Source organism: Fundulus heteroclitus, unplaced genomic scaffold (assembly GCF_011125445.2).
Source record: "Fundulus heteroclitus isolate FHET01 unplaced genomic scaffold, MU-UCD_Fhet_4.1 scaffold_63, whole genome shotgun sequence".
NCBI lineage: Eukaryota > Metazoa > Chordata > Actinopteri > Cyprinodontiformes > Fundulidae > Fundulus > Fundulus heteroclitus.
In genome coordinates, this window is record NW_023397066.1 from 246,618 (window position 1) to 318,706 (window position 72,089).

General features: G+C 43.0%; 2 protein-coding genes and 1 long non-coding RNA gene across 3 annotated transcripts; 1 reads left to right on the top strand and 2 right to left on the bottom strand.

The window, feature by feature from the left end:
- Positions 1-5,038: 5,038 nt before the first annotated feature.
- Positions 5,039-9,025, bottom strand: LOC118561444 (E3 ubiquitin-protein ligase TRIM21-like). Its single transcript, XM_036133533.1, has 2 exons — positions 8,600-9,025; positions 5,039-7,378 (listed from the first exon to the last, which is right to left on the bottom strand). Exon 2 carries the CDS (start codon positions 7,367-7,369, stop codon positions 5,762-5,764), a length of 1,608 nt encoding a protein of 535 aa, XP_035989426.1. The 5' UTR covers positions 7,370-7,378; positions 8,600-9,025; the 3' UTR covers positions 5,039-5,761.
- Positions 9,026-24,756: 15,731 nt separating this feature from the next.
- On the top strand, positions 24,757-26,725 carry LOC118561445. Its single transcript, XR_004930052.1, has 3 exons — positions 24,757-25,009; positions 25,111-25,177; positions 26,614-26,725. It is a non-coding gene; the product is annotated as an uncharacterized LOC118561445 (long non-coding RNA).
- Positions 26,726-28,205: 1,480 nt separating this feature from the next.
- Positions 28,206-52,595, bottom strand: LOC118561443 (E3 ubiquitin-protein ligase TRIM21-like). Its single transcript, XM_036133532.1, has 2 exons — positions 52,517-52,595; positions 28,206-30,476 (listed from the first exon to the last, which is right to left on the bottom strand). Exon 2 carries the CDS (start codon positions 30,465-30,467, stop codon positions 28,749-28,751), a length of 1,719 nt encoding a protein of 572 aa, XP_035989425.1. The 5' UTR covers positions 30,468-30,476; positions 52,517-52,595; the 3' UTR covers positions 28,206-28,748.
- Positions 52,596-72,089: the final 19,494 nt, after the last annotated feature.

Sequence of the window (72,089 nt, forward strand, 5' to 3'; positions counted from 1 at the left end):
GCTGGGTGCTACTGCTTTAGGTTCACTACGTGAAGTTACTCTATGCGGCTCCGCGCTAGCAAAAGAGCGGCTATCAGCTGGTTTTTCAACAGCACGGAGCCGGGTCTCCAATTCTGACACCCTCGCATCCAAAGCTACAAAAACACTACATTTATTACATGTACCATCATCACTAAAGGAGGCAGAGGAATAACTGAACATCTGACACAGAGAGCAGCAGATAGGAGACTTAGTCAGAGCCGGAGAAGCCATTATGAGGCTAAGGCTTGGCTAGCGCTAGGCTAACGCTAGGCTAAAGCTAGGCTAACGCCCTATTATCACGCCAAAGAACAAACCGTGTGAAACACGAGGAGTTCCCAAACGTGATGAGCAGCCACAGACAATGTTTTAAAAGTGCTTATGTTTGGAAACAGATGTTAAAACAAAGAGGTTTAAAGATAAAAAGCGAGAGAGCCTGGAGCAAAGCTCCGTCGTTCACACAGCAACAACAGGAAGTGACGTAATACGCCTTACCGCAAACAGGAAGTCCGCCTTTATGATCTTTCTAAGCTGTGCAGGAGAAAAGCTGACCCTGAATCATTCTGATGATGGTTTCAACTATCCTGTTACGTCCACCAGGCTCGTTTGGTGGGGGAACATTAAAGGAAAGAGTGGTTTGCTCAGGCATCACTGCTGTTTCCCTCTTCCAGGCCTTTCTAGGTCGGTCGAATCACAAAACGGGCGAAGATAAATCAAGCGGAGCGAAACAGAGTCAGAGGGAGAAAACGAGGAGAGCTGATGGAACTTTAGTTTTCCCTAAAACTGTTTTCCTGTAGAGCTGAGAGAACTCCACCTGACCAAGGGTTTTACTGCAGATCTTTATGACATGTTTAGCCCTGAAAAGGGACTCAAACCAACGGATAAAGGAAGGAGGACTGCACAGAGAGCACATGCATTAGTCTTAAAGGTTATTTATTGTGTTGGACAACTTCAACAGTCTGTTAAGCACTGGAGGGAGTGGTGGAGGCTTCCTTCTAGAATCAATTAACATTTATTTGTTTTTTGAGACACTGATCTCAGATATGAGCGCTCATACCATCCAATAAAATCATTCACCACAGAGCCATGATCATGGTCATCAACCAGAGACACAATCACAGTCATCAGCAGACTTTATGAAATGTCTGCCCTCACATTGACTCTGGCAGTCAGTATATAAAATAAATAAAAAATGTGCATCAGATAAAACACCGTTAACCCTTAACACTCCTACCTGGTCTGAAGCAGTGTCCCTCAAACCGGGGTACCCGGACCCCCCGGGGGTCTGCAAACCACGGGTTGGGGGTCCGTTAAAGACATTTTGTCTTGGGTTTGATTAGTGAATCTTTCATTATCCTGGACACTAAAGTTAAATAGACATTGTGAAAATACAGGAAAATATACCAGCCAGATGTTCAGCAGAGTTCTTTAGGAGTCTCTCCTCTAAAACTCAGAACTGATTCATTGGATCACAGGAAGGGAGTCTTTTGGTCTTTTGCTGTGAATTGCTGATATTCTGCCCTCTGCTGGAAGAAACAGAACCATAGATGGAGGTTGTAAATCTTTCACATCATGACTTTGATCAAAAGGCTTGAATTGCACATCAGTTCATAGATCCAGAAAAGTTAAAGTTAAGTAAATTTATCCTAGATTTAAATATTGTTCTTAAATATTTAGCTTGTTTAAAAAAATCAGGAACAAAGAAACTAATCTGAGTATAATTGGAGAAATTCTGATGATTTAACTATTAATTAGATTTTAAAGGACATGATAGTTCAGATTTGGAGCTGGAAGTTAGAAACACATTATTGATTAATTGTTTTCCTTACAAAACCCTAAAATGTCATAATTTGTGTTTTATGTTCTCGTTGAAGAATGACCTGATGTGAGGGATGTGCTATATGTACTAATACAGCTTCTACTGCCAGTTTCTTTCCTTTTTTAAAGATTTAGGTGGCACTACTGATCTTTGTTAAATAGTAACGATGGAGCTTCAGGTTGTTACAGCGGCGTCAGACAGCAGCTGCTGTAGAGATGCTGCATCAGGGCTCCATGATGGAGGACCCTCATCTGTGTGGTACTGATCCAGTTTGTCAGAAGGACAATGACTGCATGACAAAGGAGAACAATCTCCCTCCTTCAGACCATCCTGTGTGTTCCTCTGATCTAGATCCTGCTGAGAAGATCTGGGGATGGATGACAGGAGGAGTCCACCTAGATTAACGTCAGTTCCAGACAGTGGAAGCCCTTCATGAAGCCGTCTTCAGCACCTGGAGCACTAGCCTCCTGTTAGCCTCCTGTTAGCCTCTTGCTAGCCTCCTGCTAGCCTCCTGTTAGCCTCCTGCTAGCTCCTGCTAGCCTCCTGTTAGCCTCCTGCCAGCATCCTGCTAGCCTCCTGTTAGCCTCTTGCTAGCCTCCTGCTAGCTCCCTGTTAGCCTCTTGCTTGCCTCCTGCTAGCCTCCTGTTAGCCTCTTGCTAGCCTCCTGTTAGCCTCCTGCTAGCTCCTGCTAGCCTCTTGCTAGCCTCCTGCTAGCCTCTTGTTAGCATCCTGCTAGCTCCTGCTAGCCTCCTGTTAGCCTCTTGCTAGCCTCCTGCTAGCCTCCGGCTAGCCTCTTGTTAGCCTCCTGCTAGCCTCCTGTTAGCCTCCTGTTTGCCTCCTGCTAGCCTCCTGTTAGCCTCCTGTTTGCCTCCTGCTAGCTTCCTGTTAGCCTCCTGTTAGCCTCCTGCTAGCCTCCTATTAGCCTCCTGTTAGCCTCCTGTTAGCTTCCTGGAAACACTGGCATCAAGCCTCAAAGCCTGCAGAGATCAGCAGGAATGGTGGAGCTGCTCATCACTGAGTCCTTTTAGGACTCTTTGCTTTATGCTTTCAGGGTTTTCGGATAATTTTGATCAGATGAACTGCTTTTTTTTAATAAACTGCTCTAAAGCTTTTGTTTCTTGGTCCCATTTCTTCTTTTAGCACCATAAAGCTCTACTTAGAACCTTCTAGACATCCAGTAGACCAAAATGTTAATTCTTACCAGTCTTCAGGTTTTATTGGTGTTTCTTCAGCTTCTCGTCTTCCTCCTTCTAGATGGTGCTGTTCTGAGGGATTATTATCTCCATCCCTCCTTTCTTCTCTGTCCACCACCATGTCCTCCTGATTATCCATCCCCTGTTTGTCAGTTTGGACCTGGACGTCCCACTGGACCACAGTCTGGGTCAGGGTTGGTGTCTCCCAGTCTGACTGAGGGACCTTCAGCCCAGACTCAGCTCTTATGGGCCTGAACACGGTTCTGGCTGCTTGCTCAGGGTCTTCCATGCTTTCTCAGGCTGACATGGCTTCAGGGACATCAGAGAGCATCTTGGGTTCTGTCTGCAGGTAAACGCTGGCCTCTGGTGACCCTAAGCTGAGCTGCTGTTCTGGTGCTGAACATGTCTGACTTTAGGAGAACCAGGTCTCTGTAGTTGTGTTCATGGTCTAAATGTAGCCGTCTTGTAATCTCAGCCCTTCAGTCAGAGTCAGCTGTCCTCCCTTGGAGCTTCTGACTGTTTTATCTTTATGAGGCTGTAAAAAGCTGCAGCACTGTTCAGGGTCCAGATTTCTCTGTGTTTAGATGTTCTGATGATCCTGGTTAACAGACAGAAGATCTGGAAGTTAAATGAATAAAGGAAAGTCTCTGTATTCCATCACTGAGTCCTAGTCCTGACTTCCTCTGAATCCTGTTTTATTTTTAAACATGGTGAGAATATCAGCTCTTCTCAGCAGTTTGAGCTGTTTGTTGAGGAGGAAAAGATTCATCTGGGATCATTTTCACTCAAACTTCACTTTGATCTTGATGTGAATCTAAACTCATGATTCAGAGCTTTTTCAGCCCTTACTGCAGACATTTCCTAATATTTCCTAATCACTGTTAGTAAATCTGACACACAGCAGCTTTCATAGGTTACAGTTTATTTTACTGGTTTATTCTTGGGCTGCATAGTGGTGCTAATAGCAGCACTGCTGCCTTGCAGCAAGCAGGTCCATGGGTAGAACCCTTAGGATGGGGGGTTCCTGCATAGTGGTCTAGTTGGTAGCGTTGCTGCCTAACAGTGAGTCGGGTTCTTCCTGCATGTGTGGGTTTTCTCCAGGTCCTCTGGCTTCCTCCCACAGCCTGAAACATGAGTGTTGGTCTCTCTAAATGTCCTTTGGTGTGTCTGTGTTGCCCTGTGATGGACTGCTGATCTGTCCAGAGTAAACCCACCTCCTGCCCAATGACCACTGAAGAACGGTACTAGTCCTTGTGACTCTACAGGGCAGGCAGTAGATGGATGCTTGATTCTTTCCTCTGTCACCAAGGAGCTTAAACACTGAAATTCTCCAGTTTACTACAATATGAACATCAGTTAATCTCAGGCTGTTGAATCACATTCAGCTTCCAGTTTTATTCATTCTGTGTTTTTTTCTAAACTCCAGGTTTTCTAAAAGTCATTTTTTAGAAGAAGAATGCTGAGATGGTCAGAAATATCCAGACTTGGTGTAGTAAGTCAAGCCAGGTGTGGTAATCCAGATAAATGTGCGTCCTCTGCTGTCTACAAAGACCATGAGGCCGATCACAGATTCACTGATGCTACAATGGATCAGCTCCAATCTATAAACCAGACAGGCAACATCTATTGATGGAGGCTGATGAGGAACTGAAGCACATCAGACTCAATAAATGAAACACTGCTGCTGTTATGAAGGAAACACCTTTGTTTGGAGCTACTTTTATATTGCATAAATAACTTTAAACCATTTTATTGCTGACCTTTCCATAACTCTGAAGCAGTGGAGCAGTAGAGAGGGATGAAACATTTTCAGCAGACAGTATTTTCATAATAATGTTTACCCCGTATAATATTTTAATTTGGCATTAATTATTAATATAAATATGGTTTGGATTTAAAACACTAAACATAGACTCTAAAACAAATTGAAAGAAGTTAATATATCTGATATGCAATGATGTTAATGGAATATTTTTTCCATTAACAGTTGTAAGGTCACTGAGTCTCATGGTTTGTATTCTTTATTTTTCTGTTAAGGCTGTGAAATGCATATTTTGTGCACTTGAGGAGAAACATGTTCTTTTTTTTGGGAGGAGGCAGTAGAACAGCGCCCCCTAGAGTTGCAGGATTTCGTTGAAAATGGTTTAACACCAGATTTTATTGACAACACCTTTGATTCTTCACCAGCTATTCTAATTCCCTCAACAGCAGCAACAGTCTATTAAACCTTTCTGTCAAAGTCAGAACAACAACAGTCTTCAAAAACACAGTTAAACAGTAACAACGCCCACATGGATAATTATAAAGTTAACAAATGTTCAGGCTACCATCATAATTTAAAATTATTATAGTACTTGACTGAATACCAAAGTGTATCAGTAGGATTTTAAAGCGGGCTGAAAAAAAAAAAAACACTCAGGAAACAGAATCAGTGACAAACTCACTGATTTCTGATCAGTTCAATGAACAGAGAAGGAACCAGGATTAACTAAACCTGTTAGCCTGGTCTGGAGCAGGATAAATCACCATGGTAACTGATGTGAGTCCAGGCTTAATTTAGCCAGAATATCTGGAAAATCCTGGTTTAATTCTATATCTTGGTTTTGTGAAATAGACCTAAAGACTTCTCCTACAGAGTCACTTAGAGTGGAGGTTATTCACCCAGAGGTTCTTTGTTCATGGAGCTGTATCTGGTTCTGATTCTGGTTCATCAAAGATAAAATCATCCTGATTAACAGATGATCAGAGGAGCAGAGTTTTTACCTCCATAATTTGGACAGGGACCAAAGTATGGGTAGATCTTCTCAGTGAAGCAGCAGCCGGTAAAGGAGTAGATCAGAGCTGCAGCATCTACATCATAAAAGGAGACCAGACCCTCCTCATAATCCACAAACACCCCCACCTTCTCAGGACCAGGCTGGACATGGAGACGGACTGGAGGTCCAGCATTGGCTTCGTACTCATTTCCATTTCTCAACCAAACAGTCCAGAAACCATCCTGAGGACTCAGAGTGATTTGTCCCTTCCTGTTGATGGACTCTCTGGCCACTCCTAAATCCCAGTCAGTTTTTCCTTTAACCTGAACCTCAAAGTAAAATCTGCCTGAAGAGAAACTCTGATGTCCTAAAACATTAACACACTCAGAAAATCTCTCTGGATTGTCTGGAAGCTCCTTCCCTACATCTCCATGTTTCACCTGTTTTCCATCATCAGACAGGATGAGGTCAGGATGAGCTGTATCAGGATCCAGAGTCACATCCACTGCATACTGCTGGACCCTCTTCAGCTCCAACATCTTCTTGATCTTCTTCATCTCCTCCAGCAGCTGAGCAGCAGCTCTCACCACAGTCCCCTCATATGATGGAGGATGAACTCTGACCTCTCTCCAGTTCTTGGTGGGTGGAGCAGCTTTCAGGGAGGAGAAGCTTTGGAGGAGGTGGAGGTGGTCTTCAGACTGTGAGAGCTGCTTCACCTCAGAGCTCCTCTTCATCAGCTCAGAGATTTCCTGCTCCAGATCTTTGATGAAGTCTTCAGCCTGTTTCTCTGCAGTTTTCTGTTTGTCTTGGATCTCCTTGATGAGCTCCTCCAGGCCTCTCTCAGCAGCCTCCTTCAGAGCAGTGAAGACCTGAACACCTTCTGCTTTCTCTCTGTCTGCAGCATCTTTACTGATCTTCACCGACTCTTTGATCTGCTGGATCTTCACTCGTCTGCTCTGGATCATCTTCTGAACTTCAGCCTCGGTCTTCTTCAGCTCTGCCTTCTTTCCTTCAGATTCTTCTCTCAGAGGAACAAACTCGTGGTTCTTGTGGTCTAGAACAGGACAGACTAAGCAGACACATGTCTGGTCGGTCCTACAGAACAGCTCCAGAGGTTTATCGTGCTGCAGACACATCCTGTCCTCCAGGTTCTCCACAGGCTCCATCAGCTGATGTTTCTTCAGACCTGGAGTGGTCCGATGAGGCTCCAGGTGAGTCTGACAGTAGGAGACCTGACACACCAGGCAGGACTTCAGGGCCTTCAGCTTGGTTCCAGTGCAGACGTCACAGGGAACTTCTCCTGGTTTAGCAGCTGAGCTGCTGCTGCTGGCTTCCTGCTGAGCTTCATGTCTGAACTGAGCAACCATCTCTCTGATGAAGGTGTTGACTTCCACCTCAGGTCTCATCTTGAACACCTTCTTACATACAGGACACTGACATCTTTCATTTTCCTCCCAGTAGTGAGTGATGCAGGCTTTGCAGAAGTTGTGTCCACATGGTGTGCTGACTGGATCAGTGAACACATCCAGACAGATGGAGCACAGAAACTGATCCTCAGACCTCAGGTTGCTGCCAGAAGACATTTCTGAACTCTGAGGACAGATCAGGGAGAACAAGTTAAAACAGTTTGTTCAGGACCTCCAGTGACGTCACGCTAAGAGAAACAGCAGAAACACGGAGCTCCTGTCTGGCATTATTAATTTAGCCTGATAGTCTATTTCCACCTGGTTTATGAAGCTCAGCAGTATCAGAGGATGAGATCAAACAGGCAGATTAAAACCAGCAACAAGCAACACGTCAGAAAAGTGGACGGAGATCTCTGAGCCCAGCTAACCAGGCTAAAGCTAACTGCAGATGTATGGAGGGAGATGGACGTCGCTGAGATTCACCATGAGGTAAAGAAAGTAAGAAGAGAAAAACAGGACGGACACAGAGAGACTAAAGCGTCTCTGCAGAGAGGAGAACGTTCTGTTGAGGACCTAAAAGCTCAAATGGTCCAACATGAGCAGAGACTGAGTGAGGAGGAAGAGAGGAGCGGCTCAGTGGAAGAGAAATCCAGCATTCATGAAGGGACCCTTCTGTACCTGCTGTGATGAGACAAAGATCTCAGTGAGCGATGTGAGAACCTGCAGAACAGATTCAGATGTAACTCTCTGAATATACCAAGACCCAGAAGGTATCAAGGGTCAGGATATCACAGCTGAAGATAAGTTTAGCAGCACAGATGTTTTATAAGTTGGGAATCCTGATGAAAATAGATGAAAGGAATCAGCTGGAGGAGGAACAGAAAGATGGCCGATGGATTCAGAACAGATCAGAAAGTAGTGATGCTCCCTTTCCCTCTCTGACAACAACACGCTGTTTAACGTTCTTCAGCTCATTAGGAGTATGAGATTTAGTCCAGAAGAAATTAGGGGGTCCTCTTACTATCTCAAGAACCCTGCCAGATGTTGGTAATGTAGACTTTGTTCCCTCAATGTAAGACAGTGGTTTTAAAAGATGGCGATCTGAAGGATTACGCATAATGAACCAGTCATTCCACAACCAGGAGAATAACAGGTTAATTATTAAGAAAAAATTCCTTTGCTCAATTTCAGACTTAGGAGACCACTCCAATGTTTTCTGGGACTGTCCAACTCTGTCTGAATATTGGAAAGACATAAAAAGACAGAGAACATGATTGGTATAATGACTCCATGATGTTTATACTGCCAGCTCTGCCCCAACATGTTTCAAACAGCAATCAGAGGAATATACCATGTTTACTCCTACTGACTGGAAAGGAAAGTCTAACATTGAACTGCTGAACTCACCAGAGTTAGAGTCTGTTGCTGAGAAGAAACAGATGAACTTAGTTGGTCTTCAGGAGGAAACACGTTTCTCTCGACGGCAGCTCAGGCTTCACTCTGACAAACACTTACTTTCATTTCTGGAAAGTGACGTTTAAAGTCAGGACTGATTCACTGAATCACAAGGAAGTGAGTCTTTGTGCAGTTTGGATCCTTCCCTGAGAGCTGTTCATATGCTGCCCTCTGCTGGACAAAAACAGAACACCAGGTTGTAAATCACATCATGACTGATAAACAATCCTAAATTTCACATCAATTTACATTTCCAGTTGTAGGAAAATGTGTATTCTTACCCTACGTTGAATTATTGACCTGAAATGTTTAGTTTGTCTGAAAAAAAAAAAAACACCAACAGAGCAATCTATCTTAGTATATTTGGAGAAACTTTGATGTTAATTATCCCCGTCACCAAGTAACACACCATCACAGTGTTAAATGACTACAGACCTGTATCCCTGACAGCTGTGGTCATGAATTCCTTTGAGCAACTGGTGTTGGAACATTTTAAGGACATCAAAATCTCCCTGCTGGATCTCTTGCAGTCTGCTTACTGTGGAATAGGTCATGAAGTCAACCTGGACTCCATTTCATCCTCCATCACAATGGTGCTCAGAGCTGTCATTGGATCCCCAGGTTCCTGATCGACTGGCAGCACCAGGTGAGACTATTGTTCTCTCCCCACTCCTGATACACAAATGCACCTCAGCAAACCAGTCTGTGAAACTTCTGAGGTTAGCAGATTACATGACTTTCATAGGACTGATCTAGGATGGTGAAGAGTCTGCAAACAGAGAGTTGTTGGATTTACAGGTTCACCGGTTCGCTCATAACCATCAGTAGGGTAATCTGCCCCAGACAGAAGAGGTGGTAGACTTCTGGAGAACTCCTCCTACACTGCCTCTCCTCACCATCCAACACTGTCTGCTGTGGCTTACTTCCTGTTCCTAGGAACCACCCTTTCTCTGGGCCTGAGATGGTTCCCACAAATCATTTTCCATTAGCACCAACTTTGGAGACTTCAGTACGTGTTGCTTTTTAGGCTTTTCTCCCCCTAACGGTTACATTGACCCATTCCTGTTTTTAGTACCTGCTGAGATGTGGTTCCAAGCACACCAGATGTGCTTGAAGACTATAAGAAGCCTGTCTGTCCCTGGCTGGCGGGGGGTAGGGGTCACTATTGCCACTTTTCCAGCAGTACCTACTTAGGGCGGTACGCTATGGATCAGGACTATTCAGTTCGCTTCGGGTAGTTTTCTTTTACAATTGAATGTGCTGCGAATGTGAGCAGTCTCACGGCTGCAAGGCACAGAACAGCTACGTAACGGAATGTTGACAACATAACAAACCATAGCATGGCGTAGCTAGTAAGCTAGCTGCTCAGTGTATATTTGTTATCAGACAGAGAAGGTCGACAAGCGGGAATAAAGAGTTGACAGAGGGGAGAAACATTGGAGAGAACTGAGAAAGTGCTGGAAAAGAAGAAGAAAACCAAGATAAGGCTGCTTGAAGCCAGTGATTAATGACGAAAGTATTAGCTCCCTCTGACGTGTACCAGATAAGTTAATGCTAGTCCTAGCTTGCTATGTTGTCCTAAATATACATGATAAGCCATGCATGCAAAGCGTTAAAGCGCTGGGATATCATATAATATACAGTATATGTATATACAATATATGTATATGTTGTCTGCCTACAGGCTGCAGAGGAACAGGACAGAGACGTGCTGGATGCTCTGAGGCTGAATGATATGAAGAGATTCAGCTCTAACTGCCGCATTAGTTGTGCCGTTACTTGTCTTGAAATTATTTAATGTTTATTAAAACATATCCGTTGATCCGTTGCTGTACCGATCCGTTGTGGTGAAGAGAGAGCTGAGCCAAAAGGCGAAACTCTCGATTTACCGGTCAATCTACGTTCCTACCCTCATCTATGGTCACGAGCTTTGGGTCGTGACCGAAAGAACGAGATCCCGGATACAAGCGGCTGAAATGACTTTTCTCCGTAGTGTGTCTGGGCTCTCCCTTAGAGATAGGGTGAGGAGCTCAGTCATCCGGGGAGGACTCAGAGTAGAGCCGCTGCTCCTCCACGTCCAGAGGAGCCAGTTGAGGTGGCTCGGGCATCTGGTCAGGATGCCTCCTGGACGCCTCCCTGGTGAGGTGTTCCGGGCACGTCCCACCGGGAGGAGACCCAGGGGAAGACCCAGGACACGCTGGAGGGACTATGTCTCTCTGCTGGGAACGCCTTGGGATTCCTCCTGAGGAGCTGGCCCAAGTGGCTGGGGAGAGGGACGTCTGGGCCTCCCTACTGAAGCTGCTACCCCCGCAACCCGACCCCGGATAAGCGGAAGAAGACGGACGGACGGACGGACGGACGGTTTATTAAATAGCCCTCGGTCTGTTAGGAATCTCAACCCATCTGCTCGTAGTAGGACAATAGTTTAATGGGCAATTTGAGCACTGGCGATCTTTTAACAGCTAACTCTGCACACATTTAGAATAAAGGGGTGAAAGCTTTTCTTCAGGTTAAAGAATTTATTGACAGCAATACAATGGACATCCAGAGAACATCATTATAGAATGCTGTTTATCTGAATTAACACTCTCTGTGAGGCTAGTGAAACTTACCTAATACTCATAGCTCTCAACTCTCACGCATTGACCGTGTGACACACGCATTTCACTAACTCCACGCGCTCACACGCAACACATGGCATTTCACACGCAAACATGGAATTTCTCATGCATAAAAATCACAAAGCCCATCTGGGCTGCGGACGACAAATCTCCGCCTTCTGCTGAGCTGTTTCGGCTTCTTTCACAGCTTGTGGCCATCAGTAATTCCTGCTGCAGTTCTTTTTAACAGAGCAGCAGGAAGAGTGATCAGAGTTATGAATAATTTTAGTCTTAACAGTGGTGAAACCGAGCCGGTAAGGTCCTGTACCGCGTACACAGGAGGGGAGGGGGCGGGGGGAGCTGCTGCCAGATGACCGGTTCATTCAGAACCAGTCATGGCTGCACGCTGGATCATAAAACAGTTCTGCTAACCAGATGCAGTTTAAAAAGCCACTTAGTCTGTTTATAAGTTTCGTTTTTGTTAATTCTGCATTTTTTAACTACATGCACCGTATTTCTGTGCCTCCGCGCTTGCTCCTCTCCCCCCTCCTTTCCCTCGGAGCAGGTGCTTTTATCACCATTCACCATTCAAAACGTGAATCACTACGTTTAATGTTCTCACATCGGTAGCAACGTGTGCCAGTTAAAGTCAATAGGAGAGTTACTAGCTGTATTTCATGCTATTTTTTTTTTAACAACATAGAATCAGTGGCGCTTCGGTGGGCTGCTGCCTCGCGCTTTAATTCAGGTGCGCACTTTTAAGGGTCATTTTAAAGAACTTGTAACACCAGGGGCTTCATCTCAGATCTGTTAGTACCCCTGTTCCCTTTATAGGAGCCCTTTACAGTAATTATGCATTTTCCCCATTGTTTATCCGTCGCACGCAGCGCACGGGGGTAAAATCCGCCCACCTCACCGCCCAGAGCACACTGACGAGAGCAATAGAGATTCGTCTGATCAGCGCGGCGACTGACTGAGAAACCTGTCGCTGTGAAAGGTGATGAGAATGTTATAAACTGTAACAGTCTAGAAATGCATTGAGCTGAAAAGAGGGAAACATCAGCAGCTGGATCGTGCGTAAAGACGCACCAACCCATAGATGAATGTGTAACAGTGTAATAATTTGGTCAATAACTTAAAACTACTTCAGTATTATTTGAACAATTGTGTATTTTTTATGTCTTAATCCATTAACTGAACAATAAAGTATTAATATGTCTCTTTCTCTTTTTAATAAAAGTAATACATGTCTACTTCATTGTCTGGGGGATAAAAATGAGATGGAGTTGACTCCACCGGCTCTTCCAGGGTCCGGTTAGCCCCGCCCCCAAACAAGCCCCGCCCCAAAATTAGCATAATCTCACTCTTAACTTTTGATAAAAGTTGAGAGGTCTGCTAATACTACTAAGTAAAATAAATAAAAAAAGAAGCTAAGAAAGTATGTACACATAAAAGAAACAAAAGAACAAATAAAAATCATCATCAGTCGCATAGCGCACGCGGTTACTTCCGGCTGCACTTCCGGGCGGCGGCTAGGCATACAGCTCCGTTACAACTTGCAGATATTTCCATAAAAGATGCCGCCAAACTCGCTTGAAACCACTCATCTACCCAGCCGATCAGTGCACGATCGGCAGCGCCTGCTGGAGTTACGGTCATGTACTGTTTTTGGACTTATGACCACTTCTACGATCGATTGTTTACGCGGTTTCGGAGTACTACGGGTACCAGTCCCGGGGGCCTGTGAGGCGGCGGCGGACTCGAGGAGCAGCTCACGCCGGTGGAGAGCAAAGCGGAAGCAGTGTAGCCGGCCGAAGAAGCGTGGCTGCCGCAGAGGCTTAGCAGCTAAGCTAAAGGCTAACCCATTCAGATTGCTGCTACCATCCATCTTGCTTTCCAACGTCCGCTCACTGGATAACAAAATAGACCATTTACAACTTGAGCTCTCTGCAAAGAGGCAGTTTAGGGAGCTGACGGCCCGGAGTGAGAGTCCATAAAAGCTGGTTGGCTATGAAAGCGAAGTGCTGCTTGGTTAGTAGGCCTCGTAGCAACACCAGGACACAGAGCAGAGCTTCTCTAGGAACATAATGGCGATTGGCAGGACTAACCTTCAACGAGAAAACAGAAACAGAATCTTCCAAGGCAAACAAGAGGACTGGCATGGAGTGGTGGGTGACTGAAGACGGCCCAGTGCTGAACTGAAGGCAGAGGGAGTTTTAAATAGATCACTTAACAGGTGGAACAAGGGTCTGACTAATTAACTGGTAAATTGTATCAGGTGTGACTGACTGCTGAGGAGGTGAAGTGAAGATGACAGAAAATAACTGATGACAATGAAAACTAACAATAAATAAAGTCAAACCTAACCCAAATGAGAAACAATGAAAATAACAGAAAAACGAAGCCAAACCAAAACTCAACCATGACACTATTTGAAAGAGGTGGCATTTATTGCTCAAAAACATACCATGAAGGAACAGGATTAGCAGGCCAGGGAATAAAACAAAAAGATCAAGGGATTTCAGCTGAACAAAGGAGATAGAGTCCTCCTTGCTAATAAAGGAGAGAGAGGGAAGAAGAAGCTGGCCGATAGGTGGGAGTCAAAAGTCTACAGAGTCATAGACAAGGACCCCAAGACACACATCTACAAGCTGGAGGAAACAAAAGTAGTGCACCGAAACCTCATCTTGGATGTCAGTTTCTTGCCTATCCAGTCAGCAGATGATTACATGAACGAGACAATGTGCAGTTGTGATGAGACTAGGGATGAGTCTTCTATAGAAGGAGTCTTGGGTTCAGCGGAGGATGAGGATTCAGGAGACACAACCAATGCAGAGATACCCAGTGAAACGAGGGATATCAGCATTTGTGTTCCAGAGCAATGGCGGCCATGGAAAGAACAGACAGCAGGTGGCAGTGGAGAGTCACTGGGCATGGGTCATGAATCCTTGAACATGCATGAATCTGAGGTCGAGACTCTTGACCTCACAGAGTGTGATGGTCTAGCTGTGACCCAAGCAGAAAGCAACCCAAGAGATGAACCTACAGAAGCAATAGTCATAGCTGATGGGGGTCAAGGTTCGAGTAGTGACGTCTTTGGCAGAGCAGGTGGTTCAGGTGGGGTTAGGACACGAGTTGGTAGGGTTGTCAAAAAGGTTGACCGCTTGATAGAGTCTATGACTCAGAAGCCATTTAGTATCGGGCAGTTTACCGGCTCAGAAGATCGCAGTCTCTACTTACACTGTTTTAGTAATGATGATTGTTTATTTTCTTTCCTGGTTCAATTTGTGAGATGTCCATTATTATGGTTGCGTGGACACACAGGACATAAGTAGATGGGTGGTTTGGTGTATTCGGCATCATACTGATCTGTGAGAGTTTGAGGCTTGATCACCCTTAAATTTCTCTAGACCTGTGTTAACAGTTAGCTTCTATAGCTGACAATACAGATGGTATTCTTTGGAACATTCCCATCCTACTTTTGTCTAAGTATGGGTTATTTTGTTGAGCAATCAGGATTTTGGTGTCATTTATGGGGGGTGAATGTAGTGTGGAAGGAAGAAAATTCATTCCACCAAATATCCTTCATTTTATATTTTCATTCATTTTTTTTTTGTTTTTCCGTTTTATGTTGGAATTATTATTTTAAAGAAAAATACTCTGTATAATAATTTTTGGAAAGTTTAGTCTTATTTTTGCGGGTATAACCGGTGATGTCACTTCCTCCTTCACCAGACCGTTCATGGCTGTTACGGAGGAAGGTGAGTTTTCACGGAGCTCCTAGTTAGTTTGTTGGTTAGAAGTTCGAGTGTAATGAAAAATGTTAAACAGTCTTTAAAGCTAACATGTTTGTGAGTTGCTTAGCGGTGAATGGAAAAAAAATTTATGGAGTGAAAGGGTTTTACTGTCGCAGCATTTCTGTGAATGAGCCGACCGTTTTTCCTGCGCTATGCTAAATTTTTTTTGCTCCCTTTGTCATGGGCAGGTGGGCTGATGTCGGCTGGACATGTTATTTGCTGCGGAACAGTTTTTTATATCACTCTGTACAGGTATGTTGTTATTTTATTTGTTGATTGAACTTTTTTGTTCAATGTCGGAGTTTTATATTTTTTGATTTTTCACAATGTACAAGTTTTTTTTATACATTATTCATCGTGGAGGTTTGCTGGTGGCGTGTTTCTGTTATCTTTATTTGTTTCAATATAATAGATCAGAACATTCCTCACTGACTGAACTGCAGACACCAATCCGCTCATCTTAGGTTTGGGGGTTTAGTCCTTGGGATGCACCAGCCTCTGTCTGAGGGTCCTGTTTGGTTTGAAATGTTCTGAGATTTTGTGTTTGGAGAAAATCCTCTTGAGTTTTTCAGAGACTCCAGCAACATGTGGGATGACGATGTTTAGCATTTATTCTTCTCACCATTATGTTCTGCAGCGGGTCTTTTACTGCTTTTTATAAAGAAATACAATTAATATTATGCAGGATTGAGTTCAGTCTTTTGGTCCGGCCCTCCACAACATTTTCTGTCTCTCATGTGGCCCCCTGGAAAAAATAATTGCCCACCCCTGATGTAGGCTGACACAGTCATGGCGTACTCATCAATGTCAATCTTGTCCTCATAAGTTGCTGCAACATGTCCCAGTCAGAGCACTCAAACCAGTCCTGGAGCGCCTCCATTGCTCCTTTAGTCCACACCCTCACCTGCTTCACTGTAGGTTTGGCTCTGATCATAAGGGGCCTGTATGCAGGAAATAGCATAACAGATAGATGGTCTGAGGGGCCCAGGTGGGAGCAGGGGGCTGCCTTGAAAGCGCCTTTAATGTTTGTATAAACTGTGCGCAACAGCTCTACCGTAATAACCAGACCTCTCAACTTTTATCAAAAGTTAAGAGTGAGATTATGCTAATTTTGGGGGTGGGGCTTGTTTGGGGCGGGGCTAACTGGACCCTGGAAGAGCCGGTGGAGTCTCAACTCTATCTCATTTTTATCCCACCAGACATTGAAGTAGACATGTATTACTTTTGTTAAAAAGAGAAAGAGACGTATTAATACTTTATTGTTCAGTTAATGGATTAAAACATAAAAAACACACAATTGTTCAAATAATACTGAATAAAATTAAGTAGTTTTAAGTTTGTCAGGGTTCTCTGTGTCTTGCTGCTCTAACTCTACTCCTCAGGTGTGTCTAGTTGGCTGAGGAGGCGTGGCCCACACCTGCAGCTCGTTGCAGGCGGCTTCCTCTGGCTTCTTAAGCAGAGCGCTGACAGATGGAAGACGCCAGAGCCTTAACCAGTCGTGGTACGACGTGGCCTCTGTCCCAACTCTCGGAAACCACCTTGTGAGTTTTTTGCTCTTCGTTTTTTGACTAATTTTTGGATCTCTCTGTTTTTGCCTCAGATTTTGGTGCTTGGATGCACTCACCTGTCTTGACGTCTCGTCCGAAGAAACAGACCAGCAGAACCTGTCTGCTCAGATTTTGCTCTGGCGCTCCCCTCATACTTCCTGGATGTTACCCAGCGAGGCCTGAGATCCCCTCTCCCGGATTCTGCTGGTTCTGTGTTCACTCTGGTCAATCCATCTGTCAACCGTTGCCGATGAGGCTCGCTCAGGATCCCTCGCCAGTTACATCTGCCGTCCTCAGCCACTAGCCGCCTGTCTCCAGCAGAGTAGTCACATAGAGTTCTCCTGACGCTACTTCTCCCCGGTTAGGTTCGCCCAGCCCAATGGTAAGCAGCGCCACTTCTAGCAATTCTCCGGGTTCTCCTTTCAGAGTTACTCACTCACTCTCTCTTGCAGACTCTCCAGCCGTGACGTTCTGACCCAGCCGATTCACCTGTAGTTCCGTCCGTAGATCTGCCTGTTTCCAAAATAAACATCTTAAAACTGTGCATTGCCTCCCGTTCGTATTTGCATGTGGACTCGTCACCTGAAAACCATGACAGAAGAAGGCTCTGGCCACCAAAGTCCAGCGGATACGTTCGGGCGGCAGATAGCCGCACAGCAGGAACAGATGCAGTCGCTAGGTTTTGCCGTCAATTCAACACAGGAACAGCTTCAGAGATTAGCCGCTCAGTTTAGCCAGCTTATGGACACAGTCACTTCCGCGATGACGTCGCCTGTCACTCAAGACCTTAGCACCCCGCCTCCCGTCGCTCAGAGTACTGAGAATCAGATTTGGACTCCGCCTCTTGAGGGCGCGTCACCTTGTCCGGAGAAGTTCTCTGGTGACAGTGGGAGTTGCGGTGGTTTCCTTTTCCAGTGTAAACTGGTGTTTAACCGTTCCCCTCAGACATTCGCCTCAGATGAGGTTAAGATATCTTATGTCTTACGACTACTAACGGGTAAGGCTCTTAGGTGGGCCGAGGCTCAATTCCCTGATTGTCAGTCATTCGGGGTTACTTTTCAGGACTTCGTTACCGAATTTAAGACTATTTTTTCACCCGAGTTAGATTCGGCTCAACAGTCTCGTCATCTCCTCTCTTTGAAACAGCGCGGTCGACGCGTATCTGACTTTTCTGTGGAGTTTCGCACGTTTGCCGCTGCTGCGGGTTGGCAGCCGAGGCCGTTAAAGGCAGTATTTTTTTCAGGCTCTTGATGAAACGCTAAAGGATGAGTTAGCCCGGGTTGAGGAGCCTGAGGATTTTGAGGAGTTTGTAGCGTTAGCTATCCGTTTGGATTCCCGATTACGCAGCCGGAACCGGTTTAGACCCAACCAGGTCTTGCGATCATCCACCTCATCTACACTTACCCATAGGGAACCCCGGTCCTGTACACCGCCTCCTGAACCCATGCAGTTGGGGCAGGTTGGTCTTACCAACAAGGAGCGTCAGCAGCGCTTCTCGGGAGATTTATGCCTTTATTGTGGAGGTGAAGGTCATTTCCTCAGAGACTGTCCTGTTCGGCCAAAAGACCGAGTCCGCCGTTCGTAACGGGGAGAACGGTGGACGGTTTTGGATCTATTCCCCGGGTAGCCGTTAAGGCGTCTTCACTTTCTCGCTTATGTTTGCCAGTCACTTTAATGTTCGACCAGGATAGTTTTGATGTTTCGGCTCTAGTAGACTCTGGTTCTGATTTTAATCTCATAGACCAAGCCATAGTGGACCAGCTCCGTGTACCTGTCGATCCATTACCCGAGCCTCTCCAGGTGTCGTCTTTAGATGGGCAGAAGTTAACTTTGATCACCCATCGCACCCGAACACTAGTAGTGATAGTTTCCGGTAACCATCGGGAGCAACTATCATTCTTTGTCTTCCCGGTTAAGCGTTCACCCGTGGTTTTGGGGTTAGCCTGGTTAAAGGTCCACAGCCCGCAGTTTAACTGGGCTGAGTCCCGACTGGAATCATGGTCTCCAGCTTGTCATTCCCGTTGTTTACAGTCCGCTCGCCCCGTATCTGTTTCCCCTACCACCTTGACAGATTCCGGAGACGTTATTGATCTCTCTCGCGTTCCGGAAGAATACCATGACTTACGGCGGGTATTCAGTAAGACTCAGGCTTGTTCACTACCTCCACATCGCCCTTATGATTGCGCCATTGACTTGTTGCCTGGGGCTCCACTACCGGTGAGTCGGCTCTATAACATCTCCAGGTCAGAACGTCAATCGCTCGAGAAGTACATAGGGGAGTCTCTGGCTACAGGGTTAATTCGTCCTTCTTCCTCCCCATTAGGCGCCGGATTCTTTTTTGTTGGCAAGAAGGACGGGACCCTTCGACCCTGTATTGATTATCGAGGGCTAAACCAAATAACCGTGAAGAATAAGTACCTGCTTCCTCTATTATCTTCAGCCCTCGAGCCAGTCCAGAATGCCAAGATCTTTACTAAGCTTGATCTGCGCAACGCTTATCATTTGGTTCGGGTGAGACAGGGGGATGAGTGGAAGACGGCCTTTAAGACTCCGTTAGGTCACTTCGAGTACCTAGTCATGCCTTTTGGTTTGTGCAATGCTCCGGCAGTTTTTCAGGCACTGGTAAATGATGTCCTGCGGGACTTTTTGAATGTTTTTGTTTTCGTCTATCTAGACGACATCCTGATTTACTCTCGTGACCTAGAACAACACAAGCAACATGTTCGTCTTGTTCTCCAGCGATTATTAGAGAATCGCTTATTTGTTAAAGCCGAGAAGTGTGACTTCCACCAGACTTCTATTTCTTTTCTTGGTCTTGTTTTAGAGGGCGGACAAGTGAGGTCAGACCCGGAGAAGATAAAGGCAGTAACGGAGTGGCCGGTTCCTGAGTCGCGCAAACAGCTCCAACGATTCCTAGGTTTCGCTAATTTCTATAGGCGCTTTATCAGGAACTACAGCCAGATAGCCTCCCCGTTACATGCTCTCACCTCCACCAAGGTCCCATTCGTCTGGAGTCCTGAGGCAGAAGAGGCGTTTAACAGACTTAAGTCCCGTTTTTCCCAGGCTCACATACTCGTTCACCCTGATCCGGCCAAGCAGTTCATTCTTGAGATCGACGCTTCTAATACAGGGGTAGGTGCGGTTTTATCTCAACAGTCAGAGTTTGATAGTAAACTACACCCTTGTGCATTCTTCTCCCGTCGTTTGTCTCCCGCTGAGCAGAACTATGATGTAGGCGATCGTGAGCTACTAGCCATTAAGTTAGCTTTGGAAGAGTGGCGGCACTGGCTAGAGGGATCCGAGCAGCCCATCATAATATGGACAGACCACAAGAACCTCTCCTATCTGCAGTCAGCCCATCGACTCAACTTCAGACAAGCCCGTTGGTCTTTGTTTTTCTCTCGATTCAACCTCACCATTACCTACAGACCTGGCTCCAGGAACGTCAAACCGGATGCTCTTTCTCGTCAATTTGCCCCGTTCGAACAGGAGAGAGAGCCGGAACCTATCCTTCCTCCCACATGTACTGTTGGAGGCCTGCATTGGGATCTGGAGGACAGGATCAACCAGGCCCAACTATTAGACCCGGACCCTGGTACAGGTCCACCTGGACTTAAGTATGTTCCCCAGTCTGTTCGTCCTGAAGTTTTACGTTGGTGTCATGATGCTAAGTTTTCCGCCCATCCGGGTATTTATAGAACCCAGTCTCAGGTGTCCCGGCGATTCTGGTGGCCATCATGGACAAAGGATGTCAGAGACTATGTTCTAGCCTGTCCTGTCTGCGCCCAGAATAAGTCTTCGACCCAGCCACCTTCTGGGTTGCTAAATCCTCTTCCTATCCCCAAACGTCCATGGTCCCACATTGCCATTGACTTCGTTACAGGTCTCCCTGTATCCCAAGGTATGTCAACGATTTTGACAGTTGTTGACCGGTTTTCAAAGTCATGTCATCTTATCCCCATCCGTAAATTACCCAACGCCCTCCAGACAGCCCAGCTCCTCATAAAACATGTTTTCAAACTCCACGGTATCCCAGTTGACATTCTTTCTGACCGGGGTCCTCAGTTTATCTCTCAGGTCTGGCGGCACTTTTGCTCTGCTCTGGGTGCTCGTTACACACTCACCTCCGGATACCATCCTCAAACTAATGGCCAAACGAACGAATGAACCAACAACTAGAAACCACCCTCCGCTGCCTCACGTCATCTTCACCTACTGACTGGAACAAGTTTTTGCCCTGGGTAGAGTATGCTTTGAACTCACACATCACCTCAGCCACGGGACGTTCACCTTTTGAAGTAGCTTTAGGATATCAACCTCCACTCCTACCCACAGATGAACTCAGGATTCCCTTCGCCTCCGTCAATGACTACATTGCATGTATGGAGGATTTCATCTTTTAATATTGTCAAGGTGGAACCCTGTTTGTCGTAATAACTGCAATCACTGCCCAAAGAATGATTAGTTCTAGAATGTTTCACTGAATCACAACAAGTAAGGCCAAAGGAACTTTAGTTGAACTACTCTTGGCTCCTACTATCTTTTTCCAAAGATCTGTTTATAAGACTTCCTAGAAATGGAAGAGCAGCACACACACCATTTCACACACACACCCCTCCAACTAGGAAGGGAGGGCTTTTGGTCCAGAGCAGCGCCTGTACACAGTAAGATATCATGTTCCCATTTACGTCATACTGTATCCCTATAAAGGCTGAAAGTTACCCCATATTGTTGGGATTGTTGGGACTTCTGTGAAATGAAGATGATTGTAAGTCCAGAATAAACGAATCCCCCTGCTGGTCACTGAAGAGAAGCTGTGGTGTCTGGTCTCGTCTGTCTGTTTTTAAGGTTAAATCCTCTCCCACATAATTGGCGTTGTCGGCAGGATAGAACAAGGGAGAGGAAAAAAGGCTTTCCACAGCACGTGCCTCCAGTGGCAAAACGGGGCCCATTGAGAAACAGAAAAGAGGAGGTAAGTTAAGCATACCTCTCTCTCTTTATTTTTCCTTTTTTTTAACATAAGATTTGCCACACAGAGGTTCTGCTTTGGAAAAAGTGTATTGATTTTAAAGGCGAGACAAGTGAGGCATTGCTGCTTCTTTTTGTGACCACCAGTTGTAATTTTCCGCGGAAAATGGATTGTGTGGGAGAGGATTTAACCTTAAAAAACAGACAGACGAGACCAGACACCACAGCTTCTCTTCAGCGACCAGCAGGGGGATTCGTTTATTCTGGACTTACAATCATCTTCATTTCACAGAAGTCCCAACAATCCCAACAATATGGGGTAACTTTCAGCCTTTATAGGCTGAAAGTCCTCTCCCACACTCGCTGCCAGGAGATATGGAGAACAACGGTTACAGCACTCACTCGCACCGCAGAGCGGAGCAAGAGGTTTGCTGACCAGCACCGCAGACCAGCTCCCCATTATCGCCCCGGTCAGAAGGTTTGGTTATCCTCCAGAGATGTTTTGTCCAACCCGTCCGCCAAGAAGCTTGCTCCCCGGTTCACTGGTCCCTATGAGATAGAGACAGTTATTAACCCGACCACCGTCCGCCTACGTCTACCTCCTCACTCTCGAGTACATCCTACCTTCCATGTATCCCAGATTAAACCCGTCTTGGACAGTTACTCGTACCCTCCTTCCGGACCCCCTCCACCCTCCCACGACAGTCAGAACCCTCGCGTCATCAGGGTTGTGGATGCCCGTCGATGAGGTAGGGGTCACCAATACCTCGTCGATTGGGAGGGTCGCAGCTCTGGGGATCGCTCATGGGTGTCTGCAGCTGCCATCTCGAATAAGGATTTGATTTTGGATTTCTGGTCTACTCAGCCCAGCACTTCTTCGTCTGGGCCGCCAGGAGGCGGCCGTTGAGGGGGGGGGGTAGTGTCAGGGTTCTCTGTGTCTTGCTGCTCTAACTCTACTCCTCAGGTGTGTCTAGTTGGCTGAGGAGGCGTGGCCCACACCTGCAGCTCGTTGCAGGCGGCTTCCTCTGGCTTCTTAAGCAGAGCGCTGACAGATGGAAGACGCCAGAGCCTTAACCAGTCGTGGTACGACGTGGCCTCTGTCCCAACTCTCGGAAACCACCTTGTGAGTTTTTTGCTCTTCGTTTTTTGACTAATTTTTGGATCTCTCTATTTTTGCCTCAGATTTTGGTGCTTGGATGCACTCACCTGTCTTGACGTCTCGTCCGAAGAAACAGACCAGCAGAACCTGTCTGCTCAGATTTTGCTCTGGCGCTCCCCTCATACTTCCTGGATGTTACCAAGCGAGGCCTGAGATCCCCTTTCCCGGGTTCTGTTGGTTCTGTGTTCACTCTGGTCAATCCATCTGTCAACCGTTGCCGATGAGGCTCGCTCAGGATCCCTCTCCAGTTACATCTGCCGTCCTCAGCCACTAGCCGCCTATCTCCAGCAGCGTAAAGTCATAGAGTCCTCCCGACGCTACTTCTCCCCGGTTAGGTCCGCTCAGCCCAATGGTAAGCAGCGCCACTTCTAGCATTTCTCCTGGTTCTACTTTCAGAGTTACTCACTCGCCTCTCTCTTGCAGACTCTCCAGCCGTGACGTTCTGACCCAGCCGATTCACCTGTAGTTCCGTCCGTAGATCTGCCTGTTTCCAAAATAAACATCTTAAAACTGTGCATTGCCTCCCGTTCGTATCTGCATGTGGACTCGTCACCTGAAAACCATGACAAAGTTATTCACCGAATTATTACACTGTTACACATTCATCTATGAGTTGTTTATCATTGTAAATCTATAACCTGATTGGTGAATCAGGCTGAGTTTCATCAAGTCTTTATGGTCAACATTTTCCCCTCAGCAGCAACACTGAAGCACACAGAGGTTCCCGCTGCGTCTTTATGCACGATCCAGTTGCTGATGTCTCCCTCTTTTCAGCTCAATGCACTTCTAGACTGTTACAGTTTATAACCAGCCCGTTGCCAAAAAAACGCATCCCCTGCTGTTTCATAGAAATATACACTTGTAGTTGATGTAACATTTTCTACGTGTTTACACATGTGTTCTGAACTACTAGTGTGAATTTCAGGTGTGTGGGACAATTTTTAGATTAAAAACATAGGGGGATGCGTTTTTTGGCAGCCCCATTGCCAAAGAACGCACCCCCTGCTATCTAAGAGGAGTTGACACTTATATGACTGTATTCCTGTATATCCATCTGTAATTAAAGGACAAGGGTCAGCAAATGCAAATTCTGCCCTGTAAAACAATGACAGCGCAATTGTCGCTCTATGATCTGAAGCCCCATTTGGAGCTTTTAAACAGGCTTTTGAAAAACTTTGATAATTTGCTGCTGTAATATTATAGATTTTTCAGAATAAAAAGCTAGCAGATGTGCAGAATCAAAACATAACAGAAATACAATTATAGAGCATTCAGTATTGTAAGAAAGCCCACACTGTTTCTGGATAAATAGATTATTGTATGAGTTAAGTTCTATTCCGTTTTATGCCTCTTTCCTTGTAAGTTTGAAATGTCCAATGCTCCTGAATGCACCATAGCTTTCTGACGCTCACGAATGCATCACACTGGTCTATGAACGCTGTGTCTGCACGTTTGATCTTCCGCTTAAAAAGCTTTGCAGTTTCAAAACTCACGTCGGCTCTCACGGTTTATTGTTGTGTGTGAATGACAAGAGACCACAACAAATAAATCAGCCGTACCTCGGATAAAAACTTTGGATTTAATATTGTTCATAACACCCGTACTTTTGTAAACGAATCTGCCAAATACACACAGTTTTTTTTCACATTAGAAGTACATTTAAGCGTTTTTATATAATTAATATAAGAACAAGTCGCTCCGTTGGTCGTATTTTAATTCGTTTTCCGTCGATATTGATTTGTACAGAGCGAGGCGCGCTCCTGCGACAGAGGATGCAGATCTCGGCAGGCATGCACTTTTGAGCATTACACCGGCTCACTTTCACCACTGTTAAGACTAAAATTATTCATAACTCTGATTACTCTTCCTGCTGCTCTGTTAACACGAACTGCAGCAGGAATTACTGATGGCCACAAGCTGTGAAAGAAGCCGAAACAGCTCAGCAGAAGGCGGAGTTTTGTCGTCCGCAGCCCAGATGGGCTTTGTGATTTTTATGCGTGAGAAATTCCATGTGTTGCGTGTGAGCGTGTGAAGTTAGTGAAATGCGTGTGTCACACGGTCAATGCGTGAGAGTTGAGAGCTATGGTAATAACAGTCTACACGCAACTTTTTCCCCCTAGGTAAAATCGGGGACATTTCCGGGGACTGCTTAAGCCGGGGACAGGTGGTCCAAAACGGGGACAGTCCCCGGAAATCGGGGACGTCTGGTCACCCTATCCTGTTAGCCTCCTGCTAGCCTCCTGTTGGCCTCATCACCTGAAGCTGATGAAGTCACAGATACAAAATCTCCCGTAAGTTTTAGAATTATTCAAAAACCTTAAGCAAAATTAAGCAAAACTAATAACAGTGCTCCTTTAAAGAAGTTGAAATAAATGTAAATATATTTGTCCAGTGAAAGCAACAAAAGAAAACCTGTTGTTTCTGCTTCTGCTGTGTGCCAGATTTCCATCTCCTGATCTGTAAGTCTATTTTTGTTTTTGTATGTTTTGTTTGTGGTGTTGTGATATTGCTGGGGTCCGTTCTTCGTACGTCGCTAACTCAGTTAGCAGGATTTCATTGTTGACGATTTGGCATGATCTTGGATCGTTTGGTTCTTCTAAACTCATCCCGGACTTGCTGTCATAGAAACATGTGCGCAAAGTTGAGCCTGCTCCCGAGCAGGTTTATTTAATGTAAACAGGATTAGATCGTAGCGGAGGAGATAGGGAAGTCTGTGTCTAGCCAGCGCACTTGGACCACCTAGTGGCAGAGGAAGGGACAGAATTGTGGAACACCATTTTTTTTTATGTTCAATAAAAGACGAAACAAATAATGCTTTGTTCCTGTCGTTTTAATTAAACAATTATTTATAAAGAAATGTCAGCAAGTCATCTTTTGCCTGCAGTAAGAGATAGTTATGATAGTTATGTGTAAAATGGTGTATTAGAATTTACTCTGAAGGTCCTTTTGAAGCAACTCGATCTCTAGTGCAATATTTCTCTTTTTCACGTTGTGGAGTTCAATTTCTCCTCATTATTTGTATATTTTTTTCAGGTCAAAATACTTTTTCTTTTGTTGAAGATGTCGTTAAATATAGGGAACAGATGGCACCTTGAGTCATTTTGTGAAAAAAAAGAAAAAAGAAAAAGGGTTAAACATGTAAAAGTAAAAAGAACCCGATTTTTTTCCAGCCTTCTTATTGGTGGCTGTTAAAAACAGACAAACACATAATTTAACAGTGGCTTTTAAAAAAGAGGAAGAAGTTGCTTTTTAAAATACAGTATAATAATTAAAGGCTATCATTTTGCAGAATATTCTTGTACTTCACTTTTCTCCCCATGTTCTAGTGGCTCCCATGGAGGCTCTGACATAAAAGAACAAAGTACTTATGAAATTATTAAAATGCAAAAATTCATACTGTAGAAAGTGATAGAAACATCTACCATGGACAGTATTTACGCATTAATTTGTCTGCTGCTTTTTGCCAGCCCTCTCTCTTGGCTTTAACAGACTTTGAGGTGTTCCCTGTCGTTTTAATTAATGACTCAAATTCGGCATAACCTTCCATTAAAAGCTCTTGTTCTGCTTGGGAGAAAAACTGTGGGCGTTCTTTGTTCATGCTGAACAGCCAATAGCAGCGCTGCTGATCATTGTTTCTACTATCGATACATTTCCCCTTTTAAACAAACGCATGAACGTGCAGTTATCTCAGATAACTCAATCCAGCCATACTAATCATAAACAACAGGTGTGTTGGAAGAACCCAATTAGCCGGATCATGATTAGCCGGATGAAATCATCTTGGATGTCTCATTTGATCTTGGATGTTTTAAGCAACGTACGAAGAACGGACCTCTGGTGTATTGTAGAATTTAAATTGTGTATGGGTTCTTATGTATTTTCTGTTTATTCACAGCTCTTGCTGTAGGGCAATTTGTGTTGGAGCCTGCCTACTTGGGAGGAAACAAGGAAATTTTTTGGGGGGAAGGGATTTGTTTATTTTTGAATGGACATTTAAAAAATACAAAAAACTGTGGAACAAACATTTCTGTTGTTTTTCTTATGTGTAAAACAATTGTTTGTCATTCATTGTACTTAAGGGTCTACACCTTGAAGTGTATGGTCCTTGTGTGACTGGTAAAAAAAAAAAAAACTTAAAATCCTACTTGTCAGGAGGGATACCTGACTGGCACCCTTATAGGTATAAAAAACCCACCTACAAACCTAGAAAAATCAATCAAAACTGTCACAACAGCATCTCATCTTTTTGCTTTGTGCATCCAATGAAACAATTAAACATGATAAACATTGGAGCAAATCATACCCACAGGCACAATTCAGTTCATTTCAATTTTATTTACAAAGCACCCATATCAACTCATCATCTCAAGGATCTTACCAAAGTCAATTCTATCAAATCAAAGTTTTCTATCTAAGGAAAACCAGCAGATTTCATCGAATCTTTGACTTGATCCAAGAATAATCCAGATAAACTTCTATCCAACTGATTTGGCATTAAGACCCAGAGGGGGAGCTATAGTCTAAAAAATACAGTTTTTAATCTTCTCTCATCCTGAGGGCAGAACATGAATTAACATGGCTGTATTTCACCTAAATCCCAGTTTTACTTTATAAAAGAGAAGCAAAAGTTTCAGAGAAGAAGAACGAGTTCCTGCTTGAGACTTCTCCAAGATCACCTCTCCACCAGCAGGGGCCTATTTAACAAAAAGCTGAATTTGGAAATCCAGGATTAGTTCTAAAACCAGGCTTGAACTAACGTGATCAATGTGTCTCGACTTCATTCGCTCCACAAAACCCAATCCAGGTTCAGGAAACGTGACTAAGTCAAGCCAGGTGTGGTAATCCAGATAAATGTGCGTCCTCTGCTGTCTACAAAGACCATGAGGTCGATCACAGATTCACTGATGCTACAATGGATCAGCTCCAATCTATAAACCAGACAGGCAACATCTATTGATGGAGGCTGATGAGGAACTGAAGCACATCAGACTCAATAAATGAAACACTGCTGCTGTTATGAAGGAAACACGTTTGTTTGGAGCTACTTTTATATTGCATAAATAATTTTAAACCATTTTATTGCTGACCTTTCCATAACTCTGAAGCAATAGAGCAGCAGAAAGGGATGAAACTGTTTCATCAGGCAGTATTTCCATAATAATGTTCTCTCCTTTTCAGATTTAAATTTTCCAATAATTATTAATAGAAAATTGTTTTGGATTTACAACACTAAGCATAGACTCTAAAACAAATTGAAACAGGTTAATATATCTGATATGCAATTAAATTACCTTTTAATAAAAAATATTTCAAATAGCATGTTTTTCCATCAACAGTTGTAAGGCCACTAAGTCTCATGGTTTGTATAGTTCCTTTCCTTTTGGGGCTGTGAGATGAGGATTTTGTGCACTTGAAGATAAACACGTTCTTTTTTTGGGAGGAGGCAGTAGAACAGCGCCCCCTAGAGTTGCAGGATTTCATGGAAAATGGTTTAACACCAGATTTTATTGACAACACCTTTGATTCTTCACCAGCTATTCTAATTCCCTCAACAGCAGCAACAGTCTATTAAACCTTTCTGTCAAAGTCAGAACAACAACAGTCTTCAAAAACACAGTTAAACAGTAACAACGCCCACATGGATAATTATAAAGTTAACAAATGTTCAGGCTACCATCATAATTTAAAATAATTATAGTACTTGACTGGATACCAAAGTGTATCAGTGGGATTTTAAAGCGGGCTGGAAAAAAAAAAACACTCAGGAAACAGAATCAGTGACAAACTCACTGATTTCTGATCAGTTTGACCAATGACTGAACAGAGAAGGAACCAGGATTAACTAAACCTGTTAGCCTGGTCTGGAGCAGGATAAATCACCATGGTAACTGATGTGAGGTCAGGCTTAATTCAGACAGAATATCTGGAAAATCCTGGTTAAATCGTCTATCTTGGTTTTGTGAAATAGACCTAAAGACTTCTCCTACAGAGTCACTCAGACTGGAGGTTCTTCACCCAGAGGTTCTTTGATCATGGAGCTGATTCTGGTTCTGGTTCTGATTCTGGTTCTGGTTCTGGTTCTGATTCTGGTTCTGATTCAGATTCATCAGAGTTAAAATCATCCTGATTCACAGGACAGATGATCAGAGGAGCAGAGGTTTTACCTCCATCATTTAAACCGGGACTAAAGTATGGGTAGAGCTTCTCAGTGAAGCAGCAGCCGGTAAAGGAGTAGATCAGAGCTGCAGCATCTACATCATAAAAGGAGACCAGACCCTCCTCATAATCCACAAACACCCCCACCTTCTCAGGACCAGGCTGGAGATGGAGACGGACTGAAGGTCCAGCAAGAGCTTTGTACTCATTTCCATTTCTCAACCAAACGGTCCAGAAACCATTCTGAGGACTTGCTGTGATTATTCCCTTCCTGTTGATGGACTCTCTGGCCACTCCTAAATCCCAGTCAGTTTTTCCTTTAACCTGAACCTCAAAGTAAAATCTGCCTGAAGAGAAACTCTGATGTCCTAAAACACATGGACATGGATAAAATCTCTCTGGGTTATCTGAAAGGTTCTTCCTCACATCTCCATGTTTCACCTGTTTTCCATCATCAGACAGGATGAGGCCAGGATGAGCTGTATCAGGATCCAGAGTCACATCCACTGCACACTGCTGGACCCTCTTCATCTCAGCCTCCAGCAGCTTCTTCATCTTCTCCTTCATCTTCTCCAGCAGCTGAGCAGCAGCTCTCACCACAGTCCCCTCATATGATGGAGGATGAACTCTGACCTCTGTCCAGTTCTTGGTGGGTGGAGCAGCTTTCAGGGAGGAGAAGCTTTGGAGGAGGTGGAGGTGGTCTTCAGACTGTGAGAGCTGCTTCACCTCAGAGCTCCTCTTCATCAGCTCAGAGATTTCCTGCTCCAGATCTTTGATGAAGTCTTCAGCCTGTTTCTCTGCAGTTTTCTGTTTGTCTTGGATCTCCTTGATGAGCTCCTCCAGGCCTCTCTCAGCAGCCTCCTTCAGAGCAGTGAAGACCTGAACACCTTCTGCTTTCTCTCTGTCTGCAGCATCTTTACTGATCTTCACCGACTCTTTGATCTCCTGGATCTTCACTCGTCTGCTCTGGATCATCTTCTGAACTTCAGCCTCGGTCTTCTTCAGCTCTGCCTTCTTTTCTTCAGATTCTTCTCTCAGAGGAACAAACTCGTGGTTCTTGTGGTCTAGAACAGGACAGAGAGAGCAGACACATGTCTGGTCGGTCCTACAGAACAGCTCCAGAGGTTTATCGTGCTGCAGACACATCCTGTCCTCCAGGTTCTCCACAGGCTCCATCAGCTGATGTTTCTTCAGACGTGGAGTGGTCAGATGAGGCTCCAGGTGAGTCTGACAGTAGGAGAGCAGACACACCAGGCAGGACTTCAGGGCCTTCAGCTTGGTTCCAGTGCAGACGTCACAGGGAACTTCTCCTGGTTTAGCAGCTGAGCTGCTGCTGCTGGCTTCCTGCTGAGCTTCATGTCTGAACTGAGCAACCATGTCTCTAAACAAGGTGTTGACTCTCAGCTGAGGTCTAGAGGTGAATATCTCTGTGCACAGGGGACACTTGTAGGGAACATTAGCCTCCCAGTGCTGAGTGATGCAGGCTTTGCAGAAGTTGTGTCCACATGGTGTGCTGACTGGATCAGTGAACACATCCAGACAGATGGAGCACAGAAACTGATCCTCAGACCTCAGGTTGCTGCCAGAAGACATTTCTGAACTCTGAGGACAGATCAGGGAGAACAAGTTAAAACAGTTTGACTAAAGCGTCTCTGCAGAGAGGAGAACGTTCTGTTGAGGACCTAAAAGCTCAAATCATCCAATGTGAGCAGAGACTGAGTGAGGAGGAAGAGAGGAGCGGCTCAGTGGAAGAGAAATCCAGCATTCATGAAGGGACCCTTCTGTACCTGCTGTGATGAGACAAAGATCTCAATGAGCGATGTGACGACTGCAGAACAGATTCAGACGTAACTCTCTGAATATACTGTTAGGATATCAACAAGGTCAAGTGGAACGAGCTGTTAATCCCAGAACTGCATGGCACACTTAGATGGCACTGACCCAAAAGATTGGCACATATCTATCAGATACCACCCCGGAGGTGACACAGCTTCCCTGCTGATGTCACAGTTTGGATGTGTACCGCCCTTGTATGGGTGTGTCCCGAGATCCCTTTATAATGTTTGTGTGATGAGCACTCGAGGCCTCCTGCCGATCAGGGGCCCATCAGCGCTGGTGTGACTGTAACTATTTCTCTGTCTTTACGTAGATAAAATATAACTAAAAGCATACTTGTCTGTTTTATGCGTCCTACATTCAAGGTAATAAGTAAGTGGGGGTCGCCTGACTGGGTAAAACGAACTGGGTCCACCGAGGGTGCTTCACCGTAGACACGGCACGGTGAAACAGTAACAAATTGGTGTTTCCGCCCGGACCCAAAAGGCGGCGTACCACCTTCCGTTTTCCGGCCAGGACGTCATTCCGGAAGAAAAACACACAGCTTGCGGCCGCAAAAAAGGTAAGGAGATTTCATTCATCTCCTAGTGTCTTTTTCTTCCTGGAGGGCCGACTTTTTGTATTTCTAAAGGCAGAGAAAGGTTTGAGGATAATTGTTTGCAAACGTGTCGATAAGAACTTGGGATTTGCGTGCGGTCACAGAGGTGAGAGTCCGGGAATCCTTGGCCAGGGTTCCGAAAATACTGTGCACCTTGAGAATTTAGGGTTTAAAAGGTCCCCTTGTTAGGCACAGAGGAAAATACGTGTTCCTCTGTGCGTAGCATAAAAGCGGCCATTCTGACAGGCACGCCGTTACGCGTGGCTTCTTAAACATTGTGTAGCCTAGAAATTGTGGGTTTAGAGCTCCCTTATTTTCCGCAAGGACGAACATAAAAATCTTCGTTTTTGCGGTAATATAAAAGCAGCCTTTTTCGAAAAACGAGCGCGTATGAGACTGAGAACACGCGTGGCTTCTTAAACATCGTGTAGCCTAGAAATTGTGGGTTTAGAGCTCCCTTATTTTCTGCGAGGACGAATATAAAAATCTTCGTTTTTGCGGTAATATAAAAGCAGCCTTTTTCGAAAAACGAGCGCGTATGAGATTGAGACCGGAGGTACCTACAGAGTTAACTAAAGATTGGCCAGAGAGTGTGAGTGTGTGTGTGTGTGTGTGTGTGTGTGTGTGTGTGTGTGTGTGTGTGTGTGTGTGTGAGACACGTTACTATCATTGAGCCGTGGAAGTGAAGGGTAAGAGCATATAACCTGCTCATCCTGAGTACACTGGCTCATTGAAACTGCCGTGTAAAAACACAATTATAAGGCATATAGGAACATAATAAGTTTTGGTGTCTGAGAGATAAAAAATAAGCTCTCATTGGACCGGGGTCAGGACGCTGTCCCAGCAGGTTGGCCAAGACGTGTGAGTGCTGGAATGGCTGAGAATCAGGCAGAAAATGAGCTCCAGGGGGGTTCTTTAGGAACACTGCTGGAGACAGGAAAAAGGAGCATAATGGCAAGCTTCCCACATAAAGATGCTAAAAATCATTTAAAACAATTTGAGGAGTGGTGTGAAAAATTGAGGGGAGACAGGGTTTTTGGTGACACACAAGGACCTCCACCCGATGCACAAATGTGCACTTACTATTTGCAAATGTTAAAAAATAGACTAGCCCAAGCACGAGTAGAAACGGCTGATGCAGGTGAGTTTGTTCGAGAAAAATACCAAAAAGAGGAAATCAAAATAGCAGGCATGATAAAACTAACTGAACTGTATTTCAGCACTTGCTTCTCAGGCCTCGTCAATCAACAAGAGAGTGAAAATCTGCAGGGGGTAAGGGAATCATCTTCTTTCAAACAAGAAGGTAAGTACACAACTCTCCAAAGTGAAGAACTGTTATCCAAGGCCAGGAGTGTGGTGACTTCATCAGACCCTTCGGTGCAGGTACCTGGTATGGTGTTATGTGGGGGACAGGTAAGCTGTGACGTAAGACCCAGATGTAACCTGCATTCTAGCGAAACTGATCTTTCTTTACCTGCAACAAAACACAGTGTGCAACTGCCATTGTTTCAGACTCACAGTGCTACAGGACAGGTGAATGCAGCTGTTTACAGCCCTCTTTCATGTGCTGACAACGTTCATCTGAGGCACATGTTCCCTGATCCCAGAAAAGGGGCGCACCTTTGGATCAAAGCATTCGTGGAGACTTTAAGCGGGTATGTATTGGCTATTGGTGATGTGAGGACTGGCTTATCAGCATACCTGGAACCACAAGAGGTACATGCGGTTGAAGTTTCTGCTGGAACTGACGTACTAGGAGCAGCTGCTCCTTTGGCCACAGTGGCACGGCAACTTTGGAGCACACTGAGGGCGTTTTATCCGGTAAGTACGGATTCTGGCCTTTTAAATGACACTACACGTTGTGCAGGGGAGTCGGCTTCAGCATATGTGAACAGAATGTTGAAAGTTTGGGAAAATCACACAGGCTTTTGCCCGTTATCAGTCACGCTGCAGCAACTCTTTAAACAAGCAATGTTAAAGGGCCAGGCACAGGATGTTAAGCAGAACATGTATAGAATGGTTGCGAGTTATGATATGCCTTTAGATCAATGGATGGCAGCTTTGGTTCATCAGCTGGATATAGAAAAAAAAAAAAAACATGAAGCAACTTAGCAGTGATATACAGAACTTAAAACAACAACTCGTAGCTGAACAGCTACAACAGCTGAGAGACAATCAAAGTAAAAGGAGGAGAAGGAAGAAGAAAGTTGCAAAAGCTCAGATGGTTATGGCCCCGACACATTTGTTTGGTCCAGACCAGTTTGTTGGATCCCTCCCTCCAGATGTCCCAATTCAGATGTATCAGAGTCCTCCATGGGGACAAATTCCCAGCAGAGATACTAAGCAGAACAGAAATCATATAAAGGGACCAAACAAAGTTTATGATATGCCCTTGTGCTGGACGTGTGGTTACCCAGGGCATTTTGAAAGAAGCTGCCCTAACCGTCGTTAGGATCTGACCAGCCCTTCCTCCCTGTCAGAAGTAAAGGCCTGCGTGTGTTTGTTTGTCTGAATGTCATAGTTTCTATGTATCTGTATGTATGTAACTGTACGTATGTATGTGTCGTTTGTAACTAAACGTTCTTCTGTGTGAATTAATTAATTTGGCTAAAATTATTGTTCATGGTTTCAAAATGATCATTTGTTTTGGGAGAACTGCAGCTCCGTAATTCAAATGACATTTTAAGCATGGAGTAGGTTAACAAAAAGGTAAAAGTAAAAGAGAGATTTAAATAACAAAGTTTGTTTTTCTTTTAAACTTTAAATATCTGGCCAAATTAAATTGTTACACTGAGATATGCTAACGTGTCTTAAACAGAAAATATCCCAGGGCTGTAGGAAATACTTGGGACTGGGGATAAAGTTTTTTTTAGTTTGGAGCTTAATTATGCAATACAGCAACCAGAGGCGTTGGGGTGTATTCAGTTATGCTATTAGATTGCGTTTGGCTTGTGTTTGTCAATGAATTCATGACAGCTGAAATAATAACAGAGTAAAAGCTTTTATATTGTAATTTTAGAACATTAATAAAATGGCAAACAGCATATGGGGAGAATATGGGAGATTGTTTGGGAGAAATGGAACCGGATGGGATATGTTTAAGAGGAGATTTTTAACTAAGGATTTTACAGCTGCCTAAAAAGAAGAATTTAAGAGCACTAAGATATACATGATTTTTTATTTAAATAGATGAGACAAACTGTGCTTTAAACAAACTGTATGGGACTAAATATGGTTGCTTTTCTAAGGGTTCTGTATTAATTTATTTTATTTCTTTTTACTGGGGATTTGAATGCAGCTAATGAGAAATTTTGAGAAGTGTCAAGATATCACAAGGCCACATTAAGCATGTCATCAGTTACAAAAGCATCTGATGTTATCAGTTATGCTGAGCTGAGGCAAGCCTCAGAGGGTCAGTTTAATCTGAAACAGGACAATAGATATGATAAACAAATCTGACCATGATGTAAACATCTGAATGTTTATGGCAAGGCTGGGTCTGTGTGTTCTGGCCTGAGGGCACGAAAAGTATGTCAGAGGGAAAAATAAAATAAAGCCAGCTTCTGAAGGGTTAAATTTTAATTCTAATCTTGGTTTGTTTTGGGTAGCCTTCTCAATGTGCTGAATTATGGGGAAAACTCTTACCATTTATAGAGAAACACTAGAAGCTCAAAAACTAAAAGGGAACAATCATTGCTTTAAAGTTTCACCCTTGACCAATTAAGATTGAAAAGGTATATATGAATAAAAGTATTACTAACAGCAAATACACATGGTCAAAGGACCAGAAAGATATCAAAAAAGATTGTAATAAGTCAAAAACCTATGTCATATTGGGAAAAAAAAAAAAAATAATTTTTTGAAATGTTTTTTGGTTAATTTCTTTCGTTTTTTGTTTTCTTTCTTTTGGAGGTGTTTTGAACAGAGTTTCAAAGGAAAGGGGAAGAATAGAAACCTTCCCAGGATCAGAGAAAAAAAGGGAAAAACATCACGTTAAAGGGACACTAAGGGGACCAGGGTTTTAACTGCATGCTATTAACACTCTTGTTTTTTCTCTGAGTTATTGCTTTCAGATTAAAGGAGACGCCACCTTTCTGCCAAAGAAGACTCTGAAAAGACAGTGCTAGCAGTGCGGTAAGGAGTCATAATCAGATTTGGACACTAAGTTATACTTAGTTTTAACTAAGCCAGGAGATCTTCAAGCGGGAAAGGTGGTGTCTTAAAAAATGTTTGTTGCTTTCTGCTATTAACAGCTCTATCTTTCTGCTTCTTTTTCTTGCAAAGAAACCTGGTCAGTATGATAGGATTGTGCTAACATAGAGATTTAGTCTCATTTTAGACATTCTCAGATGCGAGAGAATGCAGAAACAGTGCCACAGTACCATGGGGGGCTGATCCTTGGGACAAGGAGAAAAAGGTGATGTACTTGACTGCTGCCTAATCCAGTTTTTAATCAAATTTTGGACAAAAAAAAAATCAGTAATTTTTGCAGAAGCTGCATAGAGGTTTAATGGGGAATGTGATGCTACAAAGTTAAGAGAAATGTTTTTTTATTAATTAACTTATACAAAGAGGTTGAACTGTCTATAAAATATTTTGCTTGGATACATTTTTAAGGGATCAAGATCTGGGGTAAAGGTGAAGAACTTCAAGAATAATTTTGTTTTAGAGGGAACAATGTGGTTGATTTTGTTTTGAGACAGTTTTCTTGTAATTTTTGTTTTGATTTTTCTTTTCAACTTATTTACACTACACTACGGATGAAGATGGACAATTCTTGTATTAGACAATTTGATTTTGGACAAAATCCATATTGGCAAAATGCTGGCAGAATTCCTTGTGGTTTCAGACACAACGATTGGAGAAAGAAGATTCATGGACAACGCTCGTCCTGGAACGATGTTGTGGTGCTGAACTGAGACATGAGGACTGAAAATGGACAACTAATTGCGGGGGCAAAAGACAGAGGCATCGGATAACCTTCAATGGACCGCAACACGAAACAAAGATGAGTTGGCAGACACCCCTTCTGCATTTCACATCAGATTTTCCTGCACATAATTAAAACACGAAACACACATTAGAAACATACACATTGGCGGATGCGCTTAGAAGAAAACTTTCAGATTAAAAGCAATCAAGATTATTATTAAACCCCTAGGATGTTAATTGTTTTAAGTCAGAGCTGTTATTAGCGAGCGATAAGAGGGTCAAACGCATTCGGACAAGTGGTACTGGTCTGGAAACAAAGCTGGTAGAGATTTTGGGCCGCTGATAAGAAGGATTTTCTTTTACTTTTCTAACGAAGTTTTTATTTAAATCATTTAAAATACATATAGATATGTTTTGGAATTTTATTAACCCCACAGGGGGTTTTGAAGTAGATTCAAAGAGGCACCTTTAAGATACAATAAGCTTCATAAAATACATCATGCACGAGAAGAAATAGGGAACACCGCTAATAGACATCCATTTTGCACCAAAATATTAATTTACCTGATGAGAGCATAGAGAAGTTTAAGAAATTATGCTAAACCTAAAACCGGTTCAACAACTTATGAGTATTGGTGATTAAAGTAAGGAGTGGGATACATAGAGGGGCCGTTTAAACATAAAAGGAAAGTGGATAAGAACATTGTATGCAATTCTGACGACATGAAAAAAATAATAAAAAAAAAAATAATAAAATAAAAAATACATCTACATCAATGAGCGATAATTATGATCATGAAAAAACTAGTGGGCGAAAAAGTTAAAGTAGGCATTACAGCAACAGTTAATAGCATAAACGAATGAACGAACGAGTGAGCAAGCTAATTTTTCAATATAAGCAGAATAAACTCTAAACCTTTTAACCTTGTTCAAGCGAAGGAGAAATTGTGAGCACAACATTTACTGGGTATCTTAAAGTAAGCAGAGGCGCAACTAAGAAATTAATTATTAGGATGTAAAGCAACACAAAGGTTAAGGACTTAAATGGATAAAACTGGAAGTTTAGAATAATAATGCCTTATTCTAATAAATAACTTGGGTAAATTAGGATTAAAGCACCAGTGTAAATAGTTTGGAATTGTACGCAGTTACCTAAAAGGTTTGAGAAGACTTAACAACTATCTGTTTGAACACAAAATAGCACAATAGTTGTTCTTTAACTAAATGTTAAAACATCCAGAAGAAAAAAAAAACACATAAACATAGTTTAGCCATCTATTAACCTAGTGGTCTTTTAGACCAGAATAATCTAACGATCGTCCTCTTATACATGCAGAAAAGTAATGAGGTCAATTAGATTAGTTGGACGTTTGGTATCTGGTCAGGACAGCAGAAGTGACTCCTGGACACAAGATGATGATAGGAGGATAACAGCTTCAACATGATATAGATGCATGAAGGTTGGCTCTGAGGAACATCAGAGCTGCAATGGCATCAGACAGTGACACTCCTGCTGTGCTAAAGAAAATCTTGAAAAGGACTATGCATGACTGCTTTGCTTCACAGGTGATGGAATTCAACTGCAAGGTTTCACGAACATGACATGGAGAGGTTGGCGTTCAGGAAACGCACCTAGAACACACTCTTGAACTCTTTGGGGTAAATGGGCTCTAAAGGGGGACACTTAACAGGAGAGAAACTGAAAGCCTGGGCTTACGACAAGGGGACAGTTCACAGACAGGGGGTGTGGACACCCAGGAATGGCTGCTGTGGTTTGAAAATGTCAGAGATTTGTCACAGGTGGTGGAGTGTTTCGATGACCCAGGCGCTTGGAACCAGGTTGAACAAAGGAGACGACGTCGTGTTCCCACAGGGATTACCTGTAACCTAACACTGACTGTGAACAATTTTATGTTTGGGTTTGCTGGGGTTGCCAAAAGGAGCATCGGAGATGACTTTCTCTATCCTGACCAGGTTCACACTTAAAATGCAAAAAACAAAATTATAGAGGCCAAAACAAATACGGACACAGAGAAGTGTTTATACAAAGAATTCCACTATTCGTCAATTTAAGGTGCAGATACTGAGGCTGAACAAAGAATTAGAAGAAGGGCAAAACTTAAAGCTGATCATTTACCAATGGGTGGTCAATATTTAAGAGGGTTTAAAGGAACTGCACAATTTCTTCAATGATCACAACAGACAGTGATTGATGAAACAAACAAGCAAATTCTAGAATGGGAATTTTTAATCTGCTGGGACAAGACGGTGCAAACATAAAATAAGGATTTATAGATCACTGGGTGATATAAGATCACAAAAATAATAATAATAAATGTATGAAAATGTAAGAAAATCACTCGGAGTAATGTCTGCTTAAAGTTTTTCAAGGATAAACTAAACACATGAGAACAAGAACTAGATACTTGTTAAAGGGTTGATTTACTTGGGGATAAAATTATGCTTGGAAGTATTATCTATTACACTAATGTTGGAGGACTGAAAAGGGTTTAAAGTCTCATAAAAAATCTATTTAGAAGCAGCATGGAGCTTCTTACATGTTCAGGGGGCGATGTGTTTAACAAGCAACAATGAGTTACTGCTCACAGCATACTACAGTTTAAAGGTTTGTTTCAAACAAGATTCAAACAGGGGGACATAAGATAAAACCAGGGTCGCTTACAAAAGCTGTCTGTTAAAACAAGCAGAATTGATTAAAAAATAAGAATTAATGGGGTTAGAATTGCTCTTCGCTTTAGTTGGAGGGCGCATTCAACTACAAGTCTTTTTGTTTGATGCACGTCAAGCTGAAACTGATTCACAGAACTACTTCCTGTCTCCGCCCTGGGCTACACCCACTTCCTGAATAGCAACCAATCACAACTCCGTGTGGGCGAGGGGCATGCACACACTTCCTTTTTCTCTTAGCTGAGCTTTTCAAAATAAGACAAGAAGTACATAGGGCTGCTTCTTATTAATATCACAACATTATTCTGCAAATATATATAGTGGAGCTTTCTTTTACAAACTTAAGGGTTTTTCTGTTGGACTTTTTTGAAAAATGTGAAGTATTTTAGAGCTGGTTCAGTAAGAAGTTTCTGAAAGGTTTTAATACAATTCCCTGTGTGCTAAATAAATTGAGATAAACCGTGTCACAGTAGCCATGAAACATATGATGATAAATTTCTATTGCAGAGATCTTTTCAACTGTTGGACAATTGTAAGGTGAAACACACATGGGAAAGCATTATAGAGAAATGCTGCTGCAGATAACATTGAACTTTCAGATTTCTCCTTTTATATAAGGGTAATGCAAGATCTAATGATTACAGTAAAGGAGGTTAAGCTAAGAGCACAATAATTGTGAACGGAAATATCTGGATGTGAAACTGTTTGAAGAAGGTAAATGACAGAAGGATTGGGAGTCTTGATAAGAACACTAATTACACCTTGTTTCTGTTATCCAACAGTAAACAAGGCCTGGTGTCTGCCAACCATCTCAACAGAGCATTTTCCTGGGGATAAAATGCTTATTGCCTGAAAAAGGACAGGACTCTCATTACCATCCAACTAAAGCATTTTTGTCCACGAAGAGGAGCGAGAACAGGACTTAAGACGTTTGGGAGTAACATGCCAGAGACCTATGGATTTTTTATGTTTTCTTCTTTCTGTTTGCCATGAAGGAGCAGTTGCCTGAGAACACTGAGCTGACCACTTATGCGCGAATAGATTCATGTCTGCCACGTGCTCAGACTGGCATGACGTTTTTACTTGCGTTATTGACGTACAGACTCTTTTTATATCACAAAACCGATTTTTTCCTTTCTCTTCTCCACTGACTTCCATCACCATGTTTGATTTTATGTGCTATGACATTTATACTGTGATGTTGCCTTAAGTTGATCGCTATGGTTTTATGATTAAGAATGGAAACTCTCTGTTACAGACACACACACCAAGACCTACAGTTCTTGCAATCTTTTTGCTTTGTTATATAGAGAACCAGGATCTGATGGCTATCACAGATCCATAAATTACTTGGTAAGGCTAATTTTTAGATTCAATACAGGGTGTCTTCTCGCTCAGATTGGCCCAGAGTGGGACTCCCCTAGACTGGGCTCTATCTGGTTTTTTACCATTTCTTAGAGAAATGGGGTTTTCCTGCTTGAGGCTCAGCCTGCCCTCTGATGCCCCCTACTGGTACTCTTGGATTTGTAAGGTATGAAGGTAATGGATGGTTGTCCATAGGAATGGAGAGTGGAGGACCGAGTAGGAGGTTTCTTGGGGTGGGGGTAGAGTAGACGAATTTGGCCTTGATTAAGGTACACCTTTAGCTTATATAGTCTAAAGTAAACTTAAAATAATGTGCGCATAGGAACCTAAAACAGGCCTAGCTCAAATAGTTGAACCCTAAATTGTAGTTAAAATGCTTGGACTGTGGGCTTGAGTAAAAAATGCTGAATTATGAAGTATTCATGCTGATTGATGCTAAGATGTTTCCAGTGAAGTTTGTCCGGCCCTTTTCTTGGAACTGTTTTCGTTGTGATGTGCCTTTGGGGCACACCAACAGGGGGGGGGGGGGGCTAACGGACAACTGGACTGTTTTTACAAAGTGCTTTTCAGTCACACCAGCAGAGATTGTGTGACCCCAGAGACTGAACCGCACTATCGACTGCCATGGAGATCACAGATGGATGGACTCTGGAAGCCGGAAGCTGACGTGATTGATTGCTTGGACTGGACGGAATGACCGACTGTTCTGGGAGAGGGACAGACTGAGAGCTGTCGTTCCACTGGTTGATCATCTTTGGTGATGTGCCATAATGACACATCATCAGGGGGACTGTTAGGATATCAACAAGGTCAAGTGGAACGAGCTGTTAATCCCAGAACTGCATGGCACACTTAGATGGCACTGACCCAAAAGATTGGCACATATCTATCAGATACCACCCCGGAGGTGACACAGCTTCCCTGCTGATGTCACAGTTTGGATGTGTACCGCCCTTGTATGGGTGTGTCCCAAGATCCCTTTATAATGTTTGTGTGATGAGCACTCGAGGCCTCCTGCCGATCAGGGGCCCATCAGCGCTGGTGTGACTGTAACTATTTCTCTGTCTTTACGTAGATAAAATATAACTAAAAGCATACTTGTCTGTTTTATGCGTCCTACATTCAAGGTAATAAGTAAGTGGGGGTCGCCTGACTGGGTAAAACGAACTGGGTCCACCGAGGGTGCTTCACCGTAGACACGGCACGGTGAAACAGTAACAAATTGGTGTTTCCGCCCGGACCCAAAAGGCGGCGTACCACCTTCCGTTTTCCGGCCAGGACGTCATTCCGGAAGAAAAACACACAGCTTGCGGCCGCAAAAAAGGTAAGGAGATTTCATTCATCTCCTAGTGTCTTTTTCTTCCTGGAGGGCCGACTTTTTGTATTTCTAAAGGCAGAGAAAGGTTTGAGGATAATTGTTTGCAAACGTGTCGATAAGAACTTGGGATTTGCGTGCGGTCACAGAGGTGAGAGTCCGGGAATCCTTGGCCAGGGTTCCGAAAATACTGTGCACCTTGAGAATTTAGGGTTTAAAAGGTCCCCTTGTTAGGCACAGAGGAAAATACGTGTTCCTCTGTGCGTAGCATAAAAGCGGCCATTCTGACAGGCACGCCGTTACGCGTGGCTTCTTAAACATTGTGTAGCCTAGAAATTGTGGGTTTAGAGCTCCCTTATTTTCCGCAAGGACGAACATAAAAATCTTCGTTTTTGCGGTAATATAAAAGCAGCCTTTTTCGAAAAACGAGCGCGTATGAGACTGAGAACACGCGTGGCTTCTTAAACATCGTGTAGCCTAGAAATTGTGGGTTTAGAGCTCCCTTATTTTCTGCGAGGACGAATATAAAAATCTTCGTTTTTGCGGTAATATAAAAGCAGCCTTTTTCGAAAAACGAGCGCGTATGAGATTGAGACCGGAGGTACCTACAGAGTTAACTAAAGATTGGCCAGAGAGTGTGAGTGTGTGTGTGTGTGTGTGTGTGTGTGTGTGTGTGTGTGTGTGTGTGTGTGTGTGTGTGTGAGACACGTTACTATCATTGAGCCGTGGAAGTGAAGGGTAAGAGCATATAACCTGCTCATCCTGAGTACACTGGCTCATTGAAACTGCCGTGTAAAAACACAATAATAAGGCATATAGGAACATAATAAGTTTTGGTGTCTGAGAGATAAAAAATAAGCTCTCATTGGACCGGGGTCAGGACGCTGTCCCAGCAGGTTGGCCAAGACGTGTGAGTTCTGGAATGGCTGAGAATCAGGCAGAAAATGAGCTCCAGGGGGGTTCTTTAGGAACACTGCTGGAGACAGGAAAAAGGAGCATAATGGCAAGCTTCCCACATAAAGATGCTAAAAATCATTTAAAACAATTTGAGGAGTGGTGTGAAAAATTGAGGGGAGACAGGGTTTTTGGTGACACACAAGGACCTCCACCCGATGCACAAATGTGCACTTACTATTTGCAAATGTTAAAAAATAGACTAGCCCAAGCACGAGTAGAAACGGCTGATGCAGGTGAGTTTGTTCGAGAAAAATACCAAAAAGAGGAAATCAAAATAGCAGGCATGATAAAACTAACTGAACTGTATTTCAGCACTTGCTTCTCAGGCCTCGTCAATCAACAAGAGAGTGAAAATCTGCAGGGGGTAAGGGAATCATCTTCTTTCAAACAAGAAGGTAAGTACACAACTCTCCAAAGTGAAGAACTGTTATCCAAGGCCAGGAGTGTGGTGACTTCATCAGACCCTTCGGTGCAGGTACCTGGTATGGTGTTATGTGGGGGACAGGTAAGCTGTGACGTAAGACCCAGATGTAACCTGCATTCTAGCGAAACTGATCTTTCTTTACCTGCAACAAAACACAGTGTGCAACTGCCATTGTTTCAGACTCACAGTGCTACAGGACAGGTGAATGCAGCTGTTTACAGCCCTCTTTCATGTGCTGACAACGTTCATCTGAGGCACATGTTCCCTGATCCCAGAAAAGGGGCGCACCTTTGGATCAAAGCATTCGTGGAGACTTTAAGCGGGTATGTATTGGCTATTGGTGATGTGAGGACTGGCTTATCAGCATACCTGGAACCACAAGAGGTACATGCGGTTGAAGTTTCTGCTGGAACTGACGTACTAGGAGCAGCTGCTCCTTTGGCCCCAGTGGCACGGCAACTTTGGAGCACACTGAGGGCGTTTTATCCGGTAAGTACGGATTCTGGCCTTTTAAATGACACTACACGTTGTGCAGGGGAGTCGGCTTCAGCATATGTGAACAGAATGTTGAAGGTATGGGAAGAGCAGACGGGCCCGTTATCAGTCAAGCTGCAGCAACTCTTTAAACAAGCAATGTTAAAGGGCCAGGCACAGGATGTTAAGCAGAACATGTATAGAATGGTTGCGAGTTATGATATGCCTTTAGATCAATGGATGGCAGCTTTGGTTCATCAGCTGGATATAGAAAAAAAAAAAAACATGAAGCAACTTAGCAGTGATATACAGAACTTAAAACAACAACTCGTAGCTGAACAGCTACAACAGCTGAGAGACAATCAAAGTAAAAGGAGGAGAAGGAAGAAGAAAGTTGCAAAAGCTCAGATGGTTATGGCCCCGACACATTTGTTTGGTCCAGACCAGTTTGTCGGATCCCTCCCTCCAGATGTCCCAATTCAGATGTATCAGAGTCCTCCATGGGGACAAATTCCCAGCAGAGATACTAAGCAGAACAGAAATCATATAAAGGGACCAAACAAAGTTTATGATATGCCCTTGTGCTGGACGTGTGGTTACCCAGGGCATTTTGAAAGAAGCTGCCCTAACCGTCGTTAGGATCTGACCAGCCCTTCCTCCCTGTCAGAAGTAAAGGCCTGCGTGTGTTTGTTTGTCTGAATGTCATAGTTTCTATGTATCTGTATGTATGTAACTGTACGTATGTATGTGTCGTTTGTAACTAAACGTTCTTCTGTGTGAATTAATTAATTTGGCTAAAATTATTGTTCATGGTTTCAAAATGATCATTTGTTTTGGGAGAACTGCAGCTCCGTAATTCAAATGACATTTTAAGCATGGAGTAGGTTAACAAAAAGGTAAAAGTAAAAGAGAGATTTAAATAACAAAGTTTGTTTTTCTTTTAAACTTTAAATATCTGGCCAAATTAAATTGTTACACTGAGATATGCTAACGTGTCTTAAACAGAAAATATCCCAGGGCTGTAGGAAATACTTGGGACTGGGGATAAAGTTTTTTTTAGTTTGGAGCTTAATTATGCAATACAGCAACCAGAGGCGTTGGGGTGTATTCAGTTATGCTATTAGATTGCGTTTGGCTTGTGTTTGTCAATGAATTCATGACAGCTGAAATAATAACAGAGTAAAAGCTTTTATATTGTAATTTTAGAACATTAATAAAATGGCAAACAGCATATGGGGAGAATATGGGAGATTGTTTGGGAGAAATGGAACCGGATGGGATATGTTTAAGAGGAGATTTTTAACTAAGGATTTTACAGCTGCCTAAAAAGAAGAATTTAAGAGCACTAAGATATACATGATTTTTTATTTAAATAGATGAGACAAACTGTGCTTTAAACAAACTGTATGGGACTAAATATGGTTGCTTTTCTAAGGGTTCTGTATTAATTTATTTTATTTCTTTTTACTGGGGATTTGAATGCAGCTAATGAGAAATTTTGAGAAGTGTCAAGATATCACAAGGCCACATTAAGCATGTCATCAGTTACAAAAGCATCTGATGTTATCAGTTATGCTGAGCTGAGGCAAGCCTCAGAGGGTCAGTTTAATCTGAAACAGGACAATAGATATGATAAACAAATCTGACCATGATGTAAACATCTGAATGTTTATGGCAAGGCTGGGTCTGTGTGTTCTGGCCTGAGGGCACGAAAAGTATGTCAGAGGGAAAAATAAAATAAAGCCAGCTTCTGAAGGGTTAAATTTTAATTCTAATCTTGGTTTGTTTTGGGTAGCCTTCTCAATGTGCTGAATTATGGGGAAAACTCTTACCATTTATAGAGAAACACTAGAAGCTCAAAAACTAAAAGGGAACAATCATTGCTTTAAAGTTTCACCCTTGACCAATTAAGATTGAAAAGGTATATATGAATAAAAGTATTACTAACAGCAAATACACATGGTCAAAGGACCAGAAAGATATCAAAAAAGATTGTAATAAGTCAAAAACCTATGTCATATTGGGAAAAAAAAAAAAAATTTTTTTTGAAATGTTTTTTGGTTAATTTCTTTCGTTTTTTGTTTTCTTTCTTTTGGAGGTGTTTTGAACAGAGTTTCAAAGGAAAGGGGAAGAATAGAAACCTTCCCAGGATCAGAGAAAAAAAGGGAAAAACATCACGTTAAAGGGACACTAAGGGGACCAGGGTTTTAACTGCATGCTATTAACACTCTTGTTTTTTCTCTGAGTTATTGCTTTCAGATTAAAGGAGACGCCACCTTTCTGCCAAAGAAGACTCTGAAAAGACAGTGCTAGCAGTGCGGTAAGGAGTCATAATCAGATTTGGACACTAAGTTATACTTAGTTTTAACTAAGCCAGGAGATCTTCAAGCGGGAAAGGTGGTGTCTTAAAAAATGTTTGTTGCTTTCTGCTATTAACAGCTCTATCTTTCTGCTTCTTTTTCTTGCAAAGAAACCTGGTCAGTATGATAGGATTGTGCTAACATAGAGATTTAGTCTCATTTTAGACATTCTCAGATGCGAGAGAATGCAGAAACAGTGCCACAGTACCATGGGGGGCTGATCCTTGGGACAAGGAGAAAAAGGTGATGTACTTGACTGCTGCCTAATCCAGTTTTTAATCAAATTTTGGACAAAAAAAAAATCAGTAATTTTTGCAGAAGCTGCATAGAGGTTTAATGGGGAATGTGATGCTACAAAGTTAAGAGAAATGTTTTTTTATTAATTAACTTATACAAAGAGGTTGAACTGTCTATAAAATATTTTGCTTGGATACATTTTTAAGGGATCAAGATCTGGGGTAAAGGTGAAGAACTTCAAGAATAATTTTGTTTTAGAGGGAACAATGTGGTTGATTTTGTTTTGAGACAGTTTTCTTGTAATTTTTGTTTTGATTTTTCTTTTCAACTTATTTACACTACACTACGGATGAAGATGGACAATTCTTGTATTAGACAATTTGATTTTGGACAAAATCCATATTGGCAAAATGCTGGCAGAATTCCTTGTGGTTTCAGACACAACGATTGGAGAAAGAAGATTCATGGACAACGCTCGTCCTGGAACGATGTTGTGGTGCTGAACTGAGACATGAGGACTGAAAATGGACAACTAATTGCGGGGGCAAAGACAGAGGCATCGGATAACCTTCAATGGACCGCAACACGAAACAAAGATGAGTTGGCAGACACCCCTTCTGCATTTCACATCAGATTTTCCTGCACATAATTAAAACACGAAACACACATTAGAAACATACACATTGGCGGATGCGCTTAGAAGAAAACTTTCAGATTAAAAGCAATCAAGATTATTATTAAACCCCTAGGATGTTAATTGTTTTAAGTCAGAGCTGTTATTAGCGAGCGATAAGAGGGTCAAACGCATTCGGACAAGTGGTACTGGTCTGGAAACAAAGCTGGTAGAGATTTTGGGCCGCTGATAAGAAGGATTTTCTTTTACTTTTCTAACGAAGTTTTTATTTAAATCATTTAAAATACATATAGATATGTTTTGGAATTTTATTAACCCCACAGGGGGTTTTGAAGTAGATTCAAAGAGGCACCTTTAAGATACAATAAGCTTCATAAAATACATCATGCACGAGAAGAAATAGGGAACACCGCTAATAGACATCCATTTTGCACCAAAATATTAATTTACCTGATGAGAGCATAGAGAAGTTTAAGAAATTATGCTAAACCTAAAACCGGTTCAACAACTTATGAGTATTGGTGATTAAAGTAAGGAGTGGGATACATAGAGGGGCCGTTTAAACATAAAAGGAAAGTGGATAAGAACATTGTATGCAATTCTGACGACATGAAAAAAATAATAAAAAAAAAAATAATAAAATAAAAAATACATCTACATCAATGAGCGATAATTATGATCATGAAAAAACTAGTGGGCGAAAAAGTTAAAGTAGGCATTACAGCAACAGTTAATAGCATAAACGAATGAACGAACGAGTGAGCAAGCTAATTTTTCAATATAAGCAGAATAAACTCTAAACCTTTTAACCTTGTTCAAGCGAAGGAGAAATTGTGAGCACAACATTTACTGGGTATCTTAAAGTAAGCAGAGGCGCAACTAAGAAATTAATTATTAGGATGTAAAGCAACACAAAGGTTAAGGACTTAAATGGATAAAACTGGAAGTTTAGAATAATAATGCCTTATTCTAATAAATAACTTGGGTAAATTAGGATTAAAGCACCAGTGTAAATAGTTTGGAATTGTACGCAGTTACCTAAAAGGTTTGAGAAGACTTAACAACTATCTGTTTGAACACAAAATAGCACAATAGTTGTTCTTTAACTAAATGTTAAAACATCCAGAAGAAAAAAAAAACACATAAACATAGTTTAGCCATCTATTAACCTAGTGGTCTTTTAGACCAGAATAATCTAACGATCGTCCTCTTATACATGCAGAAAAGTAATGAGGTCAATTAGATTAGTTGGACGTTTGGTATCTGGTCAGGACAGCAGAAGTGACTCCTGGACACAAGATGATGATAGGAGGATAACAGCTTCAACATGATATAGATGCATGAAGGTTGGCTCTGAGGAACATCAGAGCTGCAATGGCATTAGACAGTGACACTCCTGCTGTGCTAAAGAAAATCTTGAAAAGGACTATGCATGACTGCTTTGCTTCACAGGTGATGGAATTCAACTGCAAGGTTTCACGAACATGACATGGAGAGGTTGGCGTTCAGGAAACGCACCTAGAACACACTCTTGAACTCTTTGGGGTAAATGGGCTCTAAAGGGGGACACTTAACAGGAGAGAAACTGAAAGCCTGGGCTTACGACAAGGGGACAGTTCACAGACAGGGGGTGTGGACACCCAGGAATGGCTGCTGTGGTTTGAAAATGTCAGAGATTTGTCACAGGTGGTGGAGTGTTTCGATGACCCAGGCGCTTGGAACCAGGTTGAACAAAGGAGACGACGTCGTGTTCCCACAGGGATTACCTGTAACCTAACACTGACTGTGAACAATTTTATGTTTGGGTTTGCTGGGGTTGCCAAAAGGAGCATCGGAGATGACTTTCTCTATCCTGACCAGGTTCACACTTAAAATGCAAAAAACAAAATTATAGAGGCCAAAACAAATACGGACACAGAGAAGTGTTTATACAAAGAATTCCACTATTCGTCAATTTAAGGTGCAGATACTGAGGCTGAACAAAGAATTAGAAGAAGGGCAAAACTTAAAGCTGATCATTTACCAATGGGTGGTCAATATTTAAGAGGGTTTAAAGGAACTGCACAATTTCTTCAATGATCACAACAGACAGTGATTGATGAAACAAACAAGCAAATTCTAGAATGGGAATTTTTAATCTGCTGGGACAAGACGGTGCAAACATAAAATAAGGATTTATAGATCACTGGGTGATATAAGATCACAAAAATAATAATAATAAATGTATGAAAATGTAAGAAAATCACTCGGAGTAATGTCTGCTTAAAGTTTTTCAAGGATAAACTAAACACATGAGAACAAGAACTAGATACTTGTTAAAGGGTTGATTTACTTGGGGATAAAATTATGCTTGGAAGTATTATCTATTACACTAATGTTGGAGGACTGAAAAGGGTTTAAAGTCTCATAAAAAATCTATTTAGAAGCAGCATGGAGCTTCTTACATGTTCAGGGGGCGATGTGTTTAACAAGCAACAATGAGTTACTGCTCACAGCATACTACAGTTTAAAGGTTTGTTTCAAACAAGATTCAAACAGGGGGACATAAGATAAAACCAGGGTCGCTTACAAAAGCTGTCTGTTAAAACAAGCAGAATTGATTAAAAAATAAGAATTAATGGGGTTAGAATTGCTCTTCGCTTTAGTTGGAGGGCGCATTCAACTACAAGTCTTTTTGTTTGATGCACGTCAAGCTGAAACTGATTCACAGAACTACTTCCTGTCTCCGCCCTGGGCTACACCCACTTCCTGAATAGCAACCAATCACAACTCCGTGTGGGCGAGGGGCATGCACACACTTCCTTTTTCTCTTAGCTGAGCTTTTCAAAATAAGACAAGAAGTACATAGGGCTGCTTCTTATTAATATCACAACATTATTCTGCAAATATATATAGTGGAGCTTTCTTTTACAAACTTAAGGGTTTTTCTGTTGGACTTTTTTGAAAAATGTGAAGTATTTTAGAGCTGGTTCAGTAAGAAGTTTCTGAAAGGTTTTAATACAATTCCCTGTGTGCTAAATAAATTGAGATAAACCGTGTCACAGTAGCCATGAAACATATGATGATAAATTTCTATTGCAGAGATCTTTTCAACTGTTGGACAATTGTAAGGTGAAACACACATGGGAAAGCATTATAGAGAAATGCTGCTGCAGATAACATTGAACTTTCAGATTTCTCCTTTTATATAAGGGTAATGCAAGATCTAATGATTACAGTAAAGGAGGTTAAGCTAAGAGCACAATAATTGTGAACGGAAATATCTGGATGTGAAACTGTTTGAAGAAGGTAAATGACAGAAGGATTGGGAGTCTTGATAAGAACACTAATTACACCTTGTTTCTGTTATCCAACAGTAAACAAGGCCTGGTGTCTGCCAACCATCTCAACAGAGCATTTTCCTGGGGATAAAATGCTTATTGCCTGAAAAAGGACAGGACTCTCATTACCATCCAACTAAAGCATTTTTGTCCACGAAGAGGAGCGAGAACAGGACTTAAGACGTTTGGGAGTAACATGCCAGAGACCTATGGATTTTTTATGTTTTCTTCTTTCTGTTTGCCATGAAGGAGCAGTTGCCTGAGAACACTGAGCTGACCACTTATGCGCGAATAGATTCATGTCTGCCACGTGCTCAGACTGGCATGACGTTTTTACTTGCGTTATTGACGTACAGACTCTTTTTATATCACAAAACCGATTTTTTCCTTTCTCTTCTCCACTGACTTCCATCACCATGTTTGATTTTATGTGCTATGACATTTATACTGTGATGTTGCCTTAAGTTGATCGCTATGGTTTTATGATTAAGAATGGAAACTCTCTGTTACAGACACACACACCAAGACCTACAGTTCTTGCAATCTTTTTGCTTTGTTATATAGAGAACCAGGATCTGATGGCTATCACAGATCCATAAATTACTTGGTAAGGCTAATTTTTAGATTCAATACAGGGTGTCTTCTCGCTCAGATTGGCCCAGAGTGGGACTCCCCTAGACTGGGCTCTATCTGGTTTTTTACCATTTCTTAGAGAAATGGGGTTTTCCTGCTTGAGGCTCAGCCTGCCCTCTGATGCCCCCTACTGGTACTCTTGGATTTGTAAGGTATGAAGGTAATGGATGGTTGTCCATAGGAATGGAGAGTGGAGGACCGAGTATGAGGTTTCTTGGGGTGGGGGTAGAGTAGACGAATTTGGCCTTGATTAAGGTACACCTTTAGCTTATATAGTCTAAAGTAAACTTAAAATAATGTGCGCATAGGAACCTAAAACAGGCCTAGCTCAAATAGTTGAACCCTAAATTGTAGTTAAAATGCTTGGACTGTGGGCTTGAGTAAAAAATGCTGAATTATGAAGTATTCATGCTGATTGATGCTAAGATGTTTCCAGTGAAGTTTGTCCGGCCCTTTTCTTGGAACTGTTTTCGTTGTGATGTGCCTTTGGGGCACACCAACAGGGGGGGGGGGGGGGGGGGGGGGCTAACGGACAACTGGACTGTTTTTACAAAGTGCTTTTCAGTCACACCAGCAGAGATTGTGTGACCCCAGAGACTGAACCGCACTATCGACTGCCATGGAGATCACAGATGGATGGACTCTGGAAGCCGGAAGCTGACGTGATTGATTGCTTGGACTGGACGGAATGACCGACTGTTCTGGGAGAGGGACAGACTGAGAGCTGTCGTTCCACTGGTTGATCATCTTTGGTGATGTGCCATAATGACACATCATCAGGGGGACTGTTAGGATATCAACAAGGTCAAGTGGAACGAGCTGTTAATCCCAGAACTGCATGGCACACTTAGATGGCACTGACCCAAAAGATTGGCACATATCTATCAGATACCACCCCGGAGGTGACACAGCTTCCCTGCTGATGTCACAGTTTGGATGTGTACTGCCCTTGTATGGGTGTGTCCCAAGATCCCTTTATAATGTTTGTGTGATGAGCACTCGAGGCCTCCTGCCGATCAGGGGCCCATCAGCGCTGGTGTGACTGTAACTATTTCTCTGTCTTTACGTAGATAAAATATAACTAAAAGCATACTTGTCTGTTTTATGCGTCCTACATTCAAGGTAATAAGTAAGTGGGGGTCGCCTGACTGGGTAAAACGAACTGGGTCCACCGAGGGTGCTTCACCGTAGACACGGCACGGTGAAACAGTAACAATACCAAGACCCAGAAGGTATGAAGGGTCAGGATATCACAGCTGAAGATAAGTTTAGCAGCACAGATGTTTTATAAGACGGGAATCCTGATGAAAATAGATGAAAGGAATCAGCTGCAGGAGGAACAGAAAGATGGCCGATGGATTCAGAACAAATCAGAAAGTAGTGATGCTCCCTTTCCCTCTCTGACAACAACACGCTGTTTAACGTTCTTCAGCTCATTAGGAGTATGAGATTTAGTCCAGAAGAAATTAGGGGGTCCTCTTACTATCTCAAGAACCCTGCCAGATGTTGGTAATGTAGACTTTGTTCCCTCAATGTAAGACAGTGGTTTTAAAAGATGGCGATCTGAAGGATTACGCATAATGAACCAGTCATTCCACAACCAGGAGAATAACTGGTTAATTATTAAGAAAAAATTCCTTTGCTCAATTTCAGACTTAGGAGACCACTCCAATGTTTTCTGGGACTGTCCAACTCTGTCTGAATATTGGAAAGACATAAAAAGACAGAGAACATGATTGGTATAATGACTCCATGATGTTTATACTGCCAGCTCTGCCCCAACATGTTTCAAACAGCAATCAGAGGAATATACCATGTTTACTCCTACTGACTGGAAAGGAAAGTCTAACATTGAACTGCTGAACTCACCAGAGTTAGAGTCTGTTGCTGAGAAGAAACAGATGAACTTAGTTGGTCTTCAGGAGGAAACACGTTTCTCTCGACGGCAGCTCAGGCTTCGCTCTGACAAACACTTACTTTCATTTCTGGAAAGTGACGTTTAAAGTCAGGACTGATTCACTGAATCACAAGGAAGTGAGTCTTTGTGCAGTTTGGATCCTTCCCTGAGAGCTGTTCATATGCTGCCCTCTGCTGGACAAAAGCAGAACACCAGGTTGTAAATCACGTCGTGACTGATAAACAATCCTAAATTTCACATCAATTTACATTTCCAGTTGTAGGAAAATGTGTATTCTTACCCAACGTTGAATTATTGACCTGAAATTTTTAGTTTAAAAAAAAAAAAAAAAAAACACCAACAGAGCAATCTATCTTAGTATATTTGGAGAAATTTTGATGTTAATCATCCCGGTCACCAAGTAACACACCATCACAGTGTTAAATGACTACAGACCTGTATCCCTGACAGCTGTGGTCATGAATTCCTTTGAGCAACTGATGTTGACGCATTTTAAGGACATCAAAATCTCCCTGCTGGATCCCTTGCAGTCTGCTTACTGTGGAATAGGTCATGAAGTCAACCTGGACTCCATTTCATCCTCCATCACAATGGAGCTCAGAGCTTTCATTGGATCCCCAGGTTCCTGATCGACTGGCAGCACCAGGTGAGACTATTGTTCTCTCCCCACTCCTGATACACAAATGCACCTCAGCAGACCAGTCTGTGAAACTTCTGAGGTTAGCAGATTACATGACTTTCATAGGACTGATCTAGGATGGTGAAGAGTCTGCAAACAGAGAGGAGTTGGATTTACAGGTTCACCGGTTCGCTCAGAACTGGTGAACCTGGCCGTTTCTCAATTCACGAGAACGCGAGTCCGTACTCGCGTTCTCGTCAAGTCTGTTCTCGGTAAGAACACAGGAAGATCGGACTTGACGAGAACGCGAGCACGCAGCACGTATAGGGCTCGGGATCCGCGTTGCATTGTGGGACGTGGCGGCCATATTGACAGCAACGCAACGTTAAAATACCTCTGACATAACGTTGTTGAACGAAGAGACGTAGAAGTGGAGTTGAGGAAGAATAGATATAAAAAATATGTTAAAATCCCGAAAAGGATCTGAAATTTACCGGGACACATTAAATAGAGAAATCAGGGACCGGTATGTTGACAAAATCAGCATTATTATGGAGCGCCGACGACGACTTGTTGCCACTGTTTTGCATATCGGACGTCTTCGGCTACCTTGTTTGCGGTGTGAGCGCCTTTACTTCAGAACAGTTCCAAAGCTACAAGTCCTTGGAGTCTCATGTGCAGTTCATGAATGGATGGGTTCAGGAGCTGCAGATCATAAAGCCAGTAAACAGTGGGAACACAGTAATCCGTATAAAAGGTAAGCTGTGATCAGACGGGCTCTGGCACCTGCTAACCGTTAGTGCTAACAACCACTCACTCATTTAATGTACTTTTAACTAGCTGCTATGTGTTTCAAAGGTTTAGTTAGTAACATTAACTGCCAGCCCTCCCTAAACCCTCCGGGTTTCTCACGTATTTGAGCCTTTTCCCGCTGCCGTTTTAGTATTTATGTGCATGTATGTGGTGTCGCGGCTGAAGGAAAGAAACAATGTAGGCTATTAAATAAAACCGTGCATCTTTAACTTACCAGAATGAAAATGCAGGGAACTCACTCTCATTGACATCGGGATACTGTGGAAAGTTATGATCGGTAGTCTTAAAGCCGCGATCCAAGCGAGCCGACAACTCCATTGCGCTTGCTGTCTCTCCCGTGGTTGCGCCTCCAGGCAGGAAAGCGGTGGAAAGTTAACCCATTTTCTATGTTTTTCCCATGGCGATCATGTGTTGCGCTGTTACAGCCCACAACACAGCAACGGTTTACCATGGTTGAAATGAAGTTACGGTAAAATTAATCAAATTAAAACACGGCTGAGAGAGGGAGTACAGTATGCGGTAGTCATAGGCAGTAGTCTGAGTAGCGGGGGCGGAGCCGCGGAGGCTTTCAATATGGCGGCCACACAAAGTAATACGTCATGACGACCAAGCCCTATTGTGCATTGGAACAGAAGTATACTCGTGACGTCATCACACCCACAGCGCTTGAGCATTCCTTTAACGTTCAAAACTATTTATACACTACACCATCATATCTTATTGAAAACGTTTTTTATTTAAATTAATTTCTAAAAAAGTATAAAAAATTTCTAAAATAATTACAGAACTGTGGGTATAAAACAAGCAATAGCGGGAATTTCTTTGTGGGGAGTTGTAATTGTTGTAGTTGCAGAGGCGATTGAATCTTCTTTAAAAATCAGCACTTTGTAGAAGCAAAATGAGCGATACGAGCAATATTGCTGTTGCTCTGGTCGTTGGTCAGCTTTACCAGCAGGCTGAAGAGGAGGTGATGCAGTTGAGGAGGAAAATCCGAGCAAGGAGAAGATTGATGCAGCAGAGGAGGCTCAGAAGGCAGGCTTTGCTCGCCCATCTATTGCCAACTGGTAGGCATTTTAAGATTGACAGCCTATTTCCTACTTTTATCTTTAAAAAAACATTGAGGATGGTATTAAAAACGTGATCAGGTTGAAATTGTGACTATTTTTCCTATATTAATAAAAATGAAGACCCAGTTTTAACATTAATAAAAGTAGGGTTAAGCTACTTTATTGCACCTCCTGACCTTCACAGCATTGATCATTAAGAAAGGGAAAAAAAAAAAAACATTTTTATGTCTGTCCACCTTTACAGTGATTAATCTATAAATTATGTGCAGTTAGTTCAGCCCATTTTTTCAGTGAAATGGTAAAAATACCAGAGAAGGGAAGCCATTTGTTATTTACTATACTTGACTAGTTTTACAACACTATACATTTTATCTTTTCTTTCTTGAGAACTATAATAATCTGCATGTTAAACAGGTATAGTTTTATGCATAGAAAACGTGACAAAAAACAATTAACATTTGGCATTTTTTATTTACAGGAAGAAACAGAAACAGAATATGTGAGGATAAACACTTCTGTGCCAATCCTCCAAATATGTTTTAATGAAGGGGACCTGAAACCAGCCTTCAGGCTAAACAGGGCCACCATCATCCTCCTCCTTCAGCTGCTGCCCATCCAGAAGGTCCATGGATGGCCACAGGAGATAGAGGTGCTGGTGACCCTCTGCTGGCTGGTCTGTGGTGCATCCTATAGGGAAACAGCTTGCCAGTAAGATCTCTTACCTTCTTGTCCTTAAATAGAGCCAACAATGAGGCACAATTGATAGATGATATTAATTGGATAGAAGATTAAGACAGATCAGCATATTACCTAAATTACAAGTTAATTTTATATTTGGTACAGGTCAAGTGGAGGCACGCTACAACAGACACCACGCCAAGGCTGATAAACATCATTGAGCGCGTCTTTGGTGGTCTGAAGACACGGTGGCGTTCCATCTTCTTAAGGGCGTTGGAGGTCCGCCTGACGTTTGCCCCAAAAGTAATCGCCGCCTGCTGCATCCTCCACAATATTAGTATAGAGGCAGGGGACCAGCTGGACGTGGAGGACGAGGAGGTTGATCCAGAGGAGGATGACCATCCAGCGGCTCCAGCTGGCTGCATGTTTAAGTGAACATGACTACATCTGACCTAATGTAGATCAGTTGGAGTCTTGTTCACATGCTGCTTCATTTCTTTTGTTTTCACCACCTGGAAAAATACATAAAATAATGCGCAAATTAATTTCCATTCCACCAACTATTTTTAATTGTAAGTTTATAGGCATTGTCTGTTTGTATAAGATCTTAATGAGTTATTTCGTTGTTTTAAACCATGTTAGTAACTGTTAATAATTTGTTGAATATATTACACCTTCATTCTGTTCCAAAGATAAAACATTTGTATAAAATAAATGTCTGTTTTTTCATATACTATTATTACTATTGTTTTCTTTCCCTCTTTCTCCTCTCAATTATTCGTGTCCTGACTCAGAAGAAACTCACTTAGATAGGAAAAACATTTATAGAATGTATTTATTTATTTATTTTATATGCTGCTGCCGTCCTAGGGAGACATTTACAATTTATTCCAACAAGTATTGAGTTAATAAAGCAACACACGTCAGTTAGATAAACACAAAACAAATAAATCATAACCAGCGGTATTATGCACACTACTTTTTTTAAATTACGCACTAACTCTGTAAACAGGCCACATAGGGAAGCTTAAAAGTATAATATTCTCGCCTCAAACGATCTTAAAACGTACTTTTGAACAACAACAGCAGCAGAAAAGGGAATTTTTAACTTACCGCTGTGAGCTCTGTTTGCGCTGTCTCGAATCAAGCTGCGGCCGCGGTGCATTCTGGGCAAGCGGTCAGTCTGAAGAACGCACAAGTCTGCTCTGATGCATGCTCGATAAAGAGGGCGGGCGAGAACAACATCCGGGGAATTCGGTGCGTTCTCGATTTGGCGTTCTCAGCATTGGAACAGTGCTCGGGTTGAGGCTGATGACGTGTCACGAGCACACGAGAACGCTCAAGAACGCATATTGAGAAACGGCCCCTGTGTTTAGGGGTAGGAGTTTATAAGTTCTCACTTCTTCCTACCCCATTTTGAGCATGATATGTTAACTGAAACAAAAATCTGTATTTTCTCTTCTTTCTTATGCACTTCTTGTTACTGTGCACTATTTTATTTTTATATTTGTATCATGTTCATGTTCAAATAAATAATTTCAAAAAAAAAAAAAAAAAAAAAAAAAAAGAACCACCAGTAGGGTAATCTGCCCCAGACAGAAGAGGTGGTAGACTTCTGGAGAACTCCTCCTACACTGCCTCTCCTCACCATCCAACACTGTCTGCTGTGGCTTACTTCCTGTTCCTAGGAACCACCTGTTCTCTGGGCCTGAAATGGTCCCCACACATCAATTTCCATTAGCACCAACTTTGGAGACTTCAGTACGTGTTGCTTTTTAGGCTTTTCTCCCCTAACATTGACCCATTCCTGTTTTTAGTAACCTGCTTACATGTGGTTCCAAGCACACCAGATGTGCTTGAAGACTTCAAGAAGCCTGTCTGTCCCTGGCTGGCGGGGGGTAGGGGTCACTATTGCCACTTTTCCAGCAGTACCTACTTAGGGCGGTACGCTATGGATCAGGACTATTCAGTTCGCTTGGGGTTGTCATGGTTGAGTTTTGGTTTGGCTTCATTTTTCTGTTATTTTAATTTTTTCATCTCATGTGGGTTTGGTTTGACTTTATTTATTGTTAGTTTTCATTGTCATCAGTTATTTTCTGTCATCTTCACTTCACCTCCTCAGCAGTCCAGTCACACCTGTTAACAATTTCAGTCAATTAGCCAAACCCTTGTTCCACCTCTTAAGTGCTCTATTTAAAACTCCCTCTGCCTCAGTTCAGCACTGGGCCGTTTCTCACCCACCTCTCCTCTCAGTCCTCGTTTGCCTTGGAAGATTTGTTTCTGCTCTCTCATTCAAGGTTAGTCCTACCAGTCTCTCTGAATAGTCTGAACTTGATGTGTGTTGCTGGAGGACCGCTAACCGACTAGGAGGAAGTTCTGCTTTGTGTCCTGGTGTTCCAAGAAACTGAAATGAGCAGCACTCAGTTAGATACAACAAAACAATAACTCTTAGCCTGCGGTTTATGCACACTACTTTTTTTAAATTCCGCACTAACTCTGTTCAGGCCACATAGGGAAGCTTAAAGTATAAATTTCGCCTCAAACGATCTTAAAACGTACTTTTGAACAACAACAGCAGCAGAAAAGGGAATTTTAACTTACCGCGGTGAGCTCTGTTTGCGCTGTCTCGAATCAAGCTGCGGCCGCGGTGCATTCTGGGCAAGCGGTCAGTCTGAAGAACGCACAAGTCTGCTCTGATGCATGCTCGATAAAGAGGGCGGGCGAGAACAACATCCGGGGAATTCGGTGCGTTCTCGATTTGGCGTTCTCAGCATTGGAACAGTGCTCGGGTTGAGGCTGATGACGTGTCACGAGCACACGAGAACGCTCAAGAACGCATATTGAGAAACGGCCCCCTGTGTTTAGGGGTAGGAGTTTATAAGTTCTCACTTCTTCCTACCCCCATTTTGAGCATGATATGTTAACTGAAACAAAAATCTGTATTTTCTCTTCTTTCTTATGCACTTCTTGTTACTGTGCACTATTTTATTTTTATATTTGTATCATGTTCATGTTCAAATAAATAAATTTCAAAAAAAAAAAAAAAAAAAAAAAAAAGAACCACCAGTAGGGTAATCTGCCCCAGACAGAAGAGGTGGTAGACTTCTGGAGAACTCCTCCTACACTGCCTCTCCTCACCATCCAACACTGTCTGCTGTGGCTTACTTCCTGTTCCTAGGAACCACCTGTTCTCTGGGCCTGAAATGGTCCCCACACATCAATTTCCATTAGCACCAACTTTGGAGACTTCAGTACGTGTTGCTTTTTAGGCTTTTCTCCCCTAACATTGACCCATTCCTGTTTTTAGTAACCTGCTTACATGTGGTTCCAAGCACACCAGATGTGCTTGAAGACTTCAAGAAGCCTGTCTGTCCCTGGCTGGCGGGGGGTAGGGGTCACTATTGCCACTTTTCCAGCAGTACCTACTTAGGGCGGTACGCTATGGATCAGGACTATTCAGTTCGCTTGGGGTTGTCATGGTTGAGTTTTGGTTTGGCTTCATTTTTCTGTTATTTTAATTTTTTCATCTCATGTGGGTTTGGTTTGACTTTATTTATTGTTAGTTTTCATTGTCATCAGTTATTTTCTGTCATCTTCACTTCACCTCCTCAGCAGTCAGTCACACCTGTTAACAATTTACCAGTCAATTAGCCAGACCCTTGTTCCACCTCTTAAGTGCTCTATTTAAAACTCCCTCTGCCTTCAGTTCAGCACTGGGCCGTCTTCAGTCACCCACCTCTCCATGTCAGTCCTCGTTTTGCCTTGGAAGATTTGTTTCTGCTCTCTCATTCAAGGTTAGTCCTACCAGTCTCTCTGAATAGACTCTGAACTCTGATGTGTGTTGCTGGAGGACCGCTAACCTGACTAGCAACTCTGGAGAAGTTCTGCTTTGTGTCCTGGTGTCTCCAAGAAACTGAAATGAGTAGCCGCCCTGGAGATACTCTGATCAGTGCCTGGTGTTGCTACGGGGTCTGCTAGCTGAGCAGCTCTGAGCTTTCCTGGCCACCCGGTCATTATGGACTCTTGTTCCGGGCCGTCAGCTCTGTCATCACCTACATCTCTGATCCTCTGCAACCCTGATCCTCCGGACTTCATCACCCACCATCCAGCAACCTCTTGTAATAAAACTCTTAAAACCTTTAGTTCCGTGTGCGCGTCCTGAGTACATCGGTAAACAATCATGACAGGGGTAGTTTTCTTTTACAATTGAATGTGCTGCGAATGTGAGCAGTCTCACGGCTGCAAGGCACAGAACAGCTACGTAACGGAATGTTGACAACATAACAAACCATAGCATGGCGTAGCTAGTAAGCTAGCTGCTCAGTGTATATTTTTTATCAGACAGAGAAGGTCGACAAGCGGGATTAAAGAGTTGACAGAGGGGAGAAACATTGGAGAGAACTGAGAAAGTGTTGGAAAAGAAGAAGAAAACCAAGATAAGGCTGCTTGAAGCCATTGATTAATGACGAAAGTATTAGCTCCCTCCGACGTGTACCAGATAAGTTAATGCTAGTCCTAGCTTGCTATGTTGTCCTAAATATACATGATAAGCCATGCATGCAAAGCGTTAAAGCGCTGGGATATCATATAATATACATTATATGTATATACAATATATGTATATGTTGTCTGCCCTCAGGCTGCTGAGGAACAGGACAGAGACGTGCTGGATGCTCTGAGGCTGAATGATATGAAGAGATTCAGCTCTAACTGCCACATTAGTTGTGCCGTTACTGGTTTTGAAATTATTTAATGTTTATTAAATAGCCCTCGGTCTGTTAGGTATCTCAACCCATCTGCTCGTAGTAAGACAATAGTTTAATGGGCGATTTGAGCACTGGCGATCTTTTAACAGCTAACTCTGCACACATTTAGAATAAAGGGGTGAAAGCTTTTCTTCAGGTTAAAGAATTTATTGACAGCAATACAATGGACATCCAGAGAACATCATTATAGAATGCTGTTTATCTGAAATAACACTCTCTATGAGGCTAGTGAAACTTACCTAATACTACTAAGTAACATTTAAATAAAAAGAAGCTAAGAAAGTATGTACACATAAAAGAAACAAAAGAACAAATAAAAATCATCATCACCCGCATAGCGCACCCGGTTACTTCCGGCTGCGCTTCCGGGCGGCGGTTGGCATACAGCTCCGTTACAACTCGCCGCCCAACTCGCTGGAAACCACTCATCTACCCAGCCGATCAGTGCACGATCGCCAGCTCCTGCTGGAGTTACGGTCATGTAGTGTTTTTGGACTTGTAACCACTACTACACTCGATTGTTTACGCGGCGTCGGAGTACTACGGGTACCAGTCCCGGGGGCCTGTGAGGCGGCGGACTCGAGGAGCATCTCACACCGGTGGAGAGCTAAGCGAAAGCGGTGTAGCCGGCAGAAGAAGCGTGGCTGCCGCGGAGGCTTAGCAGCTAAGCTAAAGGCTAACCCATTCAGATCGCCGTTACCATCCATCTTGCTTTCCAACGTCCGCTCACTGGACAACAAAATAGACCATTTACAACTCGAGCTCTCTGCAAAGAGGGAGTTCAGGGACCACTGCGCTGTCATCCTGACCAAGACATGGCTCACATCATCAATCCTGGACAACGCCGTTAGCCTGGAGGGCCTAGCTACTTTCTGCTCCGACAGAAACAAAGAACTCAGCGGTAAGACCAGAGGAGGCGGACTCTGCGTTTACATCAATAATAACTGAGGCGGGGCGCCCCGGGGCCTCTGGCCCTCAGGGCCCATGGCCGGGACCACTTCAGCGCGGCCGGCTGCCGGCGGAGCCCACAGGCTCGTCCCCGCGGCTCTTGGGGTCGTCGGCATTGCGGTGGCTGGGGGATTTCCTCTGGGTCGTCTCTCCTCTTTCCTTTGGGGGGGGGGGGGGGGGGGGGGGGGGGGTTCAGATTTCCTGTGTTGGCCCCTCCTGGGCGCCCTGCTTTGGGCGCCCTGCTTTGGGAGTCCGGGGTTATGAGTGCCCTGGGGCCTGCCTTGGTGCTCGGGGAAGGCGGGCCTTTGGTTCTTCACAACCACTATTGAGCTATTTCCTTCTGGATAATTTTCACCTAAACTAGTGCACTCTCACCAACTCCCATAGGTGCATGTATTAAGTGTTCACTTATATACAGAAAGCCCGTAATTCATTTATTTATGTTCTTTCACTTTCTTTTCTCAGGTATCACTTTACACATGTCAGCTTAAATAATAATACATATGATTTAGCAATGGTATCAAGGTGTTACTCGATTGTATCTGTTGCTTTATGTCTGTTGGTTGTGCTGTTCTTTTTGTGTCTCTTTCCAGGTGATGGAGCAGACAGAACGTTTTATCATTATCTTCCTTTTATCTCTTCTTTCTTTTACCTCTTCTCTATTTTTTTTTCTCTTCTTGGTCTTCCTTTACTCTCCTACTTTCCCATTGTAGTGTCCACATAATTTGAAATTCTCCCTGCAGGAATCACAATAAAGCTATTTACATGCATAAATCAAGCGGAGCACTATGGCGAAAGCTGATTGCTCCACTTGTGAAAGCAAAATCAGTCGAGCTCTATTTGGCATTAAGATATCAATTCTTATTGCCACATCGCTAGACAGGACACTGGGGAAAAAAAATAATAAAAATAAAAAAAATAACAACTGGTGTAAAAATGCTGGAATAGTCACAAGTTTTTGCTCTCCGGACATCGAGCTGATGATTTTTAGATGCAGACCTTTTTATCTGCCTAGAGAGTTCACTGTTGTTATCATCACAGCGGTTTACGTGCCTCCCAGCGCTAATATAAAAGAGGCCATGGGTGTTCTATATCGGACAATCTCTGAGTTATAATCTGCACACACAGAGGGCGTTTTCATCATTGCTGGGGATTTTAACCAGGCAAACATGAAAACTGTTCTCCCTCATTTCTACCAACATGTGGATTTTGCAACTCGGGGAGAGAACACTCTAGACTTAGTCTACACAAACATTAAAGGAGCATTCAAGCAGCCCCCCGCCCCACCTGGGCTCTTCAGACCATCTCTCTGTGATGCTAATTCCTGCATACAGGCCCCTGCTGATCAGAGCAAAACCTACAGTGAGGCAGGTGAGGGTGTGGACTGAGGGAGCAATGGAGGCGCTCCAGGACTGTTTTGAGTGCTCTGACTGGGACATGTTCAAAGCTGCAGCAACTTATGAGGACAAGATTGATATTGATGAGTACGCCATGACTGTGTTAGCCTACATCAACAAATGCATTGAAGACGTCAGCACCACCAAGACCATCATCACCCGAGCCAACCAACGACCCTGGATCACTGAGGAGGTCCGTCAAGCGCTAAAAGCAGAACTCAGCCTTCAAGTCTGGAGACAAGGAGGCACTGAGGACAGCGAGAGCCAACCTGAACCGTGCCATCAGGCTAGCGAAGCGGAACCACAGTCAGAAAATCCAGGAGCTTTTCCATGACGCCAGCAACACCAGGAGCATGTGGAAAGGCATCCGGGCGATCACTGAATACAACACGCCTTCCCCCCCGGTGGGTGAAGTTGATGCTGACTTCCTCAATGGACTAAATAACTTCTTTGGGAGGTTTGAGGCACTAAACAGAACTCCAGCAGTGAAAGCTGTTCCCCATCAGGAAGAGGAGGTCCTCTGCCTTGACACTGCCGACGTGTTGAAGACTCTGAGGAGAGTCAACCCGCGGAAGGCCCCAGGTCCCGACAACATACCTGGGTGGGTGCTCAAGGAGTGTGCAGGTCAGCTGGCTGGTGTCCTCACAGATATTTTTAACCCCTCCCTGGACCAAGCCACAGTACCAGCATGCTTTAAGTCTGCCTCCATCATTCCGGTGCCAAAGAAACCTCAAGTCACCTGTTTCAACGACTACCGGCCTGTTGCACTGACTCCCATCATGATGAAGTGCTTTGAAAGGCTGGTAAAGGAACACATCGTCTCCAGTCTCTCCCCAACACTCGACCCGTTCCAGTTTGCCTACCGACGGAACCGCTCCACTGAGGACGCCATCTCCTCTGCTTTTCACCTGAGCCTGGCACACCTGGAGGAGAAGAACACGAACGTGCGGATGCTGTTCCTGGACTTCAGTTCAGCATTCAACACCATCATCCCACAGCATCTGGTGGAAAAACTGGAACATCTGGGCTTCAGCACACCCCTACGAAACTGGCTGCTAGACTTCCTCACCAACAGACCTCAGTCGGTCCGGGTCGGACAGAACACCTCTGATGTCATCACCCTCAGCCCGGGCTCCCCTCAGGGCTGCGTCCTGAGCAGTGGCGGCTGGCCCATAGGGGGCGCTGGGCCGCTGCCCTCCCTAGATGTGGAAGGAAAGAGTCAAAATATACATAGATTTTAAAAGTATTATTAATGTCAGTTTTTACTTAATAGTACGTGGCTACATGTAATAAGAAATATTACGCTCCGCCTCTCTGCCTGCTCGGACGCATTTTTCTCTGCTCCCTGCTTGCTTGCATTTTCCTGCCTTTTACTTTTTATCTCCTTTTTATCTCTTTGCCAAAACCACAGAAAGTTGGATTTTGTTATTTTTATTTATTTTCTTTTTATTTATTTGATTTTGATTTTATTTATTTGATTTTGATTTTGCAAAGATGCCTACCTTCACCACAGTGGACCTTGACACGCTTCTACAGAAGATCGCTCTTATAGAACAGAAGATATGCCGACTCGAACTGAATTATGATGTAAACGGCGCGTATGGAAATGAAACAACCCTGCCTGCGACTCCAAACGGGGACCACCAGCCCGGCAACTCTCTGAACAAACAGATCCCTGAGGAAAACGAGAATCCCTGGACCACTCTGGGTGCAAGACCAAAGGATCAACGAACCCCACACCTAGACAAAGAAAACTGGCCGAGACTACAGAGAGATGTCCCAGGACAAGTGAAACAGCAGCGGACTGTTCCCACAACAAATGATAGGAGTAAACCTAATGGAAATGCTGGAATTCCTTTACGAAACAGATTCGCTCCGCTCCAAAATGTGACCCAGGAGAATCATGACAACACTCAGAGGTACGTCAACGACTTTCGCTCTAATACTTCAGAGAAAGGACATGCCACGGGGCCAAGGACCCTGATTTTACGCAGTGGGTCTGTATGTGGGATTAAACATTTCTGTAACAAGAAAAACACAGAGGTGTTAATTTATAACGACTCGAACTATGGCCCGGTGTCTGATTTATTAGACATCCTTCAGACAGACCTTCCAAGGATCTTGAAAGAACGCCCGACCTTGGAAAAACTCATAATACAAGCTGAAGCCCTGGGCGACGTCTCCTGGATAAGAAAATCAGAAGTATTGAAAGAGGATTACATTCTTCTGTTGAACTTAGTTCATGGCAAAAATGTCAAGGTGCTTCTCAGCGGCCCTCATCCGCCCGTTACTTGTGGAGACGAGATTTTTTCCAGAATTCTGATGCTAAACTAATGGCTGGAAAAAACATGCAAACAAAAAACTGTAACCTTCATAGACAACTTTAACATCTTTTGGGAGAGGAGACATCTGTTCAACAGAGATGGTTTCTCTCTAAATAGGTCAGGTGCGAAACGACTGATTTCAAACATCTTCTATTCTGTGAACCATGCACCATCAGCTTTGTTCCAAAACAAAGTACATCCAGTGCCAAAAAAAAGATAAGCCCAGTGCAGCCTGAACAAGCCAAGATAAAGATGGCCAGAAAGATGACACAGAATGAGGCGTTGTCAGAGCTACAGAAGGATTCATCCCAGATCTCAGCGGGATAAAGAGAGGACCAAGAACCGCCATCGTCACAAACACCGGTCCAGACTACACCCGCCTCGCCTTCCTCTCCACAAAGCCCAGAGGTTCCTTTTCTGGATTTTTCTCACAACATGAACAAAGTCCTTAAGATTGGTCTACAGCTGACATCCTCTCCACATATTAATTCTGAAAACTGCAGTTCTGTGACTAAATCAGCATCTTCCAAAGGACGCAGAGGTCCAGATCCTCCTCCTCCTCTACATATCACAGAACATGCCTGTCCTGAAGACCTTCGGATAACTTCCTTGTGATATTCAGCGGGCCCTGGCTGTACGTTTATCAGTCAAGACCGCTTCCAGCATAAGCCTGGGCCTCCTGACGGAGAACATGGAATATCTGTTATGATACGTGGCAGAAATAAGAAAAGCAAAAGGAAAACAGGAATAATCAGTCGTACTTAAAAGTCATAAACTGTCAGATGCAACCTGCCACAAAGACACCATCAACCACCAAATCATATAAACTGGGTTTATTAAACATTAGATCTCTGTCAGGAAAATCCCTTTTAATTAATGACTTCATTATTGACAATAATCTTGATGTAATGTTTTTAACAGAAACATGGTTACATGAATTTAATGAAGCAGCTATACTGATGGAGTCAACACCTCCAAACTATAATTTTCTTTGTGAGAGCAGACAGCAAAGGAAAGGTGGAGGAGTAGCAACATTGTTTAATGATTCACTGAAGTGTAAAAAGGTGTTTTTGGGAAAATTTGACTCTTTTGAACATTTGGCTCTCCAGGTAAAGGGCCCGATACGAACCATGTTTCTGAATGTTTACAGGCCTCCTAAGTCCACATCAAACTTTTTTAATGATTTTAGTGACCTGCTGTCTGTGATATGTGTTGATTATGACTGTTTAATTATTGTGGGAGACTTCAACTTTCACGTTGACAACCCTGAAGACAGAAGTGCAAAAGAACTGTGTGACACACTTAGAAACTTTGGTTTAACTCAGAATGTTAAACAGCCAACACACAAGCAGGGGCATATTTTAGACTTAATCATCACTAAAGGTCTAAAGATTTCACAGGTCAATGTAACTGATGTTGCCTTATCCGATCACTTCTCCGTTACCTTTGAATGTATCATTTCCAGTGACTCATTTAGCCAAAGGGACATCGTAAGAAAACGCACCTTTAAGGACAATGCCACTGAAACTTTTATTCAAGCTTACTCTGCTACTTCAACCTTGGACTGCAACTCAGTAGATGAGCTAGTAGATAACTTTCATTCTAAAGTCTCAGACATCATTAACTGCATTGCTCCAGTCAAAGTGAAGGTTTTTTACGGGAAGAAAAAATCTCCTTGGAGAAATGCTCCAGCAGTTAGAGGTGAAAAAAGGGAATGTCGGAAAGCTGAACGCAGGTGGAGAAAGAATAGACTCCAAGTTCACTACGACATCTATAAAGAGAGACTTTACAGATATAACTTACAACTGAAAAATGCAAGAGAATCTTTCTTCTCAGAGATCATCAAGAAAAACATTAATAATGCTTGTGTATTATTTTCAACAGTCGACAGGTTAACAAATCCTCCTGTGTCCGTGGCTTCTGAACTCCACCAGGGCCTGCAATGAATTTGATAACTTCTTTACTGAGAAAATCCTAAAAATTAGAGGATCAGTTTGTACATCCACACCAACTCTAGAACCAAAGCCGTATTCAGGTGGGACTTATCCTGATAAAATGTCCCATTTCAGCGAAATAAACCACAAAAGCTTAGAGCAGATCATTGAGCAGCTAAGTTCCTCCTCCTGCTGCCTTGATGTTCTACCCACAGCGTTCTTTAGGAACGTTCTGCCTGTCATAGCGTCTGATCTGACCCAGATAATAAATACGTCCCTTCTGTCAGGTGTTTTCCCCCAGTCCCTAAAAACAGCAATTATCAAACCACTGCTAAAAAAGAACAATTTAGACAAACTTCTACTCCAGAACTACAGGCCCATCTCAAACCTCCCCTTTATCAGTAAGATTATTGAAAAAGTTGTATTTCAACAATTAAACACCTTCTTAACAACGACCTGCCGCTTTGACGTTTTCCAGTCAGGTTTCCTCACCATAGTACAGAGACCGCCCTTATCAAGGTGTTTGATGACATCCATATAAATACAGACAGTGGAAGAACCACCGTGCTGGTTCTGTTGGACCTCAGTGCAGCATTGATACTGTTGATCACTCCATTCTGTTAGAGCGCCTGGAGAACTGGGTCGGCCTCTCTGGTACAGCTCTCCACTGGTTTAAATCCTACTTAAAGGACAGGGACTTTTTGTATCAGCAGGTAACTTTACATCAGAGATGACAAAAATCACATGTGGGGTTCCCCAAGGGTCCATCCTGGGTCCCCTCCTATTCAATATCTACATGCTCCCCCTAGCTCAGATAATAAAAAACAACATCAGCTACCATAACTATGCAGACGACACACAGCTCTACATCACCATGTCACCAGGTGACTATGAACCAATTCAGGCACTGAGTAAATGCCTAGAAGAAATCAATACGTGGATGTGCAAAAATTTTCTTCAGTTGAATAAAAACAAAACAGAAGTAATAATATTTGGACCAATAGAGGAGAGATCAAAAGTTAGCACACAGCTTCAGTCGCTTCAGCTAAAAACCACTAATCAGGCCTGAAATCTGGGTGTAGTGATGGACTCAGACCTGAACCTTCAAAAGCATCTAAAGACAATTACAAGGTCGGCTTTCTATTACCTGAAGAATATTTCTAGGATTAAAGGACTGATGTCTCAGCAGGATCTGGAAAAACTAATCCATGCGTTTATTTTTAGTCGAATAGATTACTGCAACGGTGTTTTCACAGGTCTGCCTAAAAAGTGGATCAGAACGCTGCAGCTGATCCAGAACCTGCTGCCCGCGTCCTCACTAAGACTAAGAAAGTAGAGAACATGGACCCGGTTCTGAAGTCCTTACACTGGCTCCCTGTATCCAGGGCCGGCGATTGCTATAGGCGAGCTAGGCAATGGGGTTCCGCGCACGTGACGTCACCGACTCAAGAGCAACGCCCCTTTTGCTGCTTAGGTAGGGCATACAGGTAGAGAACGCCCGTAGCAACAAGCTATTACACGGACAACAGAACCAGCGATATGACCGACTTTACAGCCGTTAAACTTTCCCAAGACGATGTCCCAGGCGCACGGATTACTGGTCGCACTGTCGAAGAACACACCAACCTTCAGCTCAAACGATGGCTTGAGTGTCGAGGGCTTAAAAAGACCGGAAAACTGGCCGAGTTGATCGAACGGTAAGCTTTGGGGGTTTTTTCTTGCGCAGCGATCATGGCTTCTGTGAGTTAGCCTGGCCAAAGTGGCTAAAAGGAAGGCAGTCAGGCAAAAGATGTCCAGTGCAGCAGGTGGTTTTATTCACAAAAAAGGTGTTGAAAAATATTTACAAAAAATCTCAAAAAAAGAACTAAAAAGGTTTAACATGGCTAAACAGATCAAAACTGAACATAAAGCAACCAAAATGAATGTCACGTGCACACAGCTACACTGACCTGGTTCTCTCCCTCTCTCTAGAACCTCTCAATTTCTTGTCTTTTATACCTTTCCCCACCAAGGTAGACAAAATGGCCTCCGATGGACTCTCCCACCCAGGCACCCCCAAACAATTGATACATTTCATATCATTGTTTGAATCAATACAATTCAGCACTATCTGAATATGAAACAATGCAACAATTGAAATATCAGCATGCAATGCCCAAAACTTAATCTGGATGGATTATTGCTTTCCCCTCTTCAGATGGTCTCTTCCTGTGCCAATCCTCCATCAGGAAGGCCTAATTTCCAGGAAGTAAAGTAACAAATCAGGTAAATTCACTGAAATAAAATACACAAGATAACTGAAAAAACAATTACAAACTGAATGATTTAAACCACAATGTTATAGTAAATAATCATTAGAAATGCAAAACATAAACAAACCCGGCCGGCCGGGATAGTATATATTTGCAAACTAAAGATTAAATACAATATGGCTAAATCAAAACAAACCAGAATGTTACCACATGTATGTAACAGACAAATGGTGTTCTCACCCACTTTGTCACAGCGTCGTCGGCCGTTTTTTTGTTTGTAATCACCGTCCAGGGATCGGTATATGTTTAATGTTTGTCTTATTTGAAATGTTTTTGAGTAAGCTATCCTGGTAGCAGGCTATCATGTTAGCTCCTGCTACCATGATAGCCTATATGCTGTCATGGTAGCAGGCGCTACTTTATTAACATGTCGGCCACCAAAATACTCTTACCTGTTCACTACTTGATGTCGCTGGAATTGGGTCAGGATGTTCTTTGGTTGGGCCCTTTCCTCCAACAAAATGCTAGCTACATATGTACGTGAATTTGGTAACTTTTTCTGGGTTGAACTGTTGTGTAGGCCGACCGCCCCGGTGTACCAAGCGTACACATTTCTCCTTGGCAGTCTTGAAGAAAACATCCTTCATATGCGGCCGATCAGCGTAACTCGAGTCGCTGTTGCACGTTCCATAGCAACAATGTTTAAAAACCATGGTCTTAGATTTGGAAAAAGCAGTCGTTTTAACGAGTAAAACCAAGGCTAACGCACGTCTCTTTTACAGCGAAACAGCGGAGGACTATTCAAGCTTGCCCTACTGCGTACCACGTGATGTGACGTCATCGTGACGTTACGTTTCTAAAAATAGCTCGCTCGCGGTACGCCATTGCCTAGGGCGACAAATGTGTTGGGGGCGCCCTCTAGCGTCGCCCTTAGGCTTACTTCCCATTAATCATAGAATTAGAAAAAAAGCGAATTAAACCGGTTGTGAAGCGTACATCAGTTTAACTTAACCTTACGTATATATATAGCAAAATATGAACAAATAAATATACCACCAAATTTTTTTATTTTCTTTTTCACATTTAAGAGAAAATCGGAAAAGATTCTGATCACTTTTCAAGCGCCCTCCAACCCGGAAGTCGTGACGTCAGAACGGGAGCGTTCATCTCAACATGGCGGATTACTGCACTACATGCGAGAGCCAAAACGGGAAATCTGAAAGCGAAATTTCTACTTCAACCGAGCGATTCCGACCAGGAGACCATTCTGATGTATCCGAGGAAGAATATTTGTGTCTGGAGCCTCACATGTTCGACCCAGACGTTTCAGAGGAAGAGAAGGCAGCAGACGAACAGGAACAACAGCGAGTCGGACAAGGAGTGGAGATTGGACGTCAGGAGATTAGATGAATGGTAGGACACGTTTTTTCTTTTAACTACACAGTTAAAATATTTTTTTCGTATGTTGACATCATTTTCTTTTAGGCACCATAGATATTTAATGACTAAAATGCCGGTGTTTTGCGAAATTCACTTCCCCTGTGAAAGTCTACCCCCCCTTTGTCGGGAGCGCGCATTGCAGCCATTTTCACGGCGCTTATAATTGATTTTTCGGTAAAACAACGCATATAATCATATCAAGGTTGTAACATTAGTTCAATCGGCAGCTGTCTACAAAATTATAAAATAAAAATAAATAAACGAGGTCTTCTTGCGCTGTTTTGTGTTATTTTAAACGCCAAGATAATCGGTCTTTTTCCAACTTTTGTCACTTTTATTGAGCCGACGTGACAAGCGAATTTCTCCACTGTGAGATCAATAAAGTCTATCTTATCTTAAATAAAAAGATGAGGACAAAATGTATCACTAAAATGAATGAGGATTTATTCACAACTAAAAATGAATTTATGCCATGGCCTGGTTAGGCCCAATGATGAGGTGCTACTTATCATAAAGAATCACTTGACAACATTTTATAAACAGTATCTGTACATTAATATTTAGCCTACCTACATACTAGCATAACAAAAGTCAATAATATATCAAAAATATTCACTGAATAATATTGAGGCCTAAATATTTCCTGAAATGTAAATCAATTTCCAACTTACCATAAATGCATTAATAGTGAATTTAGCAAATCAGTTATGGTGTGTAATTCATATACAAATATACAATTAATCAATCTTATTTTTTAGGTGTTCCTGTTCTCACTGCCAATAACGGATTTTGTGAGAGAGTGCATCTGTTGCCAGGAAATCGGCTTGGTTGTTGCTAAGATTGAAGAAGCCAGAGAGGAGATAGATGAAGAAATCCCTGACACAGACCATCCTGGCATGGAAGCGGTGTGTCTAAATGTTTGGACATTGCAGGTTGCTTGGTCCCAATACAAGCAACAGTATAGACATATAGCTTATAGACAATTTGTGAGATGGTGTTGGGACTATTTAGGCAAAGATACCAGGGCTGTGATACCCTCGTGTGCAGTTAGCTGTATAAGGGCCCACTTCCCACCCCCAGGACATGAAGATGACTTTACCTTTAGAGGTCACCTGTTGGCAGTTAAAAAAATACCCAAGCTGAAAGAATAAAATCTAAAAGATACGTGTAAACAAAATTGTTGTGGTTATTATGTAATATAAGCAATTACTAATAAAATTATTCCATCGTCTTTTTAAAAATCGACTGAATAAGAGATTGATGGCATCATCTTTTGTTGGTTTCAC

Coding starts and splice junctions, on each gene's coding strand:
- LOC118561444 (XM_036133533.1), bottom strand. CDS start 7,369: ATGTCTTCTGGCAGCAACCTGAGGTCTGAGGATCAGTTTCTGTGCTCC.
- LOC118561443 (XM_036133532.1), bottom strand. CDS start 30,467: ATGTCTTCTGGCAGCAACCTGAGGTCTGAGGATCAGTTTCTGTGCTCC.